The 72,089-nt window shown below is 47.3% G+C and overlaps 1 long non-coding RNA gene across 1 annotated transcript; it reads right to left on the bottom strand.

Annotated features, from left to right (window-relative positions):
• Window positions 1–18,334: 18,334 nt before the first annotated feature.
• Window positions 18,335–70,104, bottom strand: LOC142292429 (uncharacterized). Its single transcript, XR_012750602.1, has 4 exons — window positions 70,050–70,104; window positions 20,831–20,852; window positions 18,718–18,736; window positions 18,335–18,409 (listed from the first exon to the last, which is right to left on the bottom strand). It is a non-coding gene; the product is annotated as an uncharacterized LOC142292429 (long non-coding RNA).
• Between the last annotated feature and the right edge of the window lie 1,985 nt (window positions 70,105–72,089).

Raw genomic sequence — 72,089 nt, 5'->3', positions numbered from 1 at the left:
ATGCGGTCCCGTGTGACACACGCCGGAGAAAACACACGTGTCAGTGGAAAAAAAACAAAACATTTACTTACCTTCTCCAGCCCTCCTGTCTCTGCCGCTGCTGCTTCTTGCTGCCGACCGCCACTCATTAATCTCATAGAATATTCACTTCACTGCCTGGCAGCAACAGCAGCGGGGAGACGGGAGGGCTGGAGACCTAGGATCAGCACCACGGACAGCAGCGCGGACAGCAGGAAGGACCAGGTGAGTATGTTAATTACCGGTTCTACGTGTGCTATCGCGGATAGCACACGTAGAACACACGTGGCCCGCACGTACCAGAGACACGTACTTACCTGCACGCAACACGCGGGGGAAATACGTGTCTCTCGGCACGTGCGTGATTTTCACGTGAGTGTGGCAGAGGCCTAAGACAGCATTTTAGATATACATCACACAATTTACAGAGTAAAGGCCCCGTCACACACAGAGATAAATCTTTGGGAGATCTGTGGTTGCAGTGAAATCATGGACATATTGTTCCATTTGTACACAGCCACAAACCTGCCACTGATGGTCCACAATGTCACTGCAACCACAGATCTGCCGCAGATTTATCTCTATGTGTGACAGGGCCTTAAGGCTGTATGCACATGTTGCATTTTTGCCGTGTGTTTCTGATGCGTTTTTGCTTGCTGATTTTCACAAATCTGCATGGAAAACCTTTTGCCATCAAAGTCTGAGATTTCTTAAGTGCTGTGCACACTTTCAGGATTTTTTCCTTGCAGATTTTGGTTGCAGAAAAAATAAAAAATCAGCATCATGTCAATTCTTTCTGCGCTTTTTGCTGCATTTTCACCATTGAAACCAATGAAAAACACAACAAATCACGGCAGAAACCCTCATTCAGAGTTTTTCCTGCCAGGAGATGCAGATTTGGTTGGAGACTGTCTGTAACGTGTGCACATAGCCTAACCAGCATTTTACTTATTTTTTTCTCATGAATCAATACTAAATGTGAAAATAAGAAACTTTGTAATATTCCTTATTACAGAAATCGTCTTTCTCCTACTAAACTGATCATTCATTCTCAAAATTCTCAATTCACAGGTAAAAGTATTTTGAATAAATACAAATATTCCCATTACTGAGATAGGAGATGACAGTTGGTGCTCAGAAACTTCTATGGAGAACTGTAACTATTAAATCTGCAACTTTCTGTTATATCTTATCAGAGAAATGTTTCTTTCTCCTCTCAGACTAATCTTAGTCTTTTAGTTCAGATTTTTCTGATAATAAATATTACAGTTTGATATTTTCCTGTGTAATATTGACATGGCCGGCCTTAGCCATGTGCGATTAGTGTGGCCGCACAGGGCGCCGGCCGGCAGACATCAGAGGGGGCGCCGCAGGGAGACAGCAATTCCCTTTCATTTGCTGCTCCTGCGGTGCCCAGGCTCCAGCAGGGGGCGCCCACCCCTCTGTGTCATGTCTTCACCAGAGAGAGGGGGGAGAGGGCCTGCACTGCTCCAGCCAGAGAGGCTGCTACGGTACTACAGACCCACTGAACTTCTGGAGTCCAGGGAGGAAAAGACTTTTACATAGGTGAGTATAATGTACTGTGTGTCATGTATGTAATGTAGTATGTGCTCGCTATATTTGTTATCTATAAGATATGTCTGTGTCCTGTATAGTGTGCAATATCTTGCTGTCTGACGGTCTATACATCCATCCTATTATCTAACTATCATCAGTCTATCTTCTCTGACTGTCTGTCTGATATCCATTGGTCTAACTATCATCTATCGATGGTTGGTCTGGCACACTGAGACACCGGTTGATGCAGATCCAGACATAAGGGACCTGCCAGTAGGGAGGTTGCTGGCATCAGAGATCCAAAGCTCCGACCCCGAAGTTCTTGCCCGGAGCCCTGAATCTTCTATGAACACCGCATTGAACTGTCGGCATCACAATGCCCCCAATAAGGTTCAATCCTGTGACAGAGCACAGAGCAAGGGCTGCTACTGGTCTGTGGCTTGACAGATGTTGGTTTGCCACAGACCAAAGGAGCCAATTCAGATTATATACGAACACACAGGATGTGGCAAACCCTCCCTCACTATTTGAGGTGTGAAGCCCTGGACTAGTCAGGTCGTCACAGGGTTCTGCACAATCTTTCTCTCCCCATGCAGAGCTCAACCCCCATAGTTCTGGGTCCCTATCTTGCAGTACTGCCTCCACCAGCATTCACAAATCCTAGATACACCTCGCACCACACCTGTCAGGCACACCAGTGGGCTGCTTAAGCTGGAATAGGGCCGCCCACCTAGGGGTCAAGCAGGGAGGTGGGAGGTGTCAAATCAGTTCAGTGGTAGCCCTTGAGCTGTGAGGAGCTCAGAGGAAGCGGGGAGTTGTAGCTCCCAGGGGAGAAGCAGAGTAGGTCGCAGACGGTGGTCTGGACCTATAGGAGTCGGACTCCCGGTCGCAGGGGATTGAGGCTAGGTGCCTGGGACCTGTCTTGGAGGATGGTCAACAGGCTGAGCCTAATCCCCGGTCCGGGACCAAAGGCACGTCGTGGTACATGGACCCTAGGTCGGGGAGAAGCTTCAGGCAGCCCGGCAATTAACCTGCGGAGGACAGGGCCTTTATGGACTGTTCCCACGAAGCTCAGAGATCGGGGGCACTAGCGCAACGAGAAAATTGGAATGTGAATTGGAATGTCACTTTGGTGGCCGTTGCCCGGTTACATGACCTGAGCCCATTTTGTAATGTGAATATTTACAGGGGATATCTAAGAGTTTTTGTCATGTGACGCCACCTGCGGGTTGCGGTTAAGGATGGGGAACCGCCGCTGCTGTATGTAGGTACTCCCAGAGCTGGTGGTGATTGCAGCAAGATGTTAGGCCCTCTGCAGGCAGGGCTGTGTCTGGGAGGTGTCACGGGGGTAATAACGGAGACCACACAGGTTGACTTTAACAGTCTCTACTCACTTGGACCCAAGGTTGTACCGGTTCCGGTCCCAGGAGTATCAGTGCCAATGTAGTGACCCAGGTTGCTCTGTCCCCGACGCTCTCTATAGATTGAGTTCCCGTAGCATGAAGCGTTTGGGGGTCCCGACTGTCCCTTTTGGGTACAGTCTCCTTCTTCGTACGGCGGGCAGGGCGAACCCTGTGGGGAGGTTTCCCCGATCCTAGTTTACTGCTGATGCCCTCGGATTATTTGGTTTGGTAAAGTCCGTGAAGGTGTCCACACCGTGCAGGTATTTGCCAAGTAGTTTGAAACTTACACTTGACCTAGGGCCCTGTGCACCGTTCGTGCTCCGGTCCCAGCGGTATCTCCGGTACCCGTCCTAGCGACCTCTCTCCAGTGCCCGCGGGGTCACTGCTACACAGACCCAGCACAGGCACGTCCGTACACCTCTCTGTGTACTCTCCACTGACTAGAGACTCTCTGACTCCTCCCACGAGGCTGGCCAATCCCTCTTGTTAACCCTTCTATGCCCGGTGTGGAGTGTATACTAGGATTTAGGTGTGTTTAGATGTTCATGGCACTGCTACCCCAGGTCCCAGGGGGTAGGGTCCTGCATCCCCCTTGGTTAAAAACAGCACGTCCTCGGGCTGTCCGCAAGATAGAGATTTATTGTAACCGGAAAGGAAATGGATATTAATTTAACACATATAACATTTTTCCCACACAGGGGAGGCACGTTTCTTGTAACGTTACAAACACCGAGCATCCCTCCATCAGCCCACCACCCAAAAAGGTCCTGGTTCCCCAAAACTTTCTGAGGAGGCAAGTCACCGGTCCCTGTGGTGACCAGGTCTGGGCCTTCTCTATCCCAGACCTTTCCTTAAACCTTCCTCTCCATGGTGGTGATATCAAAGTCCTGATGGTGCAGGTTGGGATTACTCTAGAAAGCTTGGTGCAACTATATACAATACACAAGTTTGTGTTGGCTGCTGCCAGTCCTGCAGCCATGGTCCATTTTTAAAATAACTTTGGGAAAACAGCGCAATCAGTTGACTGTTTCAGATTATTCAGAATTTTCAAACTTTTTGATTACTAAAACATTTTTAAAACATTGTGCAAATTTTCAAAAGCAAAAATAACATTTCAACATTCAACTTTATAACTGCTGGGGTAGCCTGGTTCCGCTACCACAGCGTGGAGGACCTTGGAAATGGTGGGGGAACAGGAGGAGTTGGCTGGGACAGGTCACGGATCTTCTGTATATCAAGGGCATACCAGCCCCTCTCTGCACGGTGCCTGGTGTACGTGACCACGTCACCCAGGTGCAGGTCACGATCCGGATGTCCCTGTGTCAAATGGTCCAGTACATCCCTGCGGGACACAAAAATGCCAGCGTGGATTCCCAACTTATTTATGAAGCCCCATCCTTTATGCTTGTCCCATTTATCTACGGTGCCCTGGTACCGGACCCCACGGACACTCCAGGTGTCTCGGTGCAGGCTCTGTTTTTCCTGCATGTCGCGGGCAACCATCTGCCTTTTCTTGGCAGCCTGAGCCTGTCGCTCCTGGTTCAGCTGCCGGATGATAGCTTGGCAGGCCTCCTCATTCACGACAGCCCTCTGTGTCGTAGCAGCCATACTGGACTCTCTCTCTCGAACCTGATGCTCCCCAAACCCGGATAACTAGCATCCGGATCACCATTAGCGGGTTTTGGGTCAGGCTGGTCACCGGCGACTTTTCTTGTGGTCGTCGGGTCTCCCAGGGCTGCATCCTGCAGCCTAGCTAGGTCCGGTCTGGCCGTGGACGGTGGCGTTGCGGCCTGGTCTGGTCTGGCCGTGAACGGAGGCATTGTGGCCTGGTTTGATCTGGCCGTGGACTGCTGTGCCGCAGCCCGGTCTGGGCTGGCCGCGGTGGGAGGATCCGGTGTTACCGGTGGGTCAGCGGACACGGGTGTTGCTGGTTCCGTGACCGTGGGGACTAATGGGGCTGAGGATGATGCCTCGCTTACCGGCTCCTGGTGCCGCTCCTCGTCCAGAACCCGTTCTGTGTGGGTTTGCACCGCCGCCACCATCCCCATCATCTCCTTGCGTCAGTCCTTAATCTGCTGGATCATCTGCAGCCGCATCCGCAGACACAGCCGATCCAGCTCCACTTGAATCCAGGGCAAGGTTCCGCAAGCTGGAGAAGCAGACATCTTGTCTCGTGCTGTTTTGCAGGCTCAGTACTGCAGGGATGGTGTCGCTTTCGCATATCAAGTCACATTCTGCTGGCCCCCTTCCGGCTTCTTGCAGCCAGTGTCACTTTTGCATGTTGCCACTCCCAGGGGGCAAGGTCGGCTTTTCGCGCTCTTTGCAAGCACAGTGATGGTGCAGCTATGTTTCAGCATTCAAGATGGCGACAGTTTTTGCACAAACAGTTCATTTAAACACAGTTTTTAAGGCACACGTCACCCGTGTTAACGGGCCTTGTCCGAATCCTGTTCGTGACTCCAGAAAAAGGGTTAACTATAGCGCCCAGGGAAGGGTGCTCTGTCCCAGTCAGTGTGTGCAATTGGAATGTCACTTTGGTGGCCATTGCCTGGTTCCGTGCCCTGAGCCCCTTTTGTAATGGGAGTATTTACAGGGGATTTATAAGAGTTTTTCTCATGTGACGCCACCTGTGGGTTGTGGTTAAGGATGGGGAACCGCCGCTGCTGTATGTAGGTACTCCCAGAGCTGGTGGTGATTGCAGCAAGATGTTAGGCCCTCTGCAGGCAGGGCTGTGTCTGGGAGGTGTCATGGGGATAATAACGGAGACCACACAGGTTGACTTTAACAGTCTCTACTCACTTGGACCCAAGGTTGTACCGGTTCCAGTCCCAGGAGTATTAGTGGCAATGTAGTGACCCAGGTTGCTCTGTCCCCAGTACTCATTGTAGATTAAGTCCCTGTAGCGTGAAGCATTTGGGGGCCCCGACTGTCCCTTTTGGGGTACAGTCTCCTTCTCCGTACGGTGGGCAGTGCGGACCCTGCGGGGAGGTAAGTGTCTGAACCCCGATCCTAGTTTACTGCTGATGCCCCCGGATTATTTGGTTCGGTGAAGTCCGTGAAGGTGTCCACACTGTGCAGGTATTTGCCAAGTAGTTTGAAACTTGCACTTGACCTAGGGCCCTGTGCTCCATTCGTGCTCCGGTCCCAGTGGTATCTCCAGTACCCATCCTGGCGACCTCTCTCCCGTGCCCCCGGGGTCACTGCTACACAGACCCAGCACAGTCACGTCCGTACACCTCTCCGTATACTCTCCACTGACTACAGACTCTCTGACTCCTCCCATGAGGCTGGTTAATCCCTCTTGTTAACCCTTCTATGCCCGGTGTGGAGTGAATACTAGGATTTAGGTGTGTTTAGGTGTTCATGGCCCTGCTACTCCAAGTCCCAGGTGGTAGGTCCTGCATCCCCGAGAGGATGCAGTTCATTGTAGTGCCCTGAGGATCTCAGGGGCACTACATTTATAGAGACAATGTCTTCAATAAAACTGTGCCAGAGTTGGCGGTATACACACGTGCTGACTCGGCTGTCATTTTATTGAAGAACTTAACTACAACATGAACATAGCACTGTGCATGCGTCGACTAAATGGTTGGATCCCGACTTCAGACGGAAGGCTGTACTACCCGGCTTCGCTCAAGTTAATAACTGTTGTTAACAAAATAGAATGTATTAACAAAAATGTATTCTGCACACAAAAAACACAAAATAAATAGATAGACTGTAATTATTAAAAGGCAAAAACTAAGCTAATAGAAGCATTTCACAACATATATTTCAACACCACAGATATTCCACACAGATTTAACTAAATTGGCCAAGTAATGTGCTCCGTCTGTGTCTTTCCAGGTCTGTCTCTTTCCAGGTCTATCTCTTTCCCCGTCTGTCTCTTTTCCCGTCTGCCTGTCTCTGTCTGTCTCTTTTTTTGTCTCTCTATCTCTCTGTTTCTTTCCCCATCTGTCTCTTTCTAGGTCTGTCTCTTTCCCAGATCTGTCTCCCCCTGTCTTTGTCTGTGTCTTTTCCTGTCTGTCTCTTTCCCTGTCTGCCTGTCTCTGTCTGTCTCTTTCCTTGTCTGTCTCTATTTCTCTGTCTCTTTCCCCGTCTGTCTCTAGCAAGATCTGTGTCTTTCCCCATCTATCTTTGTCTGTCTCTCTGGCTGTCTCCTCCTTCCCTGTCTGCCTGTTTCTGTCGCTGTCTGCATGTCTGTCTGTCTCTTTCCCCATCTGTCTCTTTCCAGGTCTGTCTCTTTCCAGGTCTGTCTCTTTCCAGGTCTGTCTCTTTCCAGGTCTGTCTTTTTCACTGTCTGTCTCTGTCTGTCTCTTTCACCGTCTGTCTCTTTCCCTGTCTGTATTTATCTCTCTGTCTGTCTCTCTGTCTGTCTCTCTCTATCCGTCTCCCCACCGACATCTTATTACCTCACATATAACCTTCTTATACTATGAATGTCTTTTGTTCCTATAGCAACCAATCATAGCTCCTACTAATAACCTGTAGTTCCAGGCTCCATTTACTTTAATGGAGGCATGTTTTTTGGAGAGTAACTGTAAAGCGCGGAGTTAAATTTTCCTGTCAAAACATAGTCTATGACGTTCCCTGGGTCACATGAGGTGTCTGTGCAAAATTTCGTGATTGTAAATGCGACGGTGCGGATACACTTTTCGTTTCACTTTTTCCCCATTATGTAGATAGGGGCAAAATTGATTGGTGAATTGGAACGCGCGGGGTTGAAATTTCACCTCACAACATAGCCTATGACGCTCTCGGGGTCCAGACTTGTGAGTGTGCAAAATTTTGTGGCTGTAGCTGCGACGATGCAGACGCCAATCCCGGACATACACACATACATACATACATACATACATACATACATACACACATTCAGCTTTATATATTAGACTAGCTGTACTACCCGGCTTCGCCCGGGTTAATAACTGTTGTTAACAAAATAGAATGTATTAACAAAAATATATTCTGCACACAAAACCACAAAACAAATAGAAATGTAATTATTGAAAGGCAAAAACTAAGCTAATAGAAGCATTTCACAACATATATTTCAACACCACAGATATTCCATACAGATTTGACTAAATTGGACAAGTAATGTGCTTTGTCTGTCTCTTTCCAGGTCTATCTTTCCAGGTCTGTCTCTTTCCCCGTCTGTCTCTTTCCCCGTCTGTCTCTTTCCCCATCAATCTCTTTCGCCGTCTGTCTCTTTCCACGTCTGCCTGTCTCTGTCTGTCTCTATCTTTCTGTTTCTTTCCTCATCTGTCTCTTTCCCAGGTCTGTCTCTTTCCCCGTCTGTCTCCCCGTCTTTGTCTGTGTCTTTTCCTGTCTGTCTCTTTCCCTGTCTGCCTGTCTCTGTCTGTCTCTTTCCTTGTCTGTCTCTCTTTCGCCGTCTGTCTCTGTCAAGGTCTGTGTCTTTCCAGGTCTGTCTCTTTCCAGGTCTGTCTCTGTCTCTTTCACCGTCTGTCTCTGTCTGTCTCTTTCACCGTCTGTCTCTGTCTGTCTCTTTCACCGTCTGTCTCTGTCTTTTTCACCGTCTGTCTCTGTCTGTCTCTTTCACCATCTGTCTCTGTCTGTCTCTTTCACCGTTTGTCTCTCTGTCTCTTTCCCGGTCTGTCTCTCTGTCTGTCTGTCTGTCTCTCTCTATCCATCTCCCCACCGACATCTTATTACCTCACATATAACCTTCTTATACTATGAATGTCTCTTGTTCCTATAGTAACCAATCACAGCTCCTACTAATAACCTGTAGTTCCAGGCTCCATTTACTTTAATGGAGCCATGTTTTTTGGAGAGTAACTGTAAAGCGTGGGGTTACATTTTCCTGTCAAAACATAGTCTACGACGTTCCCTGGGTCACATGAGGTGTCTGTGCAAAATTCGTGATCGTAAATGCGATGGTGCGGATACACTTTTCGTTTCACTTTTTCCCCATTATGTAGATAGGGGCAAAATTGATTGGTAAATTGGAACGTGCAGGGTTAAAATTTCGTCTCACAACATAGCCTATGACGCTCTCGGGGTCCAGACGTGTGAGTGTGCAAAATTTTGTGGCTGTAGCTGCGACGGTGCAGATGCCAATCCCAGACATACACACATACTGTACATACACACATTCAGCTTTATATATTAGATGATTGATTAAAAATCTATATCTATCTATATGTTTATTGGCAGATAACAGCAGTAGAGTGTGGTAGTTAGTGCAGGTGACATCAGTGAATTGGTCTCATATGTGTGTGTGTATTGGCAGATAACCAGAGCAGTGGAGTGCGGAGGCTAGCGCAGATGGTCAGTGCAGTGATGTCAGTGACCTCGGCCAGCCCCGGCACTGCTGTACCTGCTTCAGCAGCTCCTCCACCTCCTGATGCACGGGCTTCCTGCTCTGACACCCCACTGCCGGTCTCTAAACACACAGAACCGTGTAGCCTCCACGGAGACCCTGTGCTCCCCGGTGCAGAATCCAAACCCCTGCATCCCACAACCCAAGATTGCTCAGCCTGTGCCCTGCACCACAGCGCACCGGTCAGCAGCCTGCATACAGGTGCAGCCATCTTCAGGTCACGTGATGCCCACATTCTGTTGACACGGCATACCACCATATGAACTTTACAACGTGGTCGGAGCGCAGTTCCTCGCGTCTCCCCTCCCTCACAATGACGCTGGTCTGGGTGGGCGGAGGTGACGGCCGGCACATGTGCAGTGCTGTGTTGACGTGAACATTGCACTGCACACACACGGCTTCAGACGAAAGGACACGTTCAGCGTTATATTATAGATAATTATGTCGCGGGCGGAGGAGGGGACGCTGCGCTCACCCACTGCTCGGGTCCGGCTACTGCTGCTGCTGCTCGGTGGTGGCTCGAGCGGTGGGCCGGATCCCGGGGACTCGAGCGGCGTTCCTCGCCCGTGAGTGAAAGGGGGTGGTTTGGTTTGGGTTTAGGGATATTGTCCGTGACGCCACCCACGGTTGTGGTGAGATTGGTGACACCACCGCTGCTCTGGACGGGGATCCTGGGAGCGATGACAGGGAGCAGCTTGGATGTTGGTTATTCCCTCCGTGGGTAGGGGGGTTGGTTGTCCCGGGGCCCGGAGAGGGAGGTAGGGATGTATGGCAGGCGGGTTACGGGGCCTGGTGAGGTGCAGGGTCAGCGCTGTGCCGCACGGCACGTTGGTACTCACTCAGCCAATGATGAATGCAAAGTCTCCGGTAAAACAAACGGCTGGATGGACGGGTCCCACAGACGGCTGCGGTGTTTCTCCTCCCGGCAGGTTGATGGTGACTGCCTTTCCCTGCACCTGTGTTGTGTTACGGTTCCAATGGCTTCCCACCGGTAACCCGCTCCCCAGCTTGGATGATTGCTGAAGGAGCCCCTTTTGCCCGCAGGCTCTGGCCCTGGGAACTGTAGCCTTGGCGGTGACTGTGTTTCCCTCTACGGTTTGAGCGGTTGCCTTCAATCAGGTCTTGACTGCTGGGAAACCCTGGAGGTTCCCTTCGCTAATGGATTTGACAAATTCAACGGCGACTCCTAGCCTTGTCGGGGTCCGTAAGCCCTGCCGGATGGTGCTGGCTTCTCTTTACTCTCCGATCCGGTACTGCCGGGCCACCGCCCGTCCATGGTCCATACGGTTTGCTCCAATTAGCCTCTCCTGCAGACGGTCACCACCGTCTGCCAACCTTGCTGTACCGTCCGGACCACACACCCGGACCGCCTTCAGACTGCTCCACTACCACTCTACTTCCTCACTCCTCAAAACTCTAATCTGAAGTCCTTCCTTTTCCCGCCTCCAGGACTGTGAACTCCTTGGTGGGCGGGACCAACCGCCTGGCCCACCCCCTGGTGTGGACATCAACCCCTGGAGGAAGGCAACAAGGATTTGTATTTGGCTTTGGTGTGCCTAACCGGGGTGTGGGGTGTAGCTCTGTGACGACCTGGCTTGTCCAGGGCGCCACATTCCTCCTTAGTAAAATGCAGACCGTCCGCGGGCTGCCCGTCCATCACCGGTTTTATTTTAACTGTAAAAGATAAAACGGTAAAAACATTTAAAACATAAGCATTTTTCATTCTTCCCACATCGGGAGGCACATTTCTTAAACGTTACTAAACGGTTGTCTTTATTAACGGTACGGCTTCCGCTCTTCCTCCTCCCAAGCAACCTGGCCCTGATGCTGCCCCTAAGCAATTGGGCAGCACCCCTTGACCCCAGTCCAGCACCAAGTTGCCTGAGCGGGTTCTGTCCCTTTCAGGGGACCCGCGTCCATGGGGACCCCTGAGCCCTCGGAGGATCGCCACCGGTTACGGTAGTGGCGGGCCTGGGCCATCCCTTCCCTCTAGGCCCATCATCCAAATCAGCCTCTCCGGAGGCGGTCACGGTTTCAAGCCAAACATTTTTATTTACATACCACAAGTTCGTGGTTCCCCTGCTAGTTCTCGGGCTTGTCCGTAAGCAGTTCCTTACGCAAAGATAGAGATGGTCCCCACGGGGACAACAGTTGCCGGCAACGACCGGTTCAATCATGGTTGTTAATCAGGTAAACTTCTTCGGTTGATCATTAATACTTATCATTCTCAAACTTCTAAACGGTACTCTCAACAACGGTGCTGATGATCCCAACGGGGACAACTTTCTGGCGGAGGAACCGCCGACTTCACTTCAGATCCAGCTCACCGACCGGGGTAGAGGGCTGAGCGGGCGCTTGAAGCCCCTGGCCTACTCTCAGCCGGACACCCAGGGCGTACCATCCCCTCTCCCCACAATGTCGGGTGTAATTGACGAGGTCACCGGGGAGCAGATTGTGGCTGGGATGTTCTTACGGTAGGTGATCATTCACATCTCTCCGGGCCACGAAAACTTCGGCCTCCAGGCCCGGTTCATAAATGAATCCATACCCCCTTCGGGTATCAAATTGCCGGACCTGTCCCTCGTATCTTGGGCCCCTCACCCGGAAGGTGGCTCTTCGGAGGCGCTCTTTCTCTTCAATAGTGCGGGCCACCATCTCCGCCTTCCTCCTCTCCCTCCCGGCAATCTCCAGGCCCAGCGGTGTCGGCTGACTGTCCCAATACGGGGCTGCTGCGAGCCCCTGCGCACGGGTCGGGCCCCGCGAGACCTCCTGGACGCTGCCCACCACTGGCAATCTGGGTGGAAGGTCCCGCGGTGACTTGGCCTGAGGTGCTGCCTTACAGTGGCGACCCGGCGCAACCTCAGCCGAGGTGTGGGGAACGGGCACAGGGATCCTCTCCCGCTGAACCTCCTCCTCCTGTACGAGACGGACTGCCGGGGCCGATGCGGGGTCAGGCACGATCAGCGGTGCCTCCGGTACAACTTCATCAACAGGCTCGGCCTTCGGCGTCTTCCACGGGAGCGGTGCTGCACGGTCACGGGCCTTGGCTGCAGATCGGTCCACTTGGGCGGACAGGCGGGGTACCGCTACCGGTTGGGCGGGTAGCGGGCCTAGTGGCGGGGCAGTAACGACTAACGCGGATAGCAAGGAAGGCGGTAGGGTGAGCAGGCGCGGGCCGGGCCCCTCAGCCGCAATGGCCGATCCTTCCGGAATACAGGGACGTGGGTCTCTTACCCGCTCCTCCAAATCCTACTCCTCGCGTCTCCTTATAGCCGCCACCACCTCCGCCATGTCGGCCTCCCACTCCTCCAGCAGGAGGTGCATGCGGATCTGCAGTCTTTGCTGTAGCTGGGCGGTCCGGACCTCCACCCACGCCGCGGTTCCAGGCGCGGGGGCTACGGTGCTGCGGGACGGCTGGTACATTTCTGCGGCGGCCTCTTCCAGGAACCAACAAAAAGATGGCCGCAGGGTCCTGGCGTCCCTGCTTTTATAGCCGCGGGCTACATGCGGCCAGACGCCATCCGTCCCCCTTAGTCTTTTTCCGGCTCTTCCTCTACAGGGGCGGGGTTTCGGTTTTCGCGCCTCCACTACTTGGGAAGACGCTCAAGCGGGGACTTTTTGCGCCCAAAATGGCGGCTTCTCAAAATTTTCGGCCGGACACCTCCGGCGGTCACAAGGCGCACCTCTACCAGACGGCAGAGCGGTAAGATCCTGTTCGTGATGCCAAGTTGTCGCGGGCGGAGGAGGGGACGCTGCGCTCACCCACTGCTCGGGTCCGGCTACTGCTGCTGCTGCTCGGTGGTGGCTCGAGCGGTGGGCCGGATCCCGGAGACTCGAGCGGCGTTCCTCGCCCGTGAGTGAAAGGGGGTGGTTTGGTTTGGGTTTAGGGATATTGTCCGTGACGCCACCCACGGTTGTGGTGAGATTGGTGACACCACCGCTGCTCTGGACGGGGATCCCAGGAGCGATGACAGGGAGCAGCTTGGATGTTGGTTCTTCCCTCCGTGGGTAGGGTGGTTGGTTGTCCCGGGGCCCGGAGAGGGAGGTAGGGATGTATGGCAGGCGGGTTACGGGGCCTGGTGAGGTGCAGGGTCGCGGGGGCAGCGCTGTGCCGCACGGCACGGTGGTACTCACTCAGCCAATGATGAATGCAAAGTCTCCGGTAAAACAAACGGCTGGATGGACGGGTCCCACAGACGGCTGCGGTGTTTCTCCTCCCGGCAGGTTGATGGTGACTACCTTTCCCTGCACCTGTGTTGTGTTACGGTTACAATGGCTTCCCACCGGTAACCCGCTCCCCAGCTTGGATGGATGCTGAGGGAGCCCCTTTTGCCCGCAGGCTCTGGCCCTGGGAACTGTAGCCTTGGCGGTGACTGTGTTTCCCTCTATGGTTTGAACGGTTGCCTTCAATCGGGTCTTGACTGCTGGGAAACCCCGGAGGTTCCCTTCGCTAACGGATTTGACAAATTCAACGGCGACTCCTAGCCTTGTCGGGGTCCGTAAGCCCTGCCGGATGGTGCTGGCTTCTCTTTACTCTCCGATCCGGTACCGCCGGGCCACCGCCCGTCCACGGTCCATACGGTTTGCTCCAATTAGCCTCTCCTGCAGACGGTCACCACCGTCTGCCAACCTTGCTGTACCGTCCGGGCCACACACCCGGACCGCCTTCAGACTGCTCCACTACCACTCTACTTCCTCACTCCTCAAAACTCTAATCTGAACTCCTTCCTTTTCCCGCCTCCAGGACTGTGAACTCCTCGGTGGGTGGGACCAACCGCCTGGCCCACCCCCTGGTGTGGACATCAGCCCCTGGAGGAAGGCAACAAGGATTTGTATTTGGCTTCGGTGTGCCTAACCGGGGTGTGGGATGTGTTGGTGTAGTTCTGTGACGACCTGGCTTATCCAGGGCGCCACAATTATCCTACAGAAAATCCATCACTTTCTGAACTGGGAAAATACAGTAAACATAAAGCTTAAATTTTCCCAAAAGTGCAGAATAGTGAGGAATAGTGTGTGGATATATGCACTAGGCTGAAATTGTCCTGCCCTCGGTGCACCTGTATCCTCATCTACATATAATCTATAGGCACGGATATAATATACGTACTTGATGTCTGTGCACCAGTTGGGCAGTCTCATCCATTTAATCTCATTTCTGTAATAGAAAACATTAAATACATAAAATCTCGTATCATGATTCATTGCACCCTATATTATAATCCATACATCTGATTACAGAGAATCTGTCACCGAGTTATTGACACCCAATGTAAGAGCAGCAAAGTCAGGAGACAGAGACTCTGATTACAGTAGTGTGTCACTTACTGGGCTGCTTCCTGTAGTTAAAATTACTGTTTTATCAATAGGAGATAATCACTGAAGAACAAGTAAACCTGCTGCCTTCTATGAGCTTTGTATAACTCCACCCCTACCACTGATTGTATAGGCAAAAAGATGCCACAGTGTACTCAGAAAGCTGTGAATCAGTGGTGTGGGTGGGACCTTACAGAGCTCAGTATTCAGAGAATCTGCAGAAGATAAAAAGTGATGTTATCAAAACTACAGTAATAAGCTCAGTAAGTGACACCACTGGAATCACGGTCTCTACCCTTATACGCTGCTCTTGCATGGGGTAGCAACAACCTGGTGACTGATTCCTTTTAATGTCTTTACATCTAGGCATTCACCAGCCCTATGTGTCTTATAACCACCGTATAGCTGGGTAATATTCATTCTTTAAAGAGAACCTGTCAGTATGATTTAGCCCTATAGGGTAAAGCCATGGCCATAATGGCATTGTGATGCTGATTAAACTGATACCTGCGGTGACTGAATCCGATCTGTGGTTGTTGAATATTCATCCTGTAAGTTTTCACCTGGTGACATCTTCTGTGCATCAGGGCATCTTGTGGGCAGGGTCTTCTCCTCCGCCCCTCCACCTGCCTCCTGTATTTCTTTTACTGGTCAATGATTATATTCGGTGACCTTTTTGAAATTCTACACCACCGCCATCAATGGGGTGGGCGGCGCGTACACATTGTGATTCTACGACGGGTCTGCAGGTCTTAAATTGGCCAGGAGGCAGCATATGCGCAGGGCAAGATTTCAACTCAATGACTTTCATTAAGCCGAAATCTTGATGTTCCTCTGGCTACATTTTTTTGAAGACCGTCTATGGACACAGTGTACATGCATCAGCCGCCCCAGTGATGAATAATCAGTGACCTGCAAAAGAAACAGAGGAAGCAGGTGCAGGGGCAGAGAAGCCAAAGAAGAACCTACCCCTAAGTCATGGGGGTAGGGAGGAACCCCTGGATCTCGGTAGACTGCCTCGGTTATATTTCCGTAGAAAAGCTTTCTTTTGGATTATTTTGGATGCATTTTTGACAGTGCGTTCCCATTCGGCTCTGCTACATCCCCATAGATCATGGCTACACCATCAGAATGACCTTGGATAAACTTCACCCGACTTCATTGCGCTGCTCTGTCTGTGAGCCAGGGCCTGATTTGCGGTCACCGGTGAAGGATTCACCGGTGACCTCAAATCCCCTGAGTGACTAAAGTGAGCCGCACGATCAGCGGTTCCGTCACTCAGGTTACCCGCGGCCAGTCCTCCACCCGAGACTGCTGATCACTTCAATCACTCGGGCGACTTGCTGTCACAGCTGGAGGATCCAGTGGTGGCTGCAGGTAACCTGAGTGATGTCATCACTGCTAGCGCGACTCACTTCAGTTGCTGCGTGGAGCTCACAGAGAGCGGTCATGGTCTTTGGCCCTCGCTGTCAGCTTCCGATGTAGCAGAGCTGAAAGCATCATGGGACCTCGTGTGGATTACGTCGGACATGGAGGGCTGTTTGGGGATTAATAAAGTGGTAAGAGGGTGACTTTTTGGCTTTTATTCCAAATAAAGGATTTTTCGTGAGTATGTGCTTATTTTCTTTAACTTACAGGTTAATCATGGAGGGGGGGTGTCTCATAGACACCTGCTATGATTAACTTATGACTTAATGGCAGTTATGGGCTGCCACTAACTTGTTATTACCCCGATTGCCACCGCACCAGGGCGATTCGAGATGAGCCGGGTAGAGTCCCGGGACTGTCGCATCTAATGGATTCGGCAATTCCGGGCGACTGCTGGCTGATCTTTTTAGGCTGGGGGTTCCCCATGACGTGGTGCGCCCCATCCTGAGAATACCAGCCTTCAGCCGTGTGGCTTTACCTTGGCTGGTATCAAAATTGGGGGGGCCCGCACGTAATTTTTTTTATTTATTTCACTGCACGATATAGATCCGCCCACAAGCGGCTGTGATTGGTTGCAGTGAGACAGCTGTCACTCAGCGTGGGGGCGTGTCTGAATGCAACCAGTCATAAGCGCCGGTGGGCGGGGGAAGCAATGAATACAAGATGGAATAATGAGCGGCCGGCATTTTCAAAAGCAGGAGAAGCTGTCAGAGCTTTGTGACAGCCGTGCAGCCTGTGATCAGTGAGTATAAAGGAGGGAGGGAGACACCGACCGATAGAGTGAGAGAGAGAATGACTGACCAACTGAGAGAGAGAGAGAGAGGGACCGACATAAACATCGATTTCATTGGGTGAAAAAGAAGTGAAATGTCGCTTTTTTAAATGCATCGACTTTGTCAAATATTTGGCATCTAAAACACTGCGTTTAAAAAAGTAACATGCGCATGGAATTTGCTGACTTCTCCTAGATTTTGCTGGGGAAGCACAACGTATGCATTTACGCTGCAGTTTAAAACACTGCGTAAACGCATGAAAAAACGAAATATGCGCACACAGCCTTTGTCCACTGTGGGAGAATAGAGGAAAACTGGAATATAATTCATTATGTAATCTGCCTTTATTAGCTCAATATTTCAGTACTTACAGAGTCAGGTGTATTTCCTTTAGGTTGATCTTGTCTTCTTGAATATGATGCTCAAAGTTTTGTATGTCCTTCTTTCTATTGTACAGGGAAAATAAATCTTATATTAAAATCTACAAATGTCAGTAATTATTATGATTACTATATTCCACTGTTAAAGGGGATCTATCAGCCATTTTTTGCTATTTAATATGGAAACAGCATGATATAGGGTCAGAGACCCTGACTACAGGGGTGTATCACTTATTGGGCTGATTGTGGTAGTTCCCACTATTTTATCAGCAGGAACTTATCACTAGAGGACTAATTGTCTCTTGCCATGTAGTCCTCCTGCTCTATATAACACCACCCCAACACTGATTAGCAGCTTTCTGTAAATGCACAGTATGCAGAAAACTGTTAATTAGTGGTGTGGATGGAGTTATACAGAACTCAGCATTCTGAGAACTGGTAGAGCTGTAGCTGATAAAACAGTGATTTTATTAAAACTGCACCAAGCAGCACAATAAGTGACACATCTCTGGAATCGCAGTTTTAGATGCGGTAACATCTTGTGAGATTCCCTTTACATGCTAAAAATCTATAATTAGAAATCTAGATTAGTGGCAGAAAAAGACAACATGGCCCAGCTTCTCTTTGCATATTATTTTCCTTTTTAACGTTCACAATAGATAAACATTGATAGCAAAAAATATCAATATTGTAGTTATTTTCCATTTTGTCTTATGCAGCCTTCATGTATTCTAATACACTGCAGGCTGCTCAGTCCTGTTCAGTGGGAAACCTGTCAGATAAGCTCTGCATACATTTCCCTACAGCAATTCTATGTCCTTTCTTTCTAAATAAGCCATTTACAATACTGGCCCATGTGGGTTTACTCCTGGTACCTTTTTAACAATTTAAATAATTGTACTATTTGTATCCCATAAAGACTATTATGGCATCTTTGTACTGTAAAATATGATACATGACTGGTACCCAGTACATGGCAAGTATCCGGATATACAGATATTCTGTCTGTGTATATATGTTTTACAGGATATCCTCCCTGCCTGAGTAAAATGGATCAGTCATCAGGGATAAGGAAACATCTTTGCACATATTAGATCATTACATTTCTTTACTTACAGCATTTTGATCTTTTTAATAGTGTCTTTGCATTTTTTCTGCAAGATTACGTCTTCCGCATCAGCCGTGTTCAGCCTATAATGCATAGAAAATATATCACTGTACATGTTAAGCAAGGGTTAAACTAGAACCTTTTGTAACTCTAGAATTTGATGTAAACTATTAAGAGACATCCCATAGTAGTTCTCCCCTCTCCACAGTATAGGGAGTGCTCTACTGATTGCTGGGAATCTGTCCGCGGGACCCTCCAGCTCTGAGATGCCTCTATAGGATGGAGCGGAGTACACGTATGCGCTCCACCCTCTGTACAGTAACTATGGGACTGGTGGAGATGGCCGAGCGCTATATCAGGCAGGTTACATACTGACAATATAGACTCTTACCTGCGCTTGACGCCGGCAGCTGAAAAACAAACAGTTTAGAATTAGATTTCCTGAAGCATTTAATAAGCGTCGCTCGGATTCGTTCTATGACTTATTATTCAATATTCACACATTGTCTTTCTCATCTGCACAAAACCTTCTAATATCATTAGTATGCCGGATCTGATTGTCATCTTTTCTATGGCCCGTCCATTTTTACCATCAGAATATTATCTGTTTCTTTTGTATACAAAACACGGATGGAAGTTTCCCCAGTTTTTCCCTGTAGTCAGTCAATGGGTGATATTTATAAGTCACCCCAAAGCTGACATGTTACCAGCTCCATAGACTATAAGGGGCAGTGATAAATACTGACAGCACCTGGTACAGAAAGAACGTGACTGAGCCCGGACTTTACACTGTTATTGTACAGAGACCCCCTTACACAATGATCAGATCTAATCTGGCATTCAGATTCCGGCTGTCACTCCTAAAGTGCAGGGGCGTTAGCTCCGCACCGGCTGACCACGTGGCCCGTGAGTAGGGAGATTGGCTCAGTCTTCACTCATCACTCCCACACTTGAGTACAGGGGCGTTAGCTCCACAGCGGCTGACCACGTGGCCCGTGAGTGGGGAATTCAGCTCGTTCTTCACTCATCACTCTCCATCTGAAGTACAGGGGCATTCCCTCCTCAACAGCCGACCACATGGCCTGCGAGTGAGTGGGAATGGCTCCTTCATCCCTCATCACTTTCCACCTGGAGTGCAGGGGCGTTCACTCCACAGCGGCCGACCACGCAGTCCGTGAGTGGGGGGGGTAATTGGTTCAGTCTTCCCTCTCCAGCTGTGTGGAGCCTCAGTCCCCATGCTGTACAGACCCAAGTAGCGTGCAGAGGGAGTGCAGCTAGGTGAGGAGCATATGTACAGTACAGACCAAAAGTTTGGACACACCATCTCGTTCAAAGAGTTTTCTTTATTTTCAGGACTCTGAAAATTGTAGATTCACATTGAAGGCATCAAAACTATGAATTAAAACATGCATGTGGAATGAAAAACTTAAAAAAAGTGTGAAACAACTGAAAATATGTCTTATATTCTAGGTTCTTCAAAGTAGACACCTTTTGCTTTCATTATTACTTTGCACACTCTTGGCATTCTCTTGATGAGCTTCAAGAGGTAGTCACCGGAAATGATTTTCCAACAGTCTTGAAGGAGTTCCCAGAGGTGCTTAGCACTTGTTGGCCCTTTTGCCTTCACTCTGCGGTCCAGCTCAACCCAAACCATCTCGATTGGGTTCAGGTCTGGTGACTGTGGAGACCAGGTCTTCTGGCGTAGCACTCCATCACTCTCCTTCTTACTCAAATAGCCCTTACACAGCCTGGAGGTGTGTTTGGGGTCATTGTCCTGTTGAACAATAAATGATGGTCCAACTAAACGCAAACCGGATGGAATAGCACGCCGCTGCAAAATGCTGTGGTAGGCGTGCTAGTTCTGTATGCCTTCAATTTTGAATAAATCCGCAACAGTGTCACCAGCAAAGCACCCCCACACCATCACACCTCCTCCTCCATGCTTCACGGTGGGAATCAGCCATGTAGAGTCCTTCCGTTCACCTTTTCTACAAAGACACGGTGGTTGGATCCAAAGATCTCAAATTTGGACTCATCAGACCAAAGCACAGATTTCCACTGGTCTAATGTCCATTCCTTGTGTTCTTTAGCCCAAAAAAGTCTCTTCTGCTTGTTGCCTGTCCTTAGCAGTGGTTTCCTAACAGCTATTTTACCATGAAGGCCTGCTGCACAAAGTCTCCTCTTAACAGTTGTTCTAGAGATGAGAAGGTGTGTCCAAACTTTTGGTCTGTACTGCATATGTTTAGACATAGTCTGTTTGAAGTGTCAATACTTGGGGCGTTGTAGAGTGAGGGACTGTGGCGCTATCACACGGTTTAGGAGCTGTGGGGTCCGCCATACTGAGTGGGCACCTTTGGAACTTTTGCTTAGGACCCTGTGATTTCTAGGATACTGAACACTAGAGAATTGTGTTCTTGAGTCTTTCTGAATTTTTCTATGTATTTTTCACAATATTCTGGACTGAGAATGAATATATAACTGGGTCTGAGAATGTCAATACTTACAGCTGATGTTGGTGACTGTCGGCTGTAATAGGAAAACAGAGAAATGTATAAAAGTCTATGAAACATTTCATCTTGTTACATTGTATTGTACATCACACACTCATAGGCTGTCATCACACTGGACAATGAGATTTATTATACTAGGGCAGTGTATGGGCAGAGAGCCAGTATGTGCCCCATGGCACATTCATGTACTACATAATCAGCGCCTGGTATCTGCAGATAACTGATGTCGGCATCTGACTTGTTTTCTACTTCTTCAAGAATTAGATATGTGGAAAATATTAATAAAGTATTTGCATACGCTGCATCTCTGAAGTCACATTCATTTTTTTCCATATTTATTTGTGTTAATAAATTGGGAGAAAGCGACATAAATGCATTGAGAAACCTACCTAAATGTCACCCAGAGGTCTGCGTATTCCAGGGTACTGTACACTCCATAGTTCTAATGTATGTGCCACAACTCATGTGACCGGTTTAAGGGAGAAACTGGACGGGGAAGTGCGGGGGAAGGGGGGGGGTCTATTCTTATCCTCAAGGGAGAAACCCTAGGCTTACGCTTGAAGGTAGCGACGTCTGAGTCCCAAACCTCTCCCTATCTCCTTTCCTGGCCCTGATGCCAATGTCCCCTCCACACCCACGACCCAAGGGACAAAGCAGGACGGAGGTCCCCAAAAGCCCACCAACAAAAACAACAGACGGAGGGGGTGCAATAGACCCACATGCACAAGTACAACCAACACCAGGGGACTACAAAAAGTGAACAGGAACAACTAAGAACACAGGAAGGTTTACAACAAAACTAGTAACTTCCACTCCACCAAACAATGGATGACAGCAGCAACAGTTCCCAGGACATGTCCATCCACCTTCAGATCTAGTCTCAGTATGGAAGCTGAATAACTGGCACCTTCTATTGGAAGGAGAGTACTTTTATCCAGGCCGGAAGTGGTAATCAATGAGAACAGCTGATAACCATTGTGGAGTTTGCTGCTGCAACACAAACTGGCATTACCACTACATGAGCCAAAGCAAAAAGACATGTTTAAACCACATTGTCTCAAAAGGCAAAGAGCACCCTGAGCCCATCGCAAGTCACACAGCACATAGTGACTACTGTGACAGTATGGCATGCACTGGCAATGTGTGCGGCCACCTTTGTGTATACATAATACAGTATTAGTAATTACTATTACTCTATCTATATACAATACTATTAATTTATGGCCTGCACTGGCATTGTGCGCGGCCACCTACTGTATGTGTATACAGTGTCTTGCGAAAGTATTCGGCTCCCTTGAATTTTTCAACCTTTTCCCACATTTCAGGCTTCAAACATAAAATTAATGGGAAGATGGATGGAGCCAAATACAGGACAATTCTTGAAGAAAACCTGTTGGAGTCTGCAAAAGACCTGAGACTGGGACGGAGATTTGTCTTCCAACAAAATAATGATCCCAAACATAAAGCAAAATCTACAATGGAATGGTTGACAAATAAACGTATCCAGGTGTTCCAGTGCTGGCCAAAAGTATTGACACCCCTGCAATTCTGTCAGATAATACTCAGTTTCTTCTTGAAAATGGTTGCAATCACAAATTCTTTGGTATTAATAACTTCATTTATTTTGCTTGCAATGAAAAAACAAAATAGACTGAAACAAAAATCAAATCATTGATCATTTCACACAAAACTCCAAAAATGGGCCAGACAAAAGTATTGGCACCCTTAGCTTAATACTTGGTTGCACAACCTTTAGCCAAAATAACTGCGAACAAGCGCTTCCGGAAACCATCAATGAGTTTCTTACAATGCTCTGCTGGAATTTTAGACCATTCTTCTTTGGCAAACTGCTCCAGGTCCCTGAGATTTGAAGGTGCCTTCTCCAAACTGCCATTTTGAGATCTCTCCACAGGTGTTCTATGGGATTCAGGTCTCGACTCATTGCTGGCCACTTTAGTAGTCTCCAGTGCTTTCTCTCAAACCATTTTCTAGTGCTTTTTGAAGTGTGTTTTGGGTCATTGTCCTGCTGGAAGACCCATGACCTCTGAGGGAGACCCAGCTTTCTCACACTGGGCCCTACATTATGCTGCAAAATTTATTGGTAGTCTTCAGACTTCATAATTCCATGCACATGGTCAAGCAGTCCAGTGCCAGAGGCAGCAAAGCAACCCCAAAACATCAGGGAACCTCTGCCATGTTTGACTGTAAGGACCGTGTTCTTTTCTTTGAATGCCTCTTTTTTTTCCCTGTAAACTCTATGTTGATGGCTTTTCCCAAAAAGCTCTACTTTTGTCTCATCTGACCAGAGAACATTCTTCCAAAACGTTTTAGGCTTTCTCAGGTAAGTTTTGGCAAACTCCAGCCTGGCTTTTTTATGTCTCGGGGTATGAAGTGGGGTCTTCCTGGGTATCCTACCATACAGACCCTTTTCATTCAGACGCCGACGGATAGTACGGGTTGACACTGTTGTACCCTCGGACTGCAGGGCAGCTTAAACTTATTTGGATGTTAGTCGAGGTTCTTTATCCACCATCCACACACTCTTGTGTTGAAATCTCTCGTCAATTTTTCTTTTCCTTCCACATCTAGGGAGGTTAGCCACAGTGCCATGGGCTTTAAACTTCTTGATGACACTGCGCACTGTAGACACAGGAACTTTCAGGTCTTTGGAGATGGACTTGTAGCCTTGAGATTGCTCATGCTTCCTCACAATTTGGATTCTCAAGTCCTCAGACAGTTCTTTGGTCTTCTTTCTTTTCTCCATGCTCAATGTGGTACACACAAGGACACAGAACAGAGGTTGAGTCAACTTTAATCCATGTCATCTGGCTGCAAGTGTGATTTAGTTATTGCCAACACCTACTAGGTGCCACAGGTAAGTTACAGGTGCTGTTAATTACACAAATTAGAGAAGCATCACATGATTTTTCAAACAGTGCCAATACTTTTGTCCACCCCCTTTTTTATGTTTAGTGTGGGATTATATCCAATTTGGCTTTATGACAATTTTTTTTTTTTTCATTGAAGACAAATTAAATGAAGATAATAATACCAAAGAATTTGTGATTGCAATCATTTTCAGGAAGAAGCTGAGTATTCTCTGACAGAATTGCAGGGATGCCAATACTTTTGGCTAGCACTGTAGAATGGCCAAGTCAAAGTCCAGACCTGAATCCAATCGAGAATCTGTGGAAAGAGCTGATAACTGCTGTGCACAAACGCTCTCCATCCAACCTCACTCAGCTCCAGCTATTTGCAAAAGAAGAATGGGCATGAATTTCAATGTGCAAAACAGCTGTTTTCTGTTTGAGCTTAAAAACGTTGCTACTGACATGAAGCCGGCATATCAGAAATGACACCCAATGTAAAACCAACTGAACTGCCAGATTTCCTCATGTAGCAAATTTGGGGCAGATTGGTGCAAGTTTTTTGCTGTAAATTATAATTTGTTTTTTTGTTCTGTTATTTTGGCGACAATCTCAAAAATGGTCGGTCTTACAGAAGTGAAACCCAGTGTAAAAGCTTCTGAAGTGCTGGATTTACCAATGTAGCACATTTGATGTAAATTTGTCCAGTAGTTTAGTTACAACTTATCTATATACTCGAGTATAAGCTAAGTTTTTCAGTCCATTTTTGTTTAGGCTGAAAACGCCTCCCTCGGCTTATACATGAATGAGGTCCCACAAAAAATAGTCTCACCTGTCCTCCGTTCCTGCAATGTCACCTTACCTGCTTCTTGGTGACCACAGGCCCGTAGACCCCTCGATGATCGCAGCCCATTTGCCATCAGAGCTTTACGTCAGTTAACTGCTTTGCAGCGCCACAAAGCATTCAATTGAAGTAAAGCGCTGACGGCACCAGCAGCCCGGTGCACCGGCCATGATCATTGAGGGGTCTACGTGCCTGAGGTCCACAAGAAGCAGGTAAGAGGACACTGCTGAAATGGAGGACAGGTGAGAATATTTTTTTTTGTGTGTATGTGAACAATGGCATATTAGGGGACAAGAAGGGGATCAGAATGAGGACATTACTAAAAGATGGGCACATCACTACAGGGCACAAGGATGGGGCACATTACTACAGTGCACAAGGATGAGGCAAATTACTACAGGGCACAAGGGTGGGCACATTACTATGGGGCACAAGGATAGGCACTAATGTGCCTATCCTTGTGCACAGGGTACATGGATGGGGCACATTACTATGGGGCACAAGGATGGGCACATTACTAGAGGGGACATGGATGGGGCACATTACTACAGGATGGGGCACATTATTATAGGAGATGATGGGGCACATTACTATGGGGCACAAGGATGGGCACATTACTATGGAGCACATTACTACAGGATGGGGCACATTATTATAGGACACGATGGGGCACATTACTACAAGGGCAGAACAAGGATGGGGCACATTACTACAAGGGCGTGGACAAGGATGGGGCACATTATATTTTATTGGTATCTATTTTTATTTTTGAAATTTACCAGTTGCTGCTGCATTTCCCACCCTGGTTTATACTCAAGTCAGTACATTTTTCCCAGTTTTTTTGTGGTAAAATTAAGCGCATCAGCTTATACTCAAGTCGGCTTATACTACAGTATATAAGGTAATATTTGCATTTGTGTTCCATATTTTATTGGGGTATTAATGTCTATAACCCCTTAAGGACCAAGCCACTTTTTATGTTAATGACCAAGCCTCATTTTCCAAGTCTGACCAGGGTTACTGTATAGGGTAGTAATTCTAGAATTCTTCAATGGATCCCAGTGATTCTGTTTTTTTCATGACACATTGTCCTTCATGTTAGTGGTAAACTTATGTCAATATGATTTGTGTTTATTTATGAAAATATTCAAAAATTTGTAAAAAAAAAAATTTAAAATTTTGAAATTTTCAAACTTTTAATGACCTTAAAGTATTAGTTATATCACACAAAATAGTTAGAAAATAACATTTCCCATATATCTACTTTATCTGCAGCATTTTTCAAAATTCCAAAAATGAATTATTTAGGGGGCGTTGTTTTCTAAATGAGGTCAGTTGTGAGGGGGTTTCTGCTGTTTTGGTCAAGAACTCTGCAAATGTGACATGCCGCCTGCAATGTATTTCAGCCAAGTATGTGTCCCCAAATTGAAATGTCGCTCCTTCACTTCGGCGCCCAGCCGTTTGTCAAAACATACATTTTTGGCTACATGTGGGGTATCGACACTCTCAGAAGAAAGTGGGTAACAAAGTGAGTGGTCAATTTTTTCATCTTACCTCTTGCAAAAGTGAAAAAATTGGGTCTAAAACAACATTCTTGTGAAAAAATTGTAATATTTCTATATGACAACCTAATAATGTTGTCAAATTCTGTGCAATACCTGTGGGCTAAAAATCCTTAGTTTATACATCTTTGAGGGGTGTAGTTAATGCACTGCATGAGACACAGATATACTGATTAGCGGTGATGTCAGTAACGTCACCTTTCATTAGACTGTCCGGGTGATGCTGTGTTCTGTGTGACCTGGCGATTCTGATGAACATTGACGTTACTGGGGTCACCGAACTTCATAATCGCATAGTCTCACTAAGCGGGAGGCAGGAGTGGCTGCTGCTCAAAGTCTATGGAGCCTTGTTCTGAGCCTTCATAGTCTTTGATTTACGTAATCGAGATACATTGTGGGAACCGCTGGACTACATTGGGCCTGGTGACCTTGCCTTCTAATAAAATGGTGTACAAGGGACAGTCACTTGTTTTTCTTTTGCTCTTTTTATGTTTTCAGGTTGCCATTTGTGGACTACACCGGATTCCCTGGACTACTTCGGACCTACATAGGTTTTTAATAAATTGGTGAACCAGGGAAAACTAGGGGAGTGATTTATTTTTTTAAAAGAAAATATTTGTGTGTGTGTTTTTTGTTTTTTTTCTTTTTAGTTAGTGGGTTAGTAATACGGGTGTCTGATAGACACCTCTCCATTACTAACCCCTTGGCTTCATGCCACCTGACACTGCACAGCTGACATCAACCCCATAAAACTTTTACCCCAATTGCCAATGCACTAGGAAATCAGGAAAAGCTGGGTGCAGTGCCCGAATTGGCACATATAATGTGATGCACCACTTCTGGGTTTGCTGAGGGCTGCTATTTTAAGGCTGAGAAATGCCGGATAATCATGGGCCTTTTCAACCTGATAGTATCAGCCCCTAGCTGTCTGCATTACTATTGCTCGTTATCAAAAATGAGGGGACACCATGCTGTTTTATTTCTTATAATTATTTATTTGGTTAATAGCTATAAAATCGATATAGATATCTATCTGCTAGCTATCTATTATCTATTGCTCTATCATCTCTGTATCTATCATCTACCTATCATTTATCTATCTATCTATAGTGGCATGCAAAAGTTTGGGCACCCCTGGTTAAAATTACTATTATTGTGAACAGTTAAGCAAGTTGAAGATGAACTGATCTCTAAAAGGCATGAAGTTAAAGATCACACATTTCGTTTGTATTTTAGGAAAATTTCGTTTTTAAATTAACAAAAAAGGAAAATAGTCCGATGCAAACGTTTGAGCACCCTGTATGGTTAGTACCTGGTAGCACCCGCTTTGGCAAGTATCACAGCTTGTAGCCAGTCAAAAGTCGTTCAATTCTTGTTTGAGGGATTTTCATCCAATCTTCCTTGGAAACGTCTTCCAGTTCTGTGAGATTCCTGGGTCGTCTTTCCTGCACTGCTCTTTTGAGGTCTAGCCACAGATTTTCAATGATGTTCAGATTAGTGGACTGTGAGGGCCATTGTAAAAACTTCAGCCTGCATCTTTTGAGGTAGTAAATTGTGGATTTTGACATGTCTTTAGGATCATTATCCATTTGTAGAAACTTTTTCTCAACTTCAGCTTTTTTTTACAGATGGTGTTATGTTTACATCAAGTATTTGTTGAAATTTTTTTGAATCCATTCTTCCCTCTACCCATGAAATGTTCTCCATGCCATTGCCTGCAACACAAACCCAAAGCATGAGTGATTCACCCCATCATGCTCAATGGTTGGTGAGATGTACTTTTCCTGAAATTCTGTGCCCTTTTTTCTCCACATATTCCTTTGATCATTGTGGGCAGAGTTTTATTGTAACCTCATCACTCCATAGGACTTGTTTACAAGATTCAACAGGCTTGATTAGATGTTCTATTGCAGACTTATGACTCTGAATTTTATGGTGAGGATGCGATGCAGGAGAGGTTTTCTTCTGATGACTCTTCCATGAAGACCATATTTGTGCAAGTATCTCTGAACAGTAGAACAATGTACCACAATTCCAGAGTCTGCTAAATCTTCCTGAAGGTCTTTTCCAGTCAAGCGAGGGTTATAATTTGCGTCTCTCTAGCAATCCTATGAGCTGCTCTCACAGAAACTTTGCTTTGTTTTGCAGATCTTATCTTGACCTCCACTGTTCCTGTTGTGTCACCAGGGGTTAAGGGGATACTCAGAACCAGGCCAAGGGGTCGCTTCTGGAAAGGGGATCACGATGTCGTGACCCGGTCTGTGATCCCTGGTTCCACAATAAAAGTGGGGTTATGAACGTGACGCCACCCGTGGAATGTGATCAAAGATGACCACCGCTGCTGCAGAACCTCCGGGGGTGATGGATGGCAGCTTGAGATGGGACGGCTCCCCAAGGGTAGAGCCTTCTCCCCGGGGTAATAGTCGATGGGGGTGTGCAAGACACGAGCACAATAAACAAGCAGACTCACAGTTTTGCAGTTCCTTAGCCTTTACTGAAGATAGCATTCAGCAGAGTACTGTCCACGGAGTCTGTGCAGGGTTCAGGGTTTCTCCCACCCAGCCGAATCATTTTGGCTCCCTTATCTGCACTGTTCGTGTGGCCCTGCTGCTGTATAAACTAGGCAGCCGGCCCTGTTCTGCTCCCGGTTACCGACCTGACAGGCAACTCGAGTCCTTACTGTAGTGTTCCTGAACTCTGCTGTGTTGCTGTGTCTGTGGTACAGATGAAGAATGTGGAATCTTCACTTCTCCGGTGTTAACTGTACAGTATGTAATCTGCACAGCCTCGGATGCAGTATCCGTTCTATGTGCTCCACTGGAGGGAGTTCAGCAATACTCTTTCTCCCAGGTATGTTCCTCTGTTTTATCTATCTCCTCTCCTCAGAGGCTTTTGGCCTGGAATTAGTCAGCGGACCCTGTGGTGAGCTTGTCCCAGCTCCAACCAACAGATCCTTCTTCCTCAATCCTCCCTGGAACTGAACTGCACTGACTGTACTTACCACTTCCTCTCCACACCAGAATATATAGGGAAGCAGCTTGGTCTCCCCCTTCTGGCCAGGAGGTGTTGGTGTTAAGTGGGGAGTTAACCTTTTGTGTTGTTTCTGTGGCATATGAACCCTGGGGTGCTACACTGTTAACTGCCATTTCAGAATTACATTTTAAACTGAGGAAAGGACAACTTGAAAACACTTTGCTGTCTTCTTATAGACTTCCTCTGCTTTGTGGTTTTCCACTATTTTCATTTTCAGAGTGCTAGGTAGCTGCTTAGAAGATAACTTTTTTTTTTTGCACAAGTTTGGAGGAGTCTGGGTTTATATAAAGCTGTGATATTTGCAACACCTGGCCTTTCCAAACTATGATAGTGAACTAGCCATAACCCTAACAGGCTGTATAAATCTGAAACTTTGGTAAAAGTTCTAACACAAAAATCTCCAAGGTTGCCCAAACTTTTGCATGGGACCATTTTTCTTTTGGTGATTTTTAAAATGTAAAAGTTGAAGCTATTTTTTTTATTATTTTTCAAAAGAGGTCAGATATATATATGGACACTCTCATACACCTAAGTAATTAACCCAAGAAAAAATAGAGATATATTTTTTCGAAATAAGAGTACATAGTCCAATTCACATACGAATTGATTTATTTTAATGACAATATAAACACAATACCACACTAATAAAAGAGATGCACACAGAATGAAGTAAAAATGGGACCAATGGCATAAAAATTGGCATCAAATTTCAATATCACTATTCAAGAATGACAGCTATTTAAGTATCTAATCAAGTATGCAAAAAAACACAATCGCCTACTCCTAACAAAGTGCATTTAGTGCCTGATTGCACATGCATCCCAATGAGGTAGATAGGTAAATGAAAACAGCATCACTATGAAAAAACTATTTGTCATACAAGGATAAGGGACAATTGATAGCTGCCACCTCCTGCTAGTGCCGTACGCTAGTATACTAATAACCACCAGGAGTTATATGCACTATACTGCCTGTGTCCGGAAGGAGCACATGGACAATCTCATCAAACATAACAGTATTCCGATTTGTAGGTAGATTACCATACTCAATATACGGACCTAATGCATGACTATGTCCGCACTCACACCCAGCAACACTCCAGCATACTGCACCCTGTGGTGGCAAGATCGAGTTACAGCAGGCACATACCTGTATGGAGGATGTAAAGATGCCACGGTCCCACAGGCAACCCGACGCGCGTTTCGCACCCGGCTTCAACGGGGGGCGTGCCGGGCAAGAGGGAGCACGGGAACTAAATGCTAGTATCCCACCAATCGGAGGATGAACAGCGCTCACGTGATCTTTCACCATCCGGTTTTAAAACAACTTCCTGTCGGGCGGCTCTGGTACGCAACCTGCGTGTCAAGCACCGGAAGTTGTGCAGCGACGCAGGTTGGTCCCATCATATACGCCGTTCATTTAGTTCCGGAGGAATCAGATCCTACGAGCGCAAACCCCCGATGGTATATCTAATCTACCTATATACTATAATGAGGGAAAAGGGGTAGAGGACCGGACATTGAGCAACTATAAGGCAACTTTAATCTCCAGAACAATTCACATTATACAAATGGAACACTAGAGACCTGCGCACCGCCTACCACTGCTGTAAAGTATTGTACACAGTCTCATTAAAACTATACCAACAGGTAATATAGCAATGCGCACCCCTCCAGGGACGCACACATGTGTCAAATACTGCATGGTCTCAGCATGAGCATAACATGCAATGAATTTCGGTGTCTTCTAATGGTGAAGATAACAGTCAGTCACCAACCCCAATAGCATATATCACAAAACAACATCACGTGGAATAAATTGGAACAATATTGAAGTCCAACAATTACTGATGTCTTGGCTGTCACAAATCCCCTTGTAGGATATCCCATCTTTAAGAGGAATTCGTTCTTATAACAAGAAGATGGATAGAATATCCAGAAGGACATCACATGAGTCGTGGTTTCTTCAGACCCCATGGATCAAGGTCTTCCAATATGCACATCACATGGGTGGAAACCCAGTCCTCTGGATACATAGGACACCTAACAGATCTATACAAAAAAAAAAAAAAAAAAAAAAAAAAAAAAAAAGGAAATTAGTCAGAAAGACCAAATGCTCTATGAATAAACCGGAACCCCATTAACCATCCCTCAGGATTCCCAGCTCCCCCTGCCCGACACACTGCATAACTAAAACCATTAAAAACAATTAAAAACACACCGCCACCTGGCGAAGATATTAGCCAGGTTGGAGAGCCGTTGGATCTTCAGGCTGGGTACCCTCAGCCCCCAGGGCCTCAATGAGACCCTGGGTTTTGGGGCCTTTTTGTGAGGTTTATTGACTGTTCCTTTGTGCCGGCTCGTCATCCCTATTAGTGTGTTTTTAATTGTTTTTAATGGTTTTAGTTATGCAGTGTGTCGGGCAGGGGGAGCTGGGAATCCTGAGGGATGGTTAATGGGGTTCCGGTTTATTCATAGAGCATTTGGTCTTTCTGACTAATTTCCTTTTTTTTTTTTTTTTTGTATAGATCTGTTAGGTGTCCTATGTATCCAGAGGACTGGGTTTCCACCCATGTGATGTGCATATTGGAAGACCTTGATCCATGGGGTCTGAAGAAACCACGACTCATGTGATGTCCTTCTGGATATTCTATCCATCTTCTTGTTATAAGAACGAATTCCTCTTAAAGATGGGATATCCTACAAGGGGATTTGTGACAGCCAAGACATCAGTAATTGTTGGACTTCAATATTGTTCCAATTTATTCCACGTGATGTTGTTTTGTGATATATGCTATTGGGGTTGGTGACTGACTGTTATCTTCACCATTAGAAGACACCGAAATTCATTGCATGTTATGCTCATGCTGAGACCATGCAGTATTTGACACATGTGTGCGTCCCTGGAGGGGTGCGCATTGCTATATTACCTGTTGGTATAGTTTTAATGAGACTGTGTACAATACTTTACAGCAGTGGTAGGCGGTGCGCAGGTCTCTAGTGTTCCATTTGTATAATGTGAATTGTTCTGGAGATTAAAGTTGCCTTATAGTTGCTCAATGTCCGGTCCTCTACCCCTTTTCCCTCATTATAGTATATAGGTAGATTAGATATACCATCGGGGGTTTGCGCTCGTAGGATCTGATTCCTCCGGAACTAAATGAACGGCGTATATGATGGGACCAACCTGCGTCGCTGCACAACTTCCGGTGCTTGACACGCAGGTTGCGTACCAGAGCCGCCCGACAGGAAGTTGTTTTAAAACCGGATGGTGAAAGATCACGTGAGCGCTGTTCATCCTCCGATTGGTGGGATACTAGCATTTAGTTCCCGTGCTCCCTCTTGCCCGGCACGCCCCCCGTTGAAGCCGGGTGCGAAACGCGCGTCGGGTTGCCTGTGGGACCGTGGCATCTTTACATCCTCCATACAGGTATGTGCCTGCTGTAACTCGATCTTGCCACCACAGGGTGCAGTATGCTGGAGTGTTGCTGGGTGTGAGTGCGGACATAGTCATGCATTAGGTCCGTATATTGAGTATGGTAATCTACCTACAAATCGGAATACTGTTATGTTTGATGAGATTGTCCATGTGCTCCTTCCGGACACAGGCAGTATAGTGCATATAACTCCTGGTGGTTATTAGTATACTAGCGTACGGCACTAGCAGGAGGTGGCAGCTATCAATTGTCCCTTATCCTTGTATGACAAATAGTTTTTTCATAGTGATGCTGTTTTCATTTACCTATCTACCTCATTGGGATGCATGTGCAATCAGGCACTAAATGCACTTTGTTAGGAGTAGGCGATTGTGTTTTTTTGCATACTTGATTAGATACTTAAATAGCTGTCATTCTTGAATAGTGATATTGAAATTTGATGCCAATTTTTATGCCATTGGTCCCATTTTTACTTCATTCTGTGTGCATCTCTTTTATTAGTGTGGTATTGTGTTTATATTGTCATTAAAATAAATCAATTCGTATGTGAATTGGACTATGTACTCTTATTTCGAAAAAATATATCTCTATTTTTTCTTGGGTTAACTATTTTTTTTATTGCCTAAAATACAAAGGAAATGTGTCATCTTTAACTTTATGCCTTTTAGAGATCATTTCATCTTCACCTTGCCTAACTGTTCACAGTAACAATAATTTTGACAAGGGGTGCCCAAACGTTTGCATGCCACTGTATCTATCATCTATCTATTATCTATCACCTTTGCCCATCTTTAACACATAAAAATGAGTAATTTTTTTAATGCATTTGTGAGGCAAATCCCGGGATATGAAGATGAATTGTGACTCCAGTCATAATCCCTCATCACTCCCTGGCAGTGCCCCCTCCCTTCTTGTTCTCAATGTCCAGCATCTGTGAAGGTGTTACACCTCCATGGCCATGTCCTGTGATATGGAAATTAGGTGATGTGGGAACAAAGGACACAGGATGACTCCCTGCCGTCACCCTGTAACAGGAGCTGCTATCTAATTAGCAAGGCTCTGGAAGTAGCCAGACAGAACGACTCCAGTAAAAAATGGTTCATATCTCGCAAGCCATATTTCCGATAAATATGGCAACCATAAAAATGGTGTCTCCGCATGCGGACAATGCCGGCACACCCTTTTTATGGGAGCAGGACATTGGGAAATGCCCCAGGCGTGATATCAGCCAATGGGGAACTGGCAGACAGGTCATGAGTCCCCTCGTTCTGTAGCTAAATTCATAACTGTCACAATGAGAGCATTGGCGTCCGCCTACGACGCTCCCAGGCCAAGTTATGGCCATATTCCATGTTGTGGATTTTGTCCATAACTCCAGCCAGGGGTGGAGCAGTGCTCCCTGTGAGGTCACGAAGGTAGGAGGGGACCTGGATTTGGCCAGGTTGATAACCCTACTTCGGCCATTTTCCAGTGTTCTTCTGCTCGGGGGCCTGGTTGGGAAAGACCTGTGAGGGAGTTCCTGGAAACCTGGTCTACAGCGCCCTCCTGTGGCCAGACGCAACAAGGTAACTGCTGGAACTGTGTATGCCTGTTTGTAACCCATGCTTTGATTGTAACTGTACTCTGACATATGTATATTCTGTAGATTCCCTATTGTATATATTGTAGTTTCTAGTGTGCTTTAGGCTGATTAAATTATATAATTAATCTTGGGCTGTTCTGTTATCTCGATCTTGAATCCCACGTCTGTGTGTTCGGCTAATAGTTACCGTAAATCGGTTGGTGGCAGCGAATTGTGCCAAGGATTATTGTGGGGAGGCCAGTGAGATTCGGGGAGATTTTATATATTCCGCCCGCGGAGGTCGGGGGAATATATACCTTACTCTCACCGGGGACCCTTCAATAATCGGCATAAGTAGTATAGCGGCCTCCTTGCTTATGGTCGGGCAATTCCATAATTGGCCTGACTATAAGAGGGGCGCTAGAGAGCGCGTCACGTGCTCTGTCTGTCGGTCGGGAGGTATAAAGGAGGGGTGACCCCCCACTTGTTACCCCCCGATTGTGACGTACTGGTAGCCAGCGCGGGGGATTTCTGAGTGACCCCCCGGTGGTTTGTGACATATTGGTGGCATAGCGGTGGGATCGAGATAATAGTGTGTGTGAGTGTGAGACCCATACTCCCAGACACTAAAGACTGCCTGCAGCAGCTGTGGCTGCTGGGGTCTTCAGACTAGCTCAACACTAGAGTGTCAGAGTGCAGATACTGTAAGGTGTGTGGAGGCATCAGGTGTCAGTTCTGTGTCAGTGACCAAAAGTCTGCAAGAATGGCTGATGGCACCAGGAGCAGAGCTATGCAACTGGCCAATGCTAAGGCAGGAGCCGAAGAGAGGGAGGACGGTGCTGTGGACAGCAATGAGGAGGTTGCCCACGAGTCCTCCAGGAGCTCGACGCCAGAAAACCGTTCTGCAGAGGACAGCGCACAAGCTGGCAATTATGGACAAGATGAGGAGCAGCTCACCCAAGGGTCCTCAACGAGCCAGATGCCAGCCCTCCGCTCTGCAAGGGACAGTGAATCACCAGGCTCCGCAGCGGGCCGCAGATCACCACGTGCCATTCCACCGAGCCTGGGAGGCTCGGATAGCCTTCTTCAAATGGCTATGGCCCTTCTCCAGGCTGGAGACCAGGAGGGCTACAAGGGACTCCTGGCAGAGCGCAGGGCAGAGCGGCAAGCAGCGCGTGAGGCTGAGGCTGCGGAGCGGCAGGCAGCGCGTGAAGAGCGCCAGGCAGAGCGTGACTACCAGCTGCAGCTAGCTCAGCTCCGGCCCTCATCAGCCACACGTGACCTTCAAGACACCAAACTTCCAAAGGTCCGTGTTGAGGACTTCCCAGTGCTGGAGAAGGATGGAGACTTGGACTCTTTCTTGACTGCTTTTGAACGGACTTGCTTGCAGCACCATCTGGACAAGGACCAGTGGGCCAAATACCTGACCCCCCGTTTAAGGGGTAAGGCCCTAGATGTCCTTGGGGACTTGCCTGCTGAGGCAGATCAGGGCTACGACACCATCAAGCGGGCCCTGATCCAACAGTACAACCTCACTCCAGAGTCCTACCGCAAGAAGTTCCGGAGCCTACAGAAGGGACCAAAGGACTCCTGGGCTGACCACCGGCGGGCACTTGCCCGAGCTGCCGACCACTGGACCCAAGGCCTGCAGCTTTCCACCGGACCGGAGATCCTGGACTTGTTCATCACGGAGCAACTCTTGTGGAACTGCCCTGAGGATCTCCGCCAGTTCATCCGAGACCAGAAGCCAAAGGGGTCCACGGCTACAGCTGCCCTTGCCGATGACTACACCAACAACCGGGCCCCTGAGGCCAGGAGAGCGGCCACCAGCAGCACCTGGAGAGGGGGTAAGATGAATTCTGCGACTGCCCCACCTGCCCCTAGACTGCAGGGGGTGTCCCCCTCAACTCCCCTCTCCAGGCCCGTGGCAGAGCCAAGACGGTGCCACCAGTGCAACCTACCTGGACACTTCAAGGCCATGTGCCCTCAGCGTCCCAAGGCCCCGGCTCCGTCCCCGTCCCAAGGGCCGCCCAAGGTGTATTGTGTGGGTGGGGGTGGTGGTAGGTCCCTGGACAGCTTCCAACCTGTCACCGTCGGCCGGTCTGTGACCATAGGACTGCGAGACAGCGCCTCGGAGGTGACTCTGGTGCGGCCTGAGATGGTGTCCCCCCAAGACTTGATCCCTGGAAAAACCCTCGCTGTCTCCGGGATTGGAGGCATTGACCCGGCGCTGCCTGTTGCTGACATTTATGTGGACTGGGGCGCAGGGCGAGGGGTGAGGGAGGTGGGGGTAACTGATCGGATCCCCGCAAACGTGCTACTTGGGACAGATTTGGGGCAGATAACCTCCCAGTTTGGGCCCCAACCAAGGGCTGAACCTTCAGCCCGTACTGACATGACTCCTAACAATGTTAATGTGTTATCTATGAATGATGTAAGGGAGGAGGGAGTGAACTCTGATATTTCTGCTTGCATAGACACCATAGACACACACTCAGCTGCAGCTGTGACAGGGGAGGGGGTCAGAGAAAGGTGTGACAATGCCTCTACAAGTAATCAGCCTGTGAGCTGGGATCTGTTGCCCTCTGCAGGGATAAGCAGAGAGCAGGGTGCTGCAGGGGGAGGACCAGTGTGTGGGGTGGGGGCTACCACAGCAAATGTGGGGTCCCCAGAGATTTCACAGCGGGGTTCTGTTGCTGCAGGAGGGGAACAGGCAGGTGAGATTGGGGCCGGTCCAGGAGCGGAAGTGCTCCCAGGTAAGATCTCGGTGCATGGTTCCCCCACAACCGGGGTGTCAGGAAGCCAGGTAGGTCTGCCTGAACCGGCGACTTGGTCAGGAACGGAGGAGGAGCAGGCACGACCCACGGTCGCAGCGGCTGTGGCCGCTGTCACCCGCAGTGGGAGTGCTGGAAGCCAAGGGGCCTCCCGGAGGTCCGATAGCTCTTCCCCTTCTGACCAAGTGGCAGCCGAGTCAGGTGGAGGCCAGGACACAGGTCCCGGGGTACTGACTGAAGATGTGACAGTCTCGTCGATTCTGGCCACATCTAGTCAGGGGTTTCAGGCAGCGTTAGAAGCTGACGACAGCCTGAAAGCTCTTAAGGAGCAGGCGGCACAGCCTCCCTCGGACTCGGACCCGGAGCGAGTGGTCTGGGACCAAGGACGGCTGTACCGGGCCACGGTCCAGCAGGGTTCACCGGAGGCGTGGCCCAGGGACCGACAGTTGGTGGTACCCTATCCGTTCCGGACGGAGTTGTTGCGGATCGCACATGAGATTCCGATGGCCGGACACCTAGGGATCGCTAAGACCAAGGCCAGGTTAAACCAGCATTTCTACTGGCCAAAAATGGGGGCCGATGTGGCTGCCTACTGCCGTTCGTGTGAAACCTGTCAGAGAGTGGGGAAGGCGGGGCCACGCCCCAAAGCCCCACTAGTATCTTTGCCAATCATCGATGAGCCTTTCAGGAGGGTGGCTGTGGATCTGGTCGGCCCGCTGGCCATCCCCAGCAGCTCCGGGAAACGCTTCATACTGACGGTAGTGGACTATGCCACCCGGTACCCAGAAGCAGTGGCCTTGTCGTCCATTCGGGCTGACAAGGTGGCCACCGCATTGCTGGAGATTTTCTCCCGAGTGGGTTTTCCCCAGGAAATGCTCACTGACCGGGGGACCCAATTCATGTCCCAGCTGATGGAGGCCCTCTGTAAGCAGGTCCAGGTGCGACATCTGGTGGCCAGCCCGTACCATCCACAGACTAATGGCCTGTGCGAGCGGTTCAATGGCACCTTAAAGCAGATGCTTAAGATGTTGGTCGACTCCCATGGGCGTGACTGGGAGCGGTATCTCCCACACCTGTTATTTGCTTACCGGGAGGTTCCACAGGCCTCAACAGGATTCTCACCGTTTGAGCTCCTGTACGGGCGACGTGTGCGGGGCCCCCTGGCTCTGGTGAAAGAGGCTTGGGAAGGGGATTTGGCCACCCCTGGAGTGTCGGTTATCGAGTATGTCATGCGCTTCCGGGACAAAATGCAGGCCTTGACGCAACTGGTACACGACAATATGGCTCAAGCCCAGGCCGATCAGAAGCATTGGTACGACCAGAACGCTTGTGAGAGGACCTACCAAGTGGGTCAAAAGGTGTGGGTACTGGTCCCCGTACCACAGGACAAGCTTCAGGCAGCCTGGGAAGGCCCATACCTCGTGTACCAGCAGCTCAACCCTGTAACGTTCCTGGTCACCCTGGACCCTGCCCGTGGAAGGCGGAAGCCCTTCCATGTGAACATGATGAAGGCACATCATGAGCGGGAGGCATGTGCGCTCCCCGTGTGCAACCTGCCCGAGGAGGGAGAAGCGGAAACCCTCTTGGATATGCTAGCCCAGGTTAGGGCAGGCGGATCCATTGAGGATGTGGAGGTTGGCCACCAGCTCTTGGAAGACCAACGGTCCCAGCTGTGGGCCACCCTCCTCCCCTTCCGGGGGTTGTTTACCAACCAGCCCGGAAGGACTGACTTGGCTGTCCATCACGTGGACACTGGGGATCATCCCCCGATCCGGCGTTCAGCATATCGGGTCTCCCTGGAGGTGCAGCAACACATGCGCCAGGAGATTGACGAGATGCTGAAGCTGGGGGTGATCCAGGCATCCAACAGCGCTTGGGCCTCGCCTGTAGTCCTCGTCCCTAAGAAGGACCGAACCACTCGGTTCTGCGTGGACTACAGGGGGCTCAATGCGGTCACGGTCGCCGATGCGTACCCAATGCCACGCATCGATGACCTGCTCGATCAGTTGGCCGGGGCTCAGTACCTGACCATCATGGATCTGAGCCGGGGATATTGGCAGATCCCCCTGACTCGCAAGGCCAGGGAACGCTCTGCCTTTATTACCCCATTTGGACTGTACGAGTCCACGGTGATGCCATTCGGGATGAGGAATGCCCCTGCCACTTTCCAGCGGATGGTCAACACCCTGCTCAAGGGACTTGAAGGGTACGCGGCCGCGTACCTGGATGACATTGCCGTCTTCAGTCCCACCTGGGAGGACCACCTAGAGCATCTAGCACAGGTGCTCAGGCGGATCCACCGGGCAGGTTTGACCATCAAGCCGGGAAAGTGTCAGCTGGCCATGAGCGAGGTCCAGTACCTCGGTCACCGGGTAGGTGGGAGAACACTGAAGCCCGAGCCTGAGAAAGTGGAAGCCATCGCATCCTGGCCCACCCCCAGGACCAAGAAGCAGGTGATGTCCTTCTTGGGGACCGCTGGGTACTATAGGAGGTTTGTTCCATGCTATAGTAGCCTGGCAAAGCCCTTGACGGACCTCACCAAGAAGAAGCTGCCCTCTGCAGTCGATTGGACAATGGACTGCGAGACAGCCTTCCGGGCCCTAAAGGACGCCCTGTCCAGCCCGCCCGTGCTACAGGCAGCCGACTTCACGCGGCCGTTTGTAGTACAGACCGACGCCAGTGACTTCGGCCTCGGTGCGGTGCTCAGCCAGGTGGACTCTGCGAGCCAAGAGCACCCAGTCTTGTACCTGAGCAGGAAGCTGTTACCAAGGGAAGTTGCCTATTCCACGATGGAGAAGGAGTGCCTGGCCATAGTGTGGGCCCTGCAGCGTCTGCAACCCTATCTATACGGGCGCCACTTCATCGTGGAGACGGACCACAATCCCCTCAGCTGGTTGCACACCGTCTCTTGGACGAATGGGCGATTGTTGCGATGGAGCCTTGCGCTCCAGCAATACAACTTCACCATTCGCCACAAAAGGGGCCGTGACCACGGTAACGCAGACGGGCTGTCCCGACAAGGAGAGGTCGCGGACGGGCGCACGGGGGAACACCGGAGTGTGCTGCCCCCTAGCGCCCTCAAAAGGGGGGAGGTGTGAGGCAAATCCCGGGATATGAAGATGAATTGTGACTCCAGTCATAATCCCTCATCACTCCCTGGCAGTGCCCCCTCCCTTCTTGTTCTCAATGTCCAGCATCTGTGAAGGTGTTACACCTCCATGGCCATGTCCTGTGATATGGAAATTAGGTGATGTGGGAACAAAGGACACAGGATGACTCCCTGCCGTCACCCTGTAACAGGAGCTGCTATCTAATTAGCAAGGCTCTGGAAGTAGCCAGACAGAACGACTCCAGTAAAAAATGGTTCATATCTCGCAAGCCATATTTCCGATAAATATGGCAACCATAAAAATGGTGTCTCCGCATGCGGACAATGCCGGCACACCCTTTTTATGGGAGCAGGACATTGGGAAATGCCCCAGGCGTGATATCAGCCAATGGGGAACTGGCAGACAGGTCATGAGTCCCCTCGTTCTGTAGCTAAATTCATAACTGTCACAATGAGAGCATTGGCGTCCGCCTACGACGCTCCCAGGCCAAGTTATGGCCATATTCCATGTTGTGGATTTTGTCCATAACTCCAGCCAGGGGTGGAGCAGTGCTCCCTGTGAGGTCACGAAGGTAGGAGGGGACCTGGATTTGGCCAGGTTGATAACCCTACTTCGGCCATTTTCCAGTGTTCTTCTGCTCGGGGGCCTGGTTGGGAAAGACCTGTGAGGGAGTTCCTGGAAACCTGGTCTACAGCGCCCTCCTGTGGCCAGACGCAACAAGGTAACTGCTGGAACTGTGTATGCCTGTTTGTAACCCATGCTTTGATTGTAACTGTACTCTGACATATGTATATTCTGTAGATTCCCTATTGTATATATTGTAGTTTCTAGTGTGCTTTAGGCTGATTAAATTATATAATTAATCTTGGGCTGTTCTGTTATCTCGATCTTGAATCCCACGTCTGTGTGTTCGGCTAATAGTTACCGTAAATCGGTTGGTGGCAGCGAATTGTGCCAAGGATTATTGTGGGGAGGCCAGTGAGATTCGGGGAGATTTTATATATTCCGCCCGCGGAGGTCGGGGGAATATATACCTTACTCTCACCGGGGACCCTTCAATAATCGGCATAAGTAGTATAGCGGCCTCCTTGCTTATGGTCGGGCAATTCCATAATTGGCCTGACTATAAGAGGGGCGCTAGAGAGCGCGTCACGTGCTCTGTCTGTCGGTCGGGAGGTATAAAGGAGGGGTGACCCCCCACTTGTTACCCCCCGATTGTGACGTACTGGTAGCCAGCGCGGGGGATTTCTGAGTGACCCCCCGGTGGTTTGTGACAGCATTCAATTCTGGTTTCTGTCACATGGATGTCACACGAATGTGATCCATGTGCTGTACTTGTTTTCCATGGACCCATTGACTTGTATGGATCCATGTGATCCATGTTGCCACAATAAAAGGACATGTCTTTGTAAAGATGACACGGACACACATGTGGTTCACACGACACATGATCCATGTGAAAAGACGGAGGTGTGAAGATCAACATAGATTTTAATGATTTGTTATAAAAATTCTCATGGTTTATATATGTCCTTTCATCATATACAAAAACCCAAAAAACATTTCCTTGATGTGAGTCAAGAATAAAATGTGACACAGTTTTGCAAAGTAAAAACAATCTTTCACTTTATTAGCTCAGCAACACATATATACACAAACATATATTTTGAAGTGACTAATTTATGTGGGCAACTGCAATAGACAGAGGTGAAATAGTGCAACAACACAGATTCATATTCACGGGAGGCAGGGCATATGCCCTGGGTGCAGCTGTCAGGGGGCGCCATCGGGTTGCTTAATGCGGCTCTCTTTACGTCTCCCCTGCGGCACTGTTTTGTCACCCCGTAATGGGAGCCAGCTAGTCTCTGAATCTGTCTGTTAAGCTGACAGCCGAGACTCAGACAGCGTAGCACGCGTCTCTCTGTGATCAATTGTATTTGTGTCTTTCAGACTCAAGTCCAATTTGACCCTGACTCCTAGCACTTCCAGGTCAGTGCGACATTAGCAGTGTGATCAGGTCAGCTTATCACACTGTTGACATCACTCATCGGCGCCGCAGAAGAGGTAGACAGCGGTGGTGGTAAGTGCTCCAGTGGAGCTGAAAACACCGAAGACTAACAATATATGGGGCAGTGTGGGCAGTATATGCAGACACAGTATGGGGGGAGGGGGGCAGTATATACTGTGACAACATGGACTCTGAGTGCCTAGCATGGGTTAACTTTCTTAACATTCAGCCAGACATGAAGACAGTTTGTTTATAGATGGGGGATAATCCCTCATTGTTCTACAAGACTCTTGGGAGTTTAGTATTGAAGTTTTGTTGACTCATGTAATTGTTTTGGCCACTGAAGGCCAGACACCAAGATAACTCAATTATGCAAACTTCCCATTGTATTACTAAGTGAATTGCTAGATGTGATGTAACTTACCTGTCTCACCCTTGTCTCTGGATATTTGAATATAGCTTGAAATTCATCCAATAAGAGAAGCAAGCTTGTACAACCAATCCGATAAGGGCACAGTATATCCTAAGGGAAGGCTATGGCTATGAAAGGGGACTTCTTGGAGTCACCAGGGTTGTTGATGGATGTTGCATGATCCAGTCTAAGCTCTTAGGAGCTGGCTAGGGGATCAGAACCAGGATGCTTTGTGGACTCGATCTAGGGACTTTGGCTCCGACTAGAGGATCACTTAGCTACATGGCTTCAATCTAGGGACTTCGATTCCGATTGGAGACCATAACCACAGTCTAGGGATTTCGACTCCGGCTGCCAGGATTATATTATATCATCATACCAGAGACTACTTAAGGAAGAAACTCAGGTTGGGACAATTTGGTCACATGGCTACAGACTTTGCAGAGTTTAGCCAGCTTCCTAAATTTGGCATTATTCCATTCTCGGTGGGTGCCTGCCGAAAGCGGGGTGCTGCTGGATTGGAGTAAGTAGCCCTGGAAGCTCTGAGGCACGGATATTCTAATCCCTGGTGGGCCAGCAGAAGGGTGAGAAACTGTTGCCTGTTACATTTGCGTGTTTTGCTGGTTATGTGTTATGTGCCGTTAATTGTTTGGGGATCCAATAAAGTCTTAATATTGTGATTCCCTCACCCTGTGTTGTCTGAGTAGTGTTCCACCCACGGTTAAGGAGGTCGGCGTTCAGTTGGCATGAGCCCTGGGCCACGCTGTCTTTCTAAAGGCGGCCGGTTCAGTGGACAAGAGCACCCACTGACCCCCGTGTCTCCACATATACAGGCACAGTTTGCGGGGAGGGGAAGAATGTACATGCGGCCACAGTATGGCGGAGGTGAGGAATGTATATGCGGTCACAGTAGGGGTGGAGGGTGAGGGTTGAATTGTATATGCAACTACAGTATGGGGGGAGGGGAGGAATGTATATTCCACCACAGTATGGGGGTAGGGGAGGAATGTATATGCAGCCACAATATAGAGGGAGTAGAGAAATGTATATGTAGCCACAGTGTGGGGGAAGGGAGGAATGTGTATACAGCCACAGTATGGGTCAGGAGGGAATATATAATATAGTCACAGCATTGGGAGGGGTAATGTGTATACACCGTGTGCAGAATTATTAGGCAAATAAGTATTTTGATCACATGATACATTTTATACTGTTGTCCTACTCCAAGCTGTATAGGCTTGAGAGCCAACTACCAATTAAGTAAATCAGGTGATGTGCATCTCTGTAATGAGGAGGGGTGCGGTGTAATTACATCAACACCCTATATAAGGTGTGCTTAATTATTAGGCAACTTGCTTCCTTTGGCAAAATGGGTCAGAAGAGAGATTTGAAAGGCTATGAAAAGTGCAAAATTGTAAGATGTCTTGCAGAGAGATGCAGCAGTCTTGAAATTGCCAAACTTTTGAAGCGTGATCACCGAACAATCAAGCAATTCATGGCAAATAACCAACAGGGTCGCAAAAAGCGTGTTGGGCAAAAAAGGCGCAAAATAACTGCCCATGAATTGAGTAAAATCAAGCGTGAATCTCCCTAGATGCCATTTGCCACCAGTTTGGCCATATTTCAGATCTGAAACATTACTGGAGTATCAAAAAGCACAAGGTGTGCCATACTCAGGGACATGGCCAAGGTAAGGAAGGCTGAAAAACAACCAACTTTGAACAAGAAACATAAGATAAAACATCAAGACTGGGCCAAGAAATATCTTAAGACTGATTTTTCAAAGGTTTTATGGACTGATGAAATGAGCGTTCAGATGGATGGGCCAGAGGCTGGATCAGTAAAGGGCAGAGAGCTCCACTCCGACTCAGACGCTAGCAAGGTGGAGGTGGGGTACTGATATGGGCTGGTATCATCAAAGATGAACTTGTGGGACCTTTTCGGGTTGAGGATGGAGTGAAGCTCAACTCCCAGGCCTACTGCCAGTTTCTGGAAGACAACTTCTTCAAGCAGTTGTACATGAAGAAGTTGGTATCGTTCAAGAAAAACATCCATCACATGCATCCAACTACTCCACAGCGTGGCTGGCCAGTAAAGGTCTAAAAGATGAAAAAAATAATGACATGGCTTCCTTGTTCACCTGATCTGAACCACATAGAGAACCTGTGGTCCCTCATAAAATGTGAGATCTACAGGGAGGGAAAACAGTACACCTCTCGGAACAGTGTCTGGGAGGCTGTGGTGGCTGCTGCACGCAAATGTTGATCGTAAACAGATCAAGCAACTGACAGAATCTATGGATGGTAGGCTGTTGAGTGTCATCATAAAGAAAGGTGGCTATATTACATAGTTACATAGTTACTTAGGTTGAAAAAAGACCTAGGTCCATCTAGTTCAACCTTCCTCCACCAGTTCTACATTTAGTCACTAAGTCATTTATAACCAACAATGTTTTGTGTACTGAGGAAATCATCCAGCCCTTTTTTAAAAGCTGTTATAGTATCTGCCATTACTACCTCTTGTGGTAGGGCATTCCACAGCCTGACTGCTCTAACTGTAAAGAACCCTTTCCTATTTAGCTGTTGGAATCGCTTTTCTTCCACTCGCAGTGAGTGCCCCCTGGTCCTTAGTACTGTCTTTGGAAGAAATAAGTCATGTGCCAGTCCTTTATATTGACCACACATGTATTTATACATATAAATGAGATCTCCTCTGAGACGTCTTTTTTCTAAGCTAAACATATCTAACTTTTTCAACCTGTCATCATATGGGAGGCCTTCCATTCCTTGTAATAGTCTAGTTGCTCACCTTTGAACTGACTCTAACTTCTGAATGTCCTTTTTAAAATGTGGAGCCCAAAACTGGATCCCGTATTCCAGATGTGGTCACTAATTTTTTGGGGTTTTGTTTTTGCATGTCAGAAATGTTTATTTCTAAATTTTGTGCAGTTATATTGGTTTACCTGGTGAAAATAAACAAGTGAGATGGGAATATTTTTGGTTTTTATTAAGTTGCCTAATAATTCTGCACAGTAATAGTTATTTGCAAAACAGATATCCTCCTAAGATAGCCAAATCTAAAAAACCCCACTCCAACTTCCAAAAATATTACGCTTTGATATTTATGAGTCTTTTGGGTTGATTGAGAACATAGTTGCTGATCAATAATAAAAAAATCCTCTAAAATACAACTTGCCTAATAATTCTGCACACAGTGTATATAGGCACACAGTATGGAGAGAGAGGGTGGGGAGGGGAAAGTCTGTATGGCCACACAGTATGGAGAGAGAGGGTGAGGAATGGGAATGTATATATGGAAACATTATATGGAGAGGGGGGTGTATATATGGCCACACAGGAGGAAGGATCTATATACGGCTAATGGCCACATATTATGGGAAGGTAGGGTGGGGAGGGGGAATGTATATATGGCCACACAAGAGGGGGAGGGGATGTATATATGGCCAATGGCCACATAGTATAGGCAGAGAGGGTGGGGAGGGGGAATGTGAGGTTGCGGAAAGGAGATGTGTATATGGAGACAGTCTGGGAAGAGAGGGTAAAGGGAATGTATACAGACATAGTAAGGGAAAGAGGGGGTAGTGAATATGAATACAGTTTGGGGAGGGAGCAAATGGGAAAGGTTTTTTTAGGACACAGTATGGGGAATTTCAAGACTATATGTGAGCAAGAGGAAAATTTTCAGTGCACAGTATAGGGAACGAGGAAGAAATGTAAGCAGACACAGTATAGAGAGTGAGGGGAAAAGAGTGTGGAGGTAGTGAGGAGACAGTATGGAATGAAAAAAATGTGAAGGGGCACTAAATAGAGACTGGGTTGTGGGGGTATGGAGAGGGGGCAGCATGGGGGAACAGTGTTAGGCCATAACAAAGAGGGGGGTGTGATGAGGGAGCACAGTACAAAGACTGGGCAGTATAGTGGGGACACAGTGTAGAAAACAGTGTGAAGAGGGGGCTTGGTACGGAAAGGAGGGGACACTGTGGAGGGCATGTACCATTAGAAGTGCAATGTGTGCGTCATATTTTGTGCAGGAAACGCAGTGGGGGGCCATTATTTATTAAGGGGCACATTGTATGGCAGATATTTTTTATATAGGAGTATTATAATCATTCTGCTCTTTTTAAGGGTCTCTCATCAAGATGTGCTGCAAAAGACTGGAGAAGGAAGTCTGCAGAGATGAGCTGTGAATGTGAAAAGTCAACATGGCATTTGAACAAGAAGAAAAAAGAAAGACATTACTCAGATCAGAGACAACTTCATCTATAAGGTACCTGAATGTAAATGTTTATTTGTGATACTAATTCTCATCAGTACTGAGGTTCCTGTATGGTCCGCAGTCTGATGATGACTGGTAGCAACTCCCAGTATCTCCTTACCATTGTTAAGGATGTACTGAAAGTTGTAGGTTCATGCAATACAAATGTATATGAGTCTGACCTGACACTTCAATTGATGTACTATATAATGATGGTGGTGTCAGTAATGTATTTCTGTACTGTTGAGGGTTGTAATGCTGTGTTTCCGTTCTGATGGAGTTATATGGGTGTATATCTGTACTGCTGATGGTTCCAGTGAGATATATCTGTACTGCTGGGGGTTGTGATGCTGTGCTTCTGTTTGGATGGGGGTTCTAATTATGTATTTCTGTACCTCTGTTGGTACTGATGACTGTATACCTGTGCTGTTATTAGTTCTGATCCTGTACACAAGCAACAATTCATAACTTGTAAGATTATGTTATAAATGGCTATATTAAAGAGGTTGTCCACTACTTTAACATTAATGACCTTAGGATTAGGATTGTACTCAAAGGATTAAACCTCGCTCAAACTCCTGAACTATTAGGTGCTTGAGGGTAAAAAGTTCAATCATAAGTAATGAGAAAATCCCAGCACTCACAGGAAATTCAGTGAGACAGTAGTTGATGCAAAGGAAATTTTATTGATTTTCTGCAAACAGTGCACCAAAACAAAAAAGCAATAACCAACGTTTTTGCTCTATCTAGGTTGTTGCGTAATATTCAGATGCGGGACAGCACGGATCACGAACGGACAACTGTCTAGAACAATATGCGAGGTACTTCAAATTTTGCAGTAATCCATATCACAGCATAAATGCAAGGGTAGAACAAAGGAGGAGTAGTATGGTGGGGGTGCCTGCGATAGATGCCAAATAAATGAGGAAAATCCTCTGTGACAGTGGTGGCAGTGGCTGTAGCACCTTGATTTTCCTGTGAGCTATGGGGTTTTCTTATACTTAGGATAGGTTATCAATATCTGATCAGACGGGGTCCAGCCCCCCTGCCAGTCGCCAGTTATAGGTACCGGAGTGCCCAATTCCGGATCTGCTCCATCTACTGATAGTGGCCGCGACCAAGTACTGCACATCCGCTCCTATTCTTATCAATGAGGTATTTGTGCAGTACCCGGCATTCTTGTGCTCACATGACCATCCTTCCGTGCCACTGGAACAATCTTAAAAGTGTGCAGAGCATGCGTTGTGAAGATTCAGAAGTGTGCAGTCACCTAGAGTGACTGCAGACTTTCATCAGAAATCTGGACAACCCCTTTAATTATAAAATTCAAGGGAAGGTGCTGTGTTTTTCAATTTTTGTATTAATAATACTGATTATGGAATCAATTATTTTTAATACAAAATTAAATTGATTGTTTATTTAGTTTTTATTTAATTCTATTTTTACTCAAACATTGGGGGCTGCCATCTTGGATTTGCAGTCTGTAATAACAGTTACACACCGCAAATATGGCAGCCCCTGTGCAAAAGGGCTGATTGTCTGGCTCTGACCCTTTCTCTAGCACTGTGGCTGCTCCCTGCTGTGACCTTCACACGCCCCCTGGGCTGTCCAGATCACAGCTCTGGGAGGAGATTGCCGCCATCTCTGTGGAGCCCACAGCGTATGCTGTGTGCTGAACTTTCCCCCTGTCACCCGCTCAGTGCTCAGTGCTAGTCAAGCGGAGACACTGGGCTGACAGAAAATGTTGCCGGGAGCAGAGGTTCGAGCATGAGGTAAGTACGCGGCGGGGCGGTTATTGCAGATGACCTTAGCCGTGATCACCAGCAGTTCCTCCTGTCACTGTACTCAGCGCATGTATAGCAGTTACAGGAGGAACTGCCGAGACACCAAGCTCACAGGAAGAGGTGCCAGGAGAAGAGGTGGGGTGAGTAGCGGTGGTGGGGATCGCAGCCTAACATCTATAGTACAATGCCTGGCTGCAGATCACCGCTTATTCTCGTATATCTATGTACAGTATGTATGTATGTGTATACAGCTCTGGCAAAAATTAAGAGTTTTTGTGATTTTTCTCTTTATAGGTATATTTTTGAGTAAAATGTAAATTGTTCTTTTAGGCAATGTGCGTACATGTGCTTTTTTCCTGCATTTTAGCTGCGTTTTAAACTGCACGGTGTCAATGACAAAATGCATGCGTTTTGCTTCCCCAGCAAAGTCTATGAGAAGGCAAAAAATTCCATCCGTACGTTGCTTTTTTTTAGGCAGCGTTTTGTTTGTCAAATATTTGTCAGAGCGGCCATAGAGCAAGACCACGCCCTGTGAGCTCCACGCAGCAACTGAAGTGAGTCGCGCGTGAATCAGCGGTGACGTCACTCAGGTTACCCGCGGCCACAGCAGGAGTCCTCCACCTGTGACAGCAAGTCGCCCGAGTGACTGAAGTGAGCCACACTATCAGCGGGACGTCACTCAGGTGATTTGTGGTCACAGGTAAGTCCTTGGGTGAAGCTCTGACGTCACAGCTGTGGACCCCGCACTACTGCCTGTATCCTGGCACTGACCTCAGAGATTCACCTGAGTTCATGACAGCACACAGAGACGGAGCAGTATGATGACAATGAACTCGGGTGAAGCTCTGACGTCCCCCGCACTGCTGCCTGTGTCCTGGCACTGACCTCAGACCTTCACCCAAGTTCATTCTCATCGCATGGCTCTGTCTCTGTCTGCTGTTTGCGGGCAGTCATGCTATCTACTCTTTCTATCTATATTTTCTATCTATCCCTCTATCTATGTATTCTACTTATCTACCAAATCCTATCCTGTCATATTTTATTTCTCTTTTAAAAATGCACTGTCCAAAACGCAGCCCAAATGCAGTGAAAACGCAGGAAAAACCTATAGAAAACGTATTCAATTTTACCGCTTTTTTTTTGTCACAGAGTGTTTACATTTGTCAAAGTCTGCCAGAGGGTGCATTTTTTGTGTCAAATCAAGACCGCAACGTGTGGACATACCCTTATTCTATAAACTACTGACAACATGTCTCTGAATTTCCAAGTAATAAATTTTGTATTTATTTTCTGAAAATGAGAAATGGTCAGAATAACAAAAAAAAATGCACAGTGCTTTCAGACCTCAAATAATGCAAAGAAAACAAGTTCATAATAATTTAGAAACAATACTAATGTTTTAACTCAGGAGGCGTACAGAAATCAATATTTTGTGGAATAATGATTTTTAATCATTTAATTTTTGCACCAAGAGTGGCATAAGGTCACCCAAAAGCAATGTGAAAGACTGGTGGAAAGCATGCCAAGATGCATGAACGTTGGTTCATGCATCTTGACATGCTTTCCACCAGTCTTTCACATTGCTTTTGGGTGACCTTATGCCACTCTTGGTGCAAAAATGTAAGCAGTTCTTCTTGTTTGATGGCTTGGGACTATCCATCTTCCTCTTGATTACATTCCAGAGGTTTTCAATGGGGTTCAGGTCTGGAGATTGGGCTGGCCATCACAGGGTTTTGATGTGGTGGTCTTTCATCCATACATTGATTGACCTAGGTGTGTCGCATGGTGCATTGTCCTGCTGGAAAGCTCAATACACAGAGTTGGGGAAAACAGTGCCTGACCAGAAGGAAGCAACTGTTTTTCCAGGATAACCTTGTATGCGGCTTGATTCATACGTCCTTAGCAGAGTTTAATCTGCCCAATTCCTGCCCAATTTCCGGAGTATGGTAATCTCTGATGGGTCTAATTTTCAGCATTGCCCAACACCTGGTCGTCTAATGGTTAGACAGAGACCTGGGGAGGCGTAGAAGCCACAGTGTCTTGCACCCACTGTGAAAATTGGTGGAGGTTCAGTGATAATCTGGGGATGTTTTACCAAGGCTGAAATTGGGCAGATTAAACTTTGCAAAGGACATATGAATCAAGCCGCATACAAGGTTATCCTGGAAAAACAGTTTCTTCCTTCTGCTCAGGCAATGTTCCCCAACTCTTAGGACTGTTTTTTCCAGCAGGACAATGCACCATGCCACACAGATAGGTCAATCATTGTGTGGATGAAGGACCACCACATCAAAACCCTGTCATGGCCAGCCCAATCTCCAGATCTAAACCGCATTGAAAACCTCTGGAATGTAATCAAGAGGAAGATGGATAGTCACAAGCCATCAAAAAAATAACAGCTTACATTTTTGCACCAGGAGTGGCATAAGGTCACCCAAAAGCAGTGTGAAAGACTGGTGGAAAGCATGCCAAGACGCATGAAAGCTGTGATTAAAAATCATGGTTATGCCACAAAATATTGATTTCTGAACTTTTCCTGGGTTAAAACATTAGTATTGTTGTTTCTAAATGATTATGAATTTGTTTTCTTTATATTATTTGAGGTCTGAAAGCAATGCTTTTTTTGCTGTTTTGACCATTCCTCATTTTCAGAAAATAAATACATTTTTTGCTTACAAATTCGGAGACATGTTTTCAGTAGTTTATAGAATAAAAGAACAATTTACTCAAAAATATACCTATAAAGAGAAAAATTGAAAATTTGGAAGCGGTGTCCTAATTTTTGCCAGAGCTGTATATGTGTATATGTCTGTGTGTGTGGGTGTGTGTGTGTATATAAATGTATATATACAGTACAGACCAAAAGTTTGGACACAACTCATTCAAAGAGTTTTCTTTATTTTCATGACTCTGAAAATTGCATTCACATTGAAGGCACCAAAACTATGAATTAACACACGTGGAATGAAATACTTAACAAAAAAGTGTGATTGCTGCTTTGCACACTTTTGGCATTCTCTTGATGAGCTTCAGGAGGTGGTCACCGGAAATGGTCTTCCAACAATCTTGAAGGAGATCCCAGAAATGCTTAGCACTTGTTGGCCCTTTCGCCTTCACTCTGCGGTCCAGCTCACCCCAAACCATCTCGATTGGGTTCAGGTCTGGTGACTGTGGAGGCCAGGTCATCTGGCGTAGCACCTCATCACTCTCCTTCTTAGTCAAATAGCCCCTACACAGCCTGAAGGAGTGTTTGGGGTCATTGTCCAGTTGAAAAATAAATGATGGTCCAACTAAACACAAACTGGATGGAATAGCATGCCTCTGCAAGATGCTGTGGTAGCCATGCTGGTTCTGTATGCCTTCAATTTTGAATAAATGCCCAACAGAGTCACCAGAAAACCATCCCCACACCATCACACCTCCTTCTCCATGCTTCACTGTGGGAACCAGCCATGTAGAGTCCATCCATTCACCTTTTCTGCGTCGCACAAAGACACGGTGGTTGGATCCAAAGATCTCAAATTTGGACTTATCAGACCAAAGCAACAGATTTCCACTGGTCTAATGTCCATTCTTTATGTTCTTTAGCCCAAACAAGTCTCTTCTGCTTGATGTCTGTCCTTAGCAGTGGTTTCCTAGCAACTATTTTACCATGAAGGCCTTCTGCACAAAGTCTGCTCTTAACAGTTGTTCTAGAGATGTGTCTGCTGCTAGAACTCTTTGTGGCATTGACCTGGTCTCTAATCTGAGCTGCTGTTAACCTGCGATTTCTGAGGCTGGTGATTCGGATAAACTTATCCTCTGCAGCAGAGGTGACTCTTGGTCTTCCTTTCCTGGGGCGGCCCTCGTGTGAGCCAGTTTCTTTGTAGCGTTTGATGGTTTTTGCCACTGCACTTGGGGACACTTTCAAAGTTTTCCCAATTTTTCGGACTGACTGACCTTCATTTCCTAAAGTAATGATGGACACTCGTTCTTCTTTGCTTAGCTGCTTTTTTCTTGCCATAATACAAATTCTAACAGTCTATTCAGTAGGACTATTAGCTGTGTATCCACCAGACTTCTGCACAACACAACTGATGGTCCCAACCTCATTTATAAGGCAAGAAATCCCACTTATTAAACCTAACAGGGCACACCTGTGAAGTGAAAACCATTTCCGGTGACTACCTCTTGAAGCTCATCAAGAGAATGCCACGAGGGTGCAAAGCAGTAATTAAAGCAAAAGGTGGCTACTTTGAAGAACGTATAATATAAGACATATTTTCAGTTGTATCACACTTTTTTGTTAAGTATTTCATATATCTAACATATAAAGCTGAATGTGTGTATGTATGTATGTGTGTGTGTATGTCCAGGATTGGCATCTGCACCGTCCCAGGTACAGCCACAAAATTTTGCACACTCACACGTCTGGATCCCGAGAGCGTCATAGGCTATGTTGTGAGGCGAAAGTTTAACCCCGCGCGTTCCAATTTACCAATGAATTTTTCCCCTATCTACATAATGGGGAAAAGTGAACGAAAAGTGTATCCGCACCGTCACTTTTACAATCACGAAATTTTGCACAGACACCTCATGTGACCCAGGGAACATCGTAGACTATGTTTCGACAGGAAAATTTAACCCCACGCTTTACAGTTACTCTCCAAAAAACATGCCTTCATTAAAGTAAATGGAGCCTGGAACTACAGGTTATTAGTAGGAGCTGTGATTGGTTGCTATAGGAACAAAAGACATTCATAGTATAAGAAGCTTATATGTGAGGTAACAAGATGTTGGTGGGGAGACGGATAGAGACAGACAGAGACAGACAGAGAGACAGACAGAGACAGAGAGATAGAGACAGACAGGGAAAGAGACAGACAGAGACAAACGGTGAAAGAGACAGACCTGGAAAGAGACAGACCTGGAAAGAGACAGACCTGGAAAGAGACAGACCTGGAAAAAGACAGACCTGGAAAGAGACAGACGGGGAAAGAGACAGACGGGGCACATTACTTGGCCAATTTAGTTAAATCTGTTTGGATTATCTGTGGTGTTGAAATATATGTTGTGAAATGCTTCTATTAGCTTAGTTTTTGCCTTTTAATAATTACATTTCTATCTATTTGTTTTGTGGTTTTTGTGTGCAGAATACATTTTTGTTAATACATTCTATTTTGTTAACAGCAGTTATTAACCCGGGCGAAGCCGGGTAGTACGGCTAGTATGTATTGTGAGGTAACATGGTCGGCTGCGCGGCAGAAGACACGGGATCCAGGCACCAATGGTCACAGCACACAGTTTATTGCACAAACCAAATCCAAAAATGGCTCACATGTGCTTCTTCGGCAGAAGCTTAGGGAGTTGTGTTCACTCCCTCACACTAGGGCCCCACACCCAGGTTCCTGTTTCCTTTTAACCCTCCTTTCAGCCTGCAGGGAAACAGCAATAAACCCTGGAGTGGAGTTGCTTTCTATACATGGAGGGAGCACAACCGGGGCGAGACGTACCGGCCGTCATAGACAACCCCGGTCACAGTCTCACATACCCCCCCCCCCTCAGTTCAAGCGTGCGGGGTTGAACTACCGCCATCAAATACGGGCCGCGGGACAAGGCATCAGCATTGCCCTGCAACCTCCCGGCCCGGTGTTCAACCGTAAACCAGAAGTTCTGTAGAGAAAGGAACCACTGGGTAACCCGGGCATTCCGTTCCTTGGCGGACCTCATCCAGACCAGCGGAGAGTGATCCGTCACCAAGCGAAACTGCTGTCCCAGCAGGTAATAGCGTAGGGACTCCAAGGCCCACTTGATCGCCAGGCACTCCTTCTCCACTACGCTATAATTCCGTTCGGGAGGGGTGAGCTTCCTACTTAAGAAGGTGACGGGGTGTTCCTCCCCCTGAACCACTTGAGGCAGCACTGCGCCCAGGCCGACCTCAGAGGCGTCAGTCTGTACTATGAACTCCTTCCGGAAATCAGGGTTGACAAGAACGGGCTGTCCGCACAGGACCCCCTTCAGGGCCCGGAAGGAGTCCTCAGCCTGCGGAGTCCAGCGCACCATGACGGACTTCTTGCCTTTGAGAAGGTCCATCAAGGGGGCTGATAGTCCCGCAAAATTTTTTACAAACCTCCTGTAGTACCCCACGATACCCAGGAAGGCCCTAACCTGCTTCGTGGTCAGGGGTCTAGGCCACTTCTGGATCGCCTCAACTTTGTTAATTTGGGGCTTAATCACTCCTTGGCCTATTACGTAGCCCAAGTAGCGGGCTTCCGTGAGCCCCAACGCACATTTCTTGGGATTGGCTGTCAATCCGGCTGTTCGGAGCGCGTTCACCAACGCTTGTACGTGTTCCAAGTGGGTCTGCCACTCGGAGCTGTAAATAATGATGTCATCAAGGTACGCTGATGCATACGCCTGGTGGGGTTCCAGCACCAAGTCCATCAACCTCTAGAACGTGGCCGGAGCGCCATGTAACCCAAAAGGCAAGACAACATAGTGGAAGAGACCCTCCGGCGTAACAAAAGCGGTTTTCTCCTTGGCGGATTCCGTCAGTGGCACCTGCCAGTACCCCTTGGTCAGGTCGAGCGTGGTGAAATATTGCGCCTGTCCCAGCCTATCAATCAGCTCATCCACCCGGGGCATGGGGTAGAGATCGAACTTGGATATTTCGTTCAATCTCCTAAAGTCATTGCAGAACCTTAAGGAGCCATCGGGTTTTGGTATTAGGACAATGGGACTAGCCCATTCACTCCGGGATTTTTCGATGACCCCCAGGCGTAGCTTTGTCTTCACTTCCTCTGATATGGCTTGTCTTCGAGCCTCCGGCACCCGGTATGGCTTCAGGCGTACCTTCAGGTGAGGCTCGGTGACAATGTCATGTCGTATCAGACTGGTCCTACCAGGCAGCTCGGAGAAGACATCGGGGTTCTGCTGAACCAGCCTTCTGGCCTCTCGCCTCTGTTGCTTGGTGAGGGCTTCTCCAATCCTTACTTCCGGTTTGTCCTCTCCGGAGGTCGCTGGAGCCGGGTTTGAACGACCCGAAGAGGAGGGAGATGGGGAAAAATCAACCATCAGGCTTTCCCGTTCCTGCCAAGGTTTTAACAGGTTGACATGGTATATTTGTTCAGGTTTCCGCCTACCGGGCTGCAATACCTTATAGTTGACCACCCCGATTCTTTCCTTTATCTCGTAGGGGCCTTGCCACTGAGCCAGGAATTTAGTCTCTGCCGTGGGGACCAATACCAACACCCGATCCCCGGGGTTAAAGGTCCGCACGGTGGCTTGTCTATTGTAGCGGCTGCTTTGCGCGGCCTGAGCCTCCTGTAAATGCTCCTTCACAATTGGCATGACCGCGCTTATGCGGTTCTGCATTCCTAAAATGTGTTCAATCACACTTTTATGGGGGATGGGCTCCTGCTCCCATGTTTCCTTTGCCAGGTCCAACAATCCCCGGGGATGTCGCCCGTATAACAACTCAAAAGGCGAAAACCCTGTGGATGCCTGTGGCACCTCTCGGATGGCAAACATTAAATAGGGAAGCATCATATCCCAGTCTTTCCCGTCTTTGGAAATCACCCTTTTTAGCATGGTTTTCAGGGTTTTATTGAATCGCTCCACTAAACCGTCCGTTTGAGGATGATACACAGACGTACGCAACTGCTTGATCTGGAGTAGCCGGCATAGCTCTTTGGTCACTTTAGACATGAATGGGGTCCCCTGATCCGTAAGGATCTCCTTGGGCAACCCCACCCGGCAGAACACAGCAAACAACTCCCGAGCTATAAGCTTCGCTGCAGTATGTCTGAGAGGTATCGCCTCTGGATACCGGGTGGCACAGTCAACGATCACTAGGATGTGTTGGTGCCCTCGAGCGGACTTTACGAGGGGCCCCACCAGATCCATCCCTATCCGTTCAAAAGGGACTTCTATAATGGGTAACGGTACCAACGGACTGCGAAAGTGGGCCAGGGGTGCGGTAAGCTGACACTCCGGGCAGGTTTCGCAGAACCGTTTTACCTCCCCAAAGACCCCGGGCCAATAGAACCTTTGCAATATTCGCTCCTGCGTTTTCTTGACCCCTAGGTGGCCACTCATCAGGTGTTTATGAGCCAAGTCGAGGACCCACCGGCTATACGGCTGGGGCACCACCAACTGCTCTACCCCCACGCCCCGTATTTCATTCTACCCGGTAGAGTAAATCCTGCTTAAGAGCAAAATGGGGGTACCTTACCTGGGCGCCGGGCACCTGTGCCACCCCGTCAACCACTGTCACCCTACTCCGGGCATGTATTAATGTAGGGTCCTGGAGTTGGGCGGTCCCAAACGTATCCGGGGACGCCTCCAACTCCGGGATGGGCTCGACCATCTCAGCCTCTCCTGCCAATACCTCTAGGGGTGACCTATCGGGTTCACATTCTGTCCCTATCAGGGGGACTCCTACGGCAGGCGTCCCGGATTCGGGATTGTCGGGCTCAGGTCCCGGACTGTCCAATACCTGAGGGGATTTAGGAGGCCCCTTCCATAGAGTCCAAAAATACGGCAGATCCCTTCCTAGGATCACGTCATAGGGAAGAGTGTTCATAAGTCCCACCTCATGTTGCACCTGACCGCAGGGTGCTGTGATGGTGACAACCCCCGTGGGATAGTCTCGGCGGTCCCCATGTATGAAAACCACCCCCACTGTACGTCCTGTGGCCTTTACTTCAGCCATTAGGGTTGATCGCACAAGGGTCACTAAGCTTCCGGAATCCAACAAGCCTGTAACCGGCCATCCATTCACCTGTATTTGGTACAAGTGGGGCTCAGTCTCCGGGGAGACAAGGTCCACGGTACACACCGCCTGAGCATACATTGAACCCCGCCGGGTAACCCCACAATCCATGGGCTCCGTGGTGAGTGGACACTGGGCTTCCATATGTCCCACCCGCTGGCACCGCCAACATCTAATAGGGAAGGAAACCCCCTTGACGAGTTGTCGTTTAGGGTACATAGCTTTCCGGACCTCAGGGACGGCGGGCGCGGCCTCAGGCGGGACGGTAGCGGACTCCCGCACCGGTGTCAGCGGTGGGTCCTTGGCCCGAGGCTTGGAGGGGCCGGACCGACGGGCGGCACGCAAAGTCTCAGTGTCCCGTATCAAGTCCTGCGTAGCCACATGCCGCTCCACCAGGCACACTAATTGGTCCAGGGTACTTGGGTCGCCCTGTCCTACCCACCGTTGAATGGTGACGGGTAAAGTGCACACAAAGCGATCAACCGCTACCCTCTCCACCATTTGCGCAGGGCTCAGAGTGTCAGGCTGCAACCACTTCTTTACCAGATGCAACAAGTCATAGGCCTGGGAGCGTACGGGTTTGTCTTCCTCATAGAACCACTGATTTACCCGCTGAGCCCGTACATAGGTATTCACCCCCAACCGAGCCAGTATTTCGACTTTCAGGGTCTCATATTCTATGGCGTTCTCAGTACAGAGGTCCAGGTACGCTTTTTGGGGCTCCCCCGTCAGATAGGGCGACAATACCTCAGCCCACTGGGGGGTCGGCAGCTTCTCCCGCTCGGCCACCAGCTCAAACACCGCCAGGAACGCTTCCACATCATCCCCCGGGGTCATCTTTTGCAACGCTTGTCTCACCGCTTTCCGGACGCTGCCGTCGTCACCCGGTCCCGGGGTTGTTGCTGCCGGTCCGGCACGGATCGACTTGGCCAGGAGAACCATCTGTTCTTGGTGCCTTTGTTCCTGCAATTGCAAGGAGTGCTGGTGCTGTTGCTGCTGACGATCCAACGACCGGAGCAGGTGTGCATTGTTGCTGTGGGTTAGCCTGAGCCAGCTGCTTTAGTATGTCCTCCATGGTACCGCCGGGTTTGGGCTGTAGCGTAGCCGCTTGAATCCAGGACATGCGCTACTGAGTCACCAGGGATGGACGCTACACCTCACCGGGCTGACTGCCCGCGTTCTCCACCATCTGTGAGGTAACGTGGTCGGCTGCGCGGCAGAAGACACGGGATCCAGGCGCCAATGGTCACAGCACACAGTTTATTGCACAAACCAAATCCAAAAATGGCTCACATGTGCTTCTTCGGCAGAAGCTTAGGGAGTTGTGTTCACTCCCTCACACTAGGGCCCCACACCCAGGTTCCTGTTTCCTTTTAACCCTCCTTTCAGCCTGCAGGGAAACAGCAATAAACCCTGGAGTGGAGTTGCTTTCTATACATGGAGGGAGCACAACCGGGGCGAGACGTACCGGCCGCCATAGACAACCCCGGTCACAGTCTCACAGTATGCATATATATATATATATATATATATATATATATATATATATATATATATATATATTACAGTATATCTATACAGTGTGTATATATATATATATATATATATATATATATATATATATATATGTGTGTGTGTGTGTAATATATATGTGTAAATATATATATATATATATATATGTCAGCACAGTTTATGGGGCACAGCAATAAATATGGCAGCACAGCAATAGGGTGACACACCAAAACAGGGGCATACCAATATGGCTGCACAGCATATGGCGGCACATTATATGGGGCACAGTATATGTGGCCACAGCAATAAGGGGGCACAGTATATGGGGGCACAGTATATGGCGGCACGGTATATGGGGCACAGCAATATGGCATCGCAGCAATATGGCATCACACTATATGGGGCAAAGCAATATGGTGGCAGCAATATGGTGGCACAGAATATGGGGGCACAGTATATGGGGGCACAGCAATATAGCGGAACTGCAATATAGGGGACAGAAATATGGGGGCATAGCAGTATGGTGGCACAGCATAATGGTGGCACATTATATGGTGGCAAAGCAATATGGCAGCACAGCAATATGGTGGCACAGCAATATTGCAGCACAGCATATGATGGCACAATATAAGGGGCACAGTATATGGGGGCACAACAGTATGGCGGCACAGCAATATGGGAGCATAATAGCAATATGGTGGGACAGCATATGGAAGAACAGTATTTGGGGGCACAGCAATATGGGGGCATGGTATATGGTGGCACAGCATATCAGGCACAGTATATGGTGCCACAGCAATATGGTGGCACATTATATTGGCCACAGTATATGTGGCCACAGCAATAAGGGGCCATAGTATATGGCGGCACAGCATATGGCGGCACAGTATATGGGGGCACAGCAACATAGCAACACAGTATGTGGGGCACAGTAATATGGCAACACAGTATATGGCATCACAGCAATATGGCAGCACATGATATGGGGCAAAGCAATATGGTGGCACAGCATATGGGGGACAGAAATAAGGTGGCACGGCATTATGGTTGCACATTATATGTTGGCAAAGCAAAATGGCAGTACAGCAATGTGGTGGCTCAGCATAATGCGGCACAATATAAGGGGCACAGTATATGGGGGCACAACAGTATGGTGGCACAGCAACATGGGGGCATAATAGCAATATGGCGGTACAGCAATATGGTGGCACAGCATATGGAAGAACAGTAATTGGGGGTACAGAAATATGGGGGCATAGTATATGGTATATGGCAGCACAGCATATGGGGCACAGTATATGGTGCAACAGCAATATGGTGACACAGCATATGGGGCACAGTATATGGCAACACAACAATATGGGGGCACAACAATATGGAGACACAGCAATACGGTGCATCAGGAATATGGTGGCACAAGAATATAGTGGTACAGTATATGGGGCACAGCAATATGACAACACAGCATTATGTAGGCCCTGCAATAGTGGAGCTCAGTATATAGCAGCACAGCAATGTGGGGCACAACAATATGGTGGCACAGTATATGTTGGCACAGCAATACGGCGGCACAGTATATGGCACCACAACAATATGGTGGCACAGCAATATGGCAGAACAGTATATGGCACCACAGCAATATAGTAGCACAGTATATGGTGGTACAGTATGTGGCGCCAAAGCAACATGGTGGCACATTATATGGGGCAAAGCAATATGGCGGCACAGTTTTATGGTGGCAATGCAATATGGCGCCACAGCAATATGGCAGCACAGTATATGGCGCCACAGTAATATGATGGCACAGTATATAGTGCCACAGCAATATGATGTCACAGTACATGGCGCTACAGCAATAAGGTGGCACATCTATATGGCGCCACAGCAATATGGTGTCACAGTAAAGGGGCACAGCAATGCGGTGGCAGACTATAGTGCGCAACAGCAATATGGTGCCACAGTATTATGGTGGCACATATATGGTGGCACAGTAAATAGGGCACAGTATACAGTGGAGCAATATGCCAGCTGTCCTCGGTGACACTTTCAACAGTTCAGGATCACTTTGCAGTCACTAACAAAATGGCACAGCACTGTGATTCTAAACTTCATCCTTCCTTATGCTTTTGCAAATGCCCAGAAGTGGAGGGGGAGGTGACATCACACACAGGAGCAGATTCCACCCAGTTTTACTGCAGTTGTAATGTGAGCTAGTTGTACACTAGGTTTTCAGCAGCTGCTCCACTTAGTGTTTGAGTGGAAAATATAAAACTTTTTAAATTATTTTTTAGATTTTGGTAAATTAAAAACAAAGGATAATATTTAAACAAAACATTAATACTTTACATTTTTTCAGTTATTGGAAAAAATAGTTTTTTTTATGGCACCTTCCCTTTAAGCACTGTAGCCCATTCCTAACTGCATGTAATATACTCCCTGTCAGGATTCAGCTCTGCTCGCTGGTTCCAGCAGTCATCACATGGCCGCTCCACTCATATGTAATTTTCATGTTTAGTCATGTGACAATATAGCGGCACAGCAATATGGCGGCACAATATAGGGGGCACAGTATATGGGGCACAATATATGGCGGCATAGCAAAATGGGGGCATAGTAATGTGGTGGCACAGCAATATGGTAGCACAGCAATATGGCAGCACAGCAGTATGGCAGCACAGCATTTGGGGACATAGTATATGGTGGCACACCATATGGAAGCACAGTATATTGCGGCACAACAATATGGAGGCACAGGAATTTGGCGGCACTGCAATGTGGCTGCACAGCAATATGGTCGCACAGTATATGGGGCACAGCAATATGGTGGCACAGGAATATGGCAGCACAGCAATATGATGACACAGCAGTACGGTGGCATAGTATATGGCAGCACAGCAGTATGTTGGTACAGTATAAGGGGCACAGCAATATGGGGCGCAGCAATATTGGGACTCAGTATATGGCGGCACAGCAATAGGTTGACACAGCAATACAGGGGCATACCAATATGGCTGCACAGCATATGGTGGCACATTATATGGGGCACAGTATATGTGGCCACAGCAATAAGGGGGCACAGTATATGGCAGCACGGTATACGGGGCACAGCAATATGGCGTCACAGCAATAAGGCAACACAGTATGTGGGGCACAGTAATATGGCGACACAGTATATGGCATCACAGCAATATGGCATCACAGTAATATGGCATCACACTTTATGGGGCAAAGCAATATGGTGGCAGCAATATGGTGGCACAGCATATGGGGGCACAGCAATATAGCGGAACTGCAATATAGGGGACAGAAATATGGGAGGAACAGCAGTATGGTGGCATAGCATAATGGTGGCACATTATATGGTGGCCAAGCAATATGGCGGCACAGCAATATGGGAGCATAATAGCAATATGGTGGGACAGCATATGGAAGAACAGTATTTGGGGCACAGCAATATGGGGGCATGGTATATGGTATATGGCGGCACAGCATATGGGGCACAGTATATGGTGCCACAGCAATATGGCGGCACATTATATGTGGCACAGTATATGTGGCCACAGCAATAAGGGGGCATAGTATATGGCGGCACAGCATATGGCGGCACAGTATATGGGGGCACAGCAATATAGCAACACAGTATGTGGGGCACAGTAATATGGCAACACAGTATATGGCATCACAGCAATATAGCAGCACATTATATGGGGCAAAGCAATATGGTGGCACAGCATATGGGGGACAGAAATAAGGTGGCACAGCATTATGGTTGCACATTATATGTTGGCAAAGCAAAATGGCAGTATAGCAATGTGGTGGCACAGCATAATGCGGCACAATATAAGGGACACAGTATATGGGGGCACAACAGTATGGTGGCACAGCAACATGGGGGCATAAAAGCAATATGGTGGCACAGCATATGGTGGACAGAAATAAGGTGGCACAGCATTATGGTTGCACAGTATATGTTGGCAAAGCAAAATGGCAGTACAGCAATGTGGTGGCACAGCAATATGGCAGCACAGCATAATGCGGCACAATATAAGGGGCACAGTATATGGGGGCATAACAGTATGGCGGCACAGCAATATGTGGGCATAATAGCAATATGGTGGTACAGCAATATGGTGGCACAGCATATGGAAGAACAGTATTTTTAGGGTACAGCAATATGGGGGCATAGTATATGGCGGCACAGCATATGGGGCACAGTATATGGCGACACAACAATATGGGGGCACAACAATATGGAGACACAGCAATATAGTGGCACAGTATATGGCTAAACAACAATATGGCGGCACAGTATATGGGACACAGCAATACGGTGGATCAGGAATATGGTGGCACAAGAATATGGTGGTACAGTATATGGGGCACAGCAATATGACAATACAGCATTATGTAGGCGCAGCAATAGTGGGGCTCAGTATATAGCAGCACAGCAATGTGGGGCACAACAATATGGTGGCACAGTATATGTTGGCACAGCAATACGGCGGCACAGTATATGGCACCACAGCAATATGGTGGCACAGCAATATGGCAGAACAGTATATGGCACCACAGCAATATAGTAGCACAGTATATGGTGGTACAGTATGTGGCGCCAAAGCAACATGGTGGCACATTATATGGGCAAATCAATATGGCGGCACAGTTTTATGGTGGCAATGCAATATGGCGCCACAGCAATATGGCAGCACAGTATATGGCGCCACAGTAATATGATGGCACAGTATATAGTGCCACAGCAATATGATGGCACAGTACATGGTGCCACAGCAATAAGGTGGCACATCTATATGGCGCCACAGCAATATAGTGGCACAGTAAATGGGGCACAGCAATGCGGTGGCAGACTATAGTGCGCAACAGCAATATGCAATATGGTGCCACAGCAATATGGCAGCAAAGTATATGGCGCCACAGTAATATGATGGCACAGTATATAGTGCCACAGCAATATGATGGCACAGTACGTGGCACCACAGCAATAAGGTGGAACATCTATATGGCGCCACAGTAATATGGTGGCACAGTAAAATGGGCACAGCAATGCGGTGGCAGACTATAGTGCGCAACAGCAATATGGTGGCACAGTATATGATGGCACATTATATGGCGCCACAGCGATATGGTGGCACAGTAAATAGGGCACAGTGTACAGTGGGGCACAGTATACAGTGGAGCAATATGCCAGCTGTCCTCGGTGACACTTTCAACAGTTCAGGATCACTTTGCAGTCATTAACAAAATAGCTCTGCACTGTGATCCTAAACTTCATCCTCCCTTATCCTTTTGCAAATGCCCAGAAGTGGAGGGGGAGGTGACATCACACACAGGAGCAGATTCCACCCAGTTTTACTGCAGTTGTAATGTGAGCTAGTTGTACACTAGGTTTTCAGCAGCTGCTCCACTTAGTGTTTGAGTGGAAAATATAAAACTTTTTAAATTATTTTTTAGATTTTGGTAAATTAAAAACAAACGATAATATTTAAACAAAACATTAATACTTTACATTTTTTCAGTTATTGGAAAAAATAGTTTTTTTTATGGCACCTTCCCTTTAAGCACTGTAGCCCAATCCTATCAGCATGTAATATACTCCCTGTCAGGATTTAGCTCTGCTCGCTGGTTCCAGCAGTCATCACATGGCCGTTCCACTCATATGCAATTTTCATATTTAGTCATGTGACAATATAGCGGCACAGCAATATGGCAGCACAATATAGGGGGCACAGTATATGGGGCACAATATATAGGGGCATAGCAAAATGTGAGCATAGTAATGTGGTGGCACAGCAATATGATAGCACAGCAATATGGCAGTACAGCAGTATGGCAGCACAGCAGTATGGCAGCACAGTATTTGGGGGCACAGTATATGGCGACACACCATATGGAAGCACAGTATATTGCGGCACAACAATATGGGGGCACAGGAATTTGGCGGCACTGCAATATGGCTGCACAGCAATATGGTGTCACAGTATATGGACACAGCAATATGGTAGCACAGGAATATGTCGTCACAGCAAAATGTCGACACAGCAGTACGGTGGCATAGCACATGGCAGCACAGCAGTATGGTGGTACAGTATAAGGGGCACAGCAATATGGTGGCACAGCAATATAGGGGTACAGTACATGGGGCACAGCAATATGGTGGCACAGCAAAATGGCAACATAGTATATAGCACCACAGCAATTTGGTGGCATAGTATTATGGTGGCACAGCAATATTCTGGTACAGCAATATAGCGGCAAGGTATATGGTGCCACAGCAATATGGTGGCACAGTATATGGCGCCATAGCAATATGATGGCACAGTATATGGCACCACAGCAATATGGCAGCACAGCAGTACAGTATGGCAGCACAGCATATGGCAGAACAGTATTTGGGGGCACAGTATATGGCGGCACAGCATATGGAAGCACAGTATATTGCGGCACAACAATATGGGGGCACAGGAATTTGGCAGCACTGCAATATGGCTGCCCAGCAATATGGTGGCACAGTATATGGCGCCACAGCAATATGATGGCACATTATATGGCACCACAGCAATATGGTGGCACAATATTATGGTGGCACAGCTATATGGCGGCACAGTACAGGGTAGGCTATGAGTATGGATACACTCTGATAAAATGAAAGTGGTTGCTGATATCACCTTACCATTTGTGGCATATTAGTACATGGGAGGGGCCAAACATTTGAGGCCGGGTGACGCCCATGGCGGCCATCTTCAAAGCCACCATTTTGAATTCAACCTTACTTTTTTTCAATGGGAAAGGGTCATGTGACACATCAAACACAGAGAATTGCACAAGAAAAACAATGGTGTGCTCATTTTCAACGTAGCTTTATTCATTATCAAGTTATTGACACATTTGTGACATGGAACAACGACAGTAACTCACTAAAGGATGTGCTCAAAGTGCTGCCCATTGTGTTTAATTGTCAATGCCATTCTCTTCTCCCACTCTTGACACACCGAGAGCAATACCGCAGAAGAATTGCTACCATAGGCCTCCTGTATCTGCTGTTCAGGTGCCCCACATCCTGGATCTGCGGTATTGCTCTCGGTGTGTCAAGAGTGGGAGAAGAGAATCATGTTGACAATTAAACATAATGGGCAGCACTTTGAGCACATCCTTTAGTGAGTTACTGTCGTTGTTCCATGTCACAAATGTGTCAATAACTTGATAATGAATAAAGCTACGTTGAAAATGAGCACACCAATGTTTTTCTTGTGCAATTCTCTGTGATTGATGTGTCACATGACCCCCTTCCCATTCAAAAAAGTAAAGTTGAATTAAAAATGGCGGCTTTGCAGATGGCCACCATGGGCATCGCCCAATCTCAAATGTTTGGCCCCTCCCATCCACTAATATGCCACAAACGGTAAAGAGATATCAGCAACCACTTCCATTTTATCAGGATGTATCCATACTTATGGCCCACCCTGTATATGGCACCACATCAATACGGCGGCACAGTATATGGGGCACAGCAATACGGCAGCACAGTATATGGTGCGACAGCAATATAGTGGTACATTATATGGCGCCACAGCAATATGGTGGCACAGTATATGGGACACAGCAATATGGCGGCACATTTATGGTGGCACAGTATACAGTGTAGCACTATCCCAGCTGTCTTCGGGACATTTTCCACAGTTCAGGATCACTTTGCAGTCACCAGCAAAATGGCACAGCACTGTGATCCTAAACTTCATCCTCCCTTATCCTTTTGCAAATACCCAGAAGTGAAGGGGGAGGTGACATCACACACACATTTTGAGAGTTTAATGGAACCAACAAATATAATGCTCCAGATTCTCAACTAGCTCAAAGGAAGGTCAGTTTTATAGGTTTTCTAATCAGCAAAATTGTTTTCAGCTGTGCTAACATACTTGCACAAGTGTTTTCAAGGTATTTCTAAAGATCCATTAGCCTACTTACACAGTTAGCAAACAGAATGTACCATTAGAACACTGGAGTGGTGGTTGATGGAAAAAAGAAAATATTTTTTTTTTTTATGAAGCTAACATTACATTATTCAGAAATACTCTATACATTGTTAATGTAGCAAATGATTATTCTAGCACCAAACGTCTGGTTTTAATGCAATATTTACATAGGTGTATAGAGCTCCTTTTCCAACAACCACCACTCCAGTGTTCTAATGGTACATTGTGTTTGCTAACTTTATTACAAGGCTAATGGATGTTTAGAAATCCCTTGAAAACACTTGTGCAAGTATGTTAGCACAGCTGAAAACAGTTTTGCTGATAAGAGAGCTATAAAACTGACCTTCCTATGGGCTAGTTGAGAATCTGGAGCATTACTGTCAAGCTGCCACCAGGGGGAGCCGGAGCTCTGCAGCAGAAGACACTACACAGAGCAAGGAGAACCAGGAAGTAAATACACAGCGTTCTCATACACCACTTCACAGCACAGCTGAGAAGCAGAGCTGCAGGGCATGCAAGGAATAGTCAGGCAGGCTGGGTCAAGCACAGTACGAGCAGAAGCAGGACCGGAGGAACGAGCAGAAGCGGAGTCAAAGTCAGGCCAAGGTCAGTACCAAAGGAAGCAACCGAGTGGGGAAGTAGGAGAGGGGGGGACAGAGGACAGGAGGGACGACCAGGGGACGGAACAAAGACAAGGGCACTGGGGCACAGGAACAGACAGATCAGGATATCACTCACAGGACCAGCAATCACAGGCAAAGCAGTGCTAACCTTATAGCTGGCGCTGGTTCACTGGAAATGTCAGCTTTTAAGGCATTCAGGCTTCGGAAGTGAGGCCCGGGAGAAGGCTCCGTCCCCTAGCCATGTGGACCGGGAGGCGAACCATGACAATTACATTTGTTGGTTCCATTAAATTTTCAAAGTGGCCAGAAAAAGAGAACTTATATGTTAAACTTGACAGTCTATTCTTGTTCTTAGAAATGAAGGATATTCCATGTGAGAAATTGCCAAGAAATTGAAGATTTCCTACAATGGTGTGTACTATTCCCTTCAGAGGAGAGCACAAACAGGTTCTATCCAGAGTAGAAAGAGAAGTGGCAGGCCCCGCTGCACAACTGAGCAACAAGACAAGTACATGAGAGTCTCTAGTTTGATAAATCGACACCTCACAGGTCCTCAACTGGCAGCTTCATTAAATAGTACCTGCAAAACAACGGTGTCAACGTCTACAGTGAAGAGATCCAGTTTTGGGCTCCACATTTTAAAACGGACATACAGAAGTTAGAATCAGTTCAAAGGCGGCTAACTAGACTACTACAAGGAATGGAAGGCCTCCCATATGATGAGAGGTTGAAAAGGTTAGATATGTTTAGCTTCGAAAAAAGACATCTCAGAGGAGATCTCATTTATATGTATAAATACATGTGTGGTCAATATAAAGGACTTATTTCTTCCAAATACAATACTAAGGACCAGGGGGCATACACTGCGAATGGAAGAAAAGCGATTCCGGCAGCTAAATAGGAAAGGGTTCTTTACAGTTAGAGCGGTCAGACTGTGGAATGCCCTACCACAAGAGGTAGTAATGGCAGACACTATAACAGCTTTAAAAAAAGGGCTGGATGATTTCCTCAGTACACATAACATTGTTGGTTATAAGTTACTTAGGGACAAAATGTAGAATTGGTGGAGGAAGGTTGAACTAGATGAACCTAGGTCTTTTTCAACCTATGTAACTATGTAACTATGAGGCGACTCCGGGATGCTGGCCTTCAGGGCAGAGTGGCAATCTGAGACTGGCAAATAAAAGGAAAAGATTAATATGGGCAAAAGAACACAGACATTGGACAGAGGAAGATTGGAAAAAAGTGTTATGAACATACGAATCGAAGTTTGAGGTGTTTCGATTACACAGAAGAACATTTGTGAGACGCAGAACAACTGAAAAGATGCTGGAAGAGTACCTGACGCCATCTGTCAAGCATGGTGGAGGTAATGTGATGGTCTGGGGTTGCTTTGGTGCTGGTAAAGTGGGAGATTTGTATAGGGTTAAATGGGATTTTGAATAAGGAAGGCTATCACTCCATTTTGCAACGCCATGCCATGCCATACTCTGTGGACAGCGCTTGATTGGAGCCAATTTCATCCTACAACAGGACAATGACCTAGAGCACATCTCCAAATTATGCATGAACTATTTAGGGAAGAAGCAGGCAGCTGGTATTCTATCTGTAATGGAGTGGCCAGCCCAGTCACCAGATCTCAACCCTATTGAGCTGTTGTGGGAGCAGCTTGACCATATGGTACGCAAAAAGTGCCCATCAAGCCAATCCAACTTGTGGGAGGGGGAAAGCATGGGGTGAAATATCTCCAGATTACCTCCGCAAATTAACAGCTAGAATACTAAAGGTCTGCAAAGCTGGAATTGCTGCAAAGGAGCATTCTGTGACGACAGCAAAGTCTGATGGAGAAAATTATCATTTCAAGTAAAAATCATTACTTCTAACCTCGTCCATGTCTGGACTATATTTTCTATTCATTATGCAACTCATTTGATAAATAAAAGTGTGATTTTTCATGGAAAAGACAAAATTGTCTGGGTGACCGCAAACGTTTGAACTGTAGTGTATATACATATATATATATATATATATATATATATATATATATATATATATATATAAAATGTGGACAGATAACACCAACTCCCTAAACCCGTATCTAACTTTAATTCCCTTAGCCTACCGCTAACCCTAGCGATTTCTAAACTAATTGTTTCACTAATGCCCTACTCCTAACTGAAGCTTCCTAATGATGGATGGACAGAAGGACAAAGTTACATTGAAGAAAAATGAAAAGATAGAAAATTATGTATATAAAAAAAATTACAAATGACAGGAAATGGGAGGAATGACAAGGAGACGGTGACTCTGGGTGATTTACACTTTTTATTTCTCTGACAGCAGCGCAGTCACTGAGTAGAATCGGAGCTGAGCTCCTGTTTCCCGTATTAGATACACGCTGTGATTGGATAGTTACATTCACTATCCAATCATAGCAATCAGAGAGCGGGGTCCGCTGTGATTGGACCTGCACCTCTTCCCGTGCCGGTCAGCTGTTGGTGACTGCCGTCGGCACGGAGCTGTCACTCTGTGTTTTCCCACAGTGACAGTTTAACTACCGCCTGTATGTGCATAAACAATGGACAACAGATAATAGAAATGAATTGTTACACATCTGCATATAAATAACATTGCAATCACTTGAATTACATGACTTTTTATTTCGGACTTACCGAAAGTGGTCTTGGATTTTTCCTCATTTTCTCTTTATATGCAGTATATACAGTATATACAGTATATATCACAAAAATCCTGAATGGGATAAATAGAGAGAGGTTTCCTTACAATTACCCTAATGTTAATTACCAATTAATCAATAGTAAATATTTCATAACTACTGGCTAATTAACAAATATAAGGTTTTCTCATAAAAAAAATGTATGGATATGAGAAGTAGAAGAAGAGGAAGATTGTCATAAGGAATCAGAAACTTCTATAGAGAGGAAAAGGGAAATAATAAGGACAGAATAGGATGTAAGACAAATATACTCACTCTCTACTCCTTCTATAACCCTCAAAGAAAGTCTGGGTGTGCGGTCCCTTATATACCCTTCATGATGTCATAATATCCAGGCAGAGGTGACCATGGGGATGAATCTGTGATGTCATAACATTGTAGAATGCTGAGAACAAGCCTTGCAGCCAATGAGATTCAATATAATAATTTATAATAAAGCCTATGGGAGTTTATAAATGTATAGAAATTATAAGATGAGCATATTATAACAAATAAATGAGTGTTTTTATACATATAAACTATATGGACATAAGTAGAGGGCTAGAGAATTTGATGACATCCCATTCTAACCCATGGCCATTAAACTGGAGTTGGTCCCATTCTACAAGATTTGGAAGGTGCCTGTGGGAGCATTTATGAAGTCAGACAGTGATGTTGGATGGGTGGTCCTGGCTTGCAATCTCCATTCTAATTAATCTGAAAGGTGTTGGATTGTGTTTAGATCAGGACTGCAGCTGGTCAAACTCACCCAACCATGGCTTTATGGACCTTGCTTTGTGCTCGGGGCACAGTCATGCTGGGAAAAATAAAGGGCCTTCCCCATCTGTTACCACAAAGTTGGAGGTATACATTTGTCCTAAAAGGGAACCTGTCAAGTGCAATATGCACCGAGAACCACGGGCAGGTCTGGGTGCATATTGCTAATCCTTGCCTAGTTGTCCCTGTATACAGTAGCATAAAAACAGATCTTTAGAAAAAGTATTTCTAAAGATTGTTTATTATATACTAATGAGGGCATTAGTTCCCTTAGCTAGTCGGCCCACATAGCATGGTAGCATGCCCCTGTGGGCGTACTAACATGTTAATAAATGCGCAGCGACGCCGCACATACCTCACTATTCATGCCGGCCGCCGGAGGATGAATGCGCACTGGGCATGATCCGGAGTCCTCAGCACTTCCGATCATATGCACTGTACCTCACTGAAGCCGGGAAGCTTACACTCAGCATCAGTTTAGCGCATTAGTGCACATGATTGGAAGTCCCGTGTACTCCGGATCATGTGCAGAGCACATCTATCGTCCAGCAGCCACCATGAACAGTGAGGCATGTGCAGCAAAGCTGCGCATTCATTAAAAGAGGTATGTTAACTTCCCATGTGGGCCAACTAGCTAAGGGAACAAATGCCCTTGTGACACCGCACTCATTAACATATAATAAGCGATCTTTAGAAATACTTTCTCCCCTTTGGAGATGAGTAAAGCATCCAGTGCCTTATTTAATTTCCCTAGGAGTAACTCGGAATATTCACGTGAGATCAGAGGGAAGAATTCCATAAGTTAACTGGTCAGAACACAATTCGTGAACACAATGGGGATACAAAATGAATCTCTTTTCAGGCAATAGAGGTGGTACCGAAACCACTCAGAGGTGGTGACTGGAATAAAAAAATCTTGCAGAGAGAGGCGAGGTGGACCTTTTGACTAGATACGGTCAACACCAAAGGCCTGAACGAACATCTTAGTTTCTGTAGCTTTATCTGACTGTTAATACCTTATCTATACTCAGCCATTTTGATTTACTGATGGAAATATTATTCTTAATATTAACATTTATCAGTCTCAGCATTACGGCTTTTGTTGGCTTTGCTGTATTATTTAGTGTTATTAGTTATATGTACAAATTCATTAAAGGGGTGGTTCACCCATTTTTTTTATTTTCTGTATGAGTTCTACTTACCATTCTAGGCGTTTTCT

Source organism: Anomaloglossus baeobatrachus, chromosome 1, assembly GCF_048569485.1.
Source record: "Anomaloglossus baeobatrachus isolate aAnoBae1 chromosome 1, aAnoBae1.hap1, whole genome shotgun sequence".
Classification (NCBI taxonomy): domain Eukaryota; kingdom Metazoa; phylum Chordata; class Amphibia; order Anura; family Aromobatidae; genus Anomaloglossus; species Anomaloglossus baeobatrachus.
The sequence above is the reverse complement of the archived record's forward strand: the minus strand, read 5'-3'. Positions and strand labels throughout refer to the sequence as shown.